The following is a 72,089-nucleotide window of genomic DNA, read 5'->3' on the forward strand; positions in this document are numbered from 1 at the left end:
CTAAAATCGAATAGATATAGTTTAAATCTATCTCAAACAATATTAATATTAACATAATGATAAGATCTCAACTTTGTAGGGTGTAAACTAAGATCTTTTCGTAGTTGACGTCCCTAACAATATGTCAGGGAGTGGCTCGTGGGCGATTTCTTTGTCGGCTGGAAATTTCCGAATCGGTTGATGGGTAACGGGCGGGTGGGAAATTTTTCCTCATTGGCAGGCGCGGAGATTTCATTTCACCATCTTGTGGGAAACTTGTAAAAGGCCTAACGGGCGGGCGCGGAGTATTATTCGGTTGTGTAAGGGAGTTTGCTGATGGGTAGGGGGAAAGCACTTGGCAAAGAGATGGCAGTGGGAACTTTTGCTGTGAGGAAAGGCTTGTGGGGAGGTTTTTGTTGGGAGAAGGGGACTGGGATATGTGAAATTTTCAAATCGTAACGAGAGGGTAGGTACGAACAGCTGTTATTCTCCTTGAAAGTTTGATTTCGTTCAAAATATATGCGCTATTATATCATATTAAGCTGTAACTTCGCCTATGATTTCAATATAAAAATGGACTGATTGCTTGCACCTGAAAGCTGTTCAAGCAAAGCACTGTTTGTATGCGATGACTTGGCTGTTTGAAGGGCAATATTATACTACGGGGGGCAATTCTTTCCGTTAGCTGGCGAGGCACTTGAAATAAATGCCTTCTTGGCGGGCAAGGAGTATTTTTCATATGTTATCCGGAGTTTTCGATGGAAACAGGGAAATTATGTGGTGAAGATATAGCAGAGGGGATATTTGTAGTGAAAAGAGTGCACTACAGATGATTTGATCGGACAGGGAGGCGGGGAAATTTCCTCATGGGGCCTGGGCAGAGGGGAATACTAGTGGGCAGGAGGGGATATTTTAGTCGTAGCGGGAGGGCAGTTACGAACAGGCATAATTTTCCTTTCCAAATTTCAATTTCGTTCAAAATATGTCAGGATAGCATTTATATCTGGACCACCTCTGGTTCCAATTTATCAATATATATATATATATATATATATATATATATATATATATATATATATATATATATATATTATATATATATATATATATATATATATTATATATATTATATATATCTATATATATCTAATCTATATCTATTTATATATAATACATATATATATATATATATATATATATATATATATATATATATATATATATATATATATCGAAGTATACAGATGTCCTCGTGGGAAATTACAGTGCTCAATGCAAAAGCAGAGCGTTATAAATAAACAGATTACTTCAAATACAAAGTAATGAAATCTATCACTTAAGTTTCATGCATCTTGCAATCCTCAGATAGAGGATCTATCATCTACCATCTACTCTGTCTGAGGATTGCAAGATGCATGAAACTTAAGTGATAGATTTCATTAATTTGTACTTGAAGTAATCTGTTTATAGATAGATAGATAGATAGATAGATAGATAGATAGATAGATAGATAGATAGATAGATAGATAGATAGATAGATAGATAGATAGATAGATAGATAGATAGATAGATAGATAGATAGATAGATAGATAGATTCCACAAAACCTTTGCCTCGTTCGAGAATATAGGTTTGTCATAATTATGCAGTACTTGTTGACCATGGTTTTAAGAGAGGTCCGTTCAGTTGCACGCTGTTTCGGGTTTCTTTCGAATAACAACACTACTGAGATCATTTTTGTTATTAGAAATGGTGTGAGTTGACGTCCGTGTTGTGAGAAATAAAAGCAGTATAACAGATTTGTTTTTGTTCCTTTGTCCCTCAGTTAACGTTTAACGAGTAGTAAACACATGATGGTGTTCCACGTATATACGACAGTGGTAGAGTGACTGATACGAACAGGTCCAATGTGAAATCCGTGAGATTGAAAGAAAAAAGCCTGTCATGAATCTGAAGTAATTCGAAAGAAAAAATCTGAAAATAATCACAAGAAGTTCACAAAACGGAGGAGCCAGGACCCGTATCTTGGTTACACGTGGAAGGGGAAAGTACCGATTTATCCTGAGGTAACTAGGGAATGTTCATCAACAGGTGTTTACATCAAATATCTGACGTGAGAGAACTCGGCGTCAACAGATCGCAGTGTCACTCAACTCTCTAGGAAAGGCCAAGAGTTCATCTGCGAATTGAATAAAGAAGTTCCGCTCGCTCTTTTTGATATGTTATGTTTTATTAAGCTATCAAACACTCTTCTCCTCGTTGTTGTGTCAACAGTCACTCTTACCATCACTCTACCATCTAATCGCTCTCAATCATCTGAGTCACACTATGAATCATCTACTCAATTAATCATTTGATTATTTGATCACGCAATCGATCTAGCGATGGAAAGCACGTTTCATTGAACAATTTATCAGTACACAAATTGTTCTTGCCAATTGTAATACAAACATCATGAAAAGGGTCATTCTGGCAACGCGTCTATTGGAACCGCTAATGGAGTCTTTTGGGTAATGTTGTTGTTGTTGTTGTTGTTGTTGAGGTGGTGCTGGTTGTGGTGGTGGTGATGATGATGATGATGATGATGATGATCATCATCATCATCATCATCGTCGTCATCATCATCATCATCATCATCATCATCATCATCATCATCATCACTATCATCATCATCCTCATCATCGTCATCATCATAGTGAAGTCGATGATGATGATGACGACCACGACGAAGACGATGATGATGATGACGACCACGACCACGACTGTCATGGTGTTGGTGACGGTGTTGATGTTGGTGCAAAACAACTTGTCTGCCTACATGTTAAAGATTTCTCACCAAATCAAAGACCGAACTCAGCAGAGAACTTAATAATAATAATAATAATAATTTATTTATCATATTCTTTGAAAAAGACAATAATTTGTACACATTGAAGCGTTACAATGAGAAAAGGACTGAAAAATAGCTGCTCTAGGCACTAATCGAGTTCAGCCCCAAACTCAAGAAAGATTGATTGAAACTTGCCACGCTGTGCTCAGACTCGTACACAGATACCACCGAACATTACAAAGGTATCAGTAGTTAACCTCGAATTGTTTAAGATTTGAGTAGCGCACCATCGCGGAAATATACTTGGGAGGAACTGTCTTCTTGAAATAAGAAGAATGACAAAAAAGTCATAAGAAGCTGAGTTTATGATTCTGACAACTATTAGCACGATGCATTTGATGAATTTGTGTGCACGTTCACAACGTAAAGACCACATAAATGAAACGTCATATAGCATTAACCGAAAAATCAAATTAGCCATTGCCGTGACAGAAAATAACGTCATGCGGATTATGAAAAAAAATATGATGCGTGTGAACCTTTAGTTAATTACACAGAGAACCAAACAGGCCGGGGAATCCGTTTGTGGCACTAAATGCTATCAGTTACACACAAAAACTTCTGCAAAATCATTCAGGATCTTTAAAATGAACATATGATTTGTCCAAGCCTTTAATGGCTTCGCTAAAATTACAGGTGGCAATACATGTGACTAAAGACTGATGCGAATGCGTCACAGAGTTGCAACATAAATGTCCGCCAATGCATTGTATTTCCTTATTTGGATATTCCGTTGCCTGGCAACGTCATCAGGGGGTCCACGTTGATTTATTGGTGACCTTTGATTTTGGTGTAAAGCTAATACAAGCTAATGGAAGTGGTAGTTCTGAAAAATGACGATTTCATTACGACACTTCCCGTTGACCTAACTGGCAACGTTTTTTATCTTCCCCGCAAAAATTATACACATCACGTCCCATCTTTGCCCGGAAATAAACGGTGGAGCTAATTATAATATTAGTAAAACTTAATCCGGATTAGAATTTTGCGATTCGCGCCATTTAACGTAAATTTACCATTGCTTTCTCTGCAACGTGGCGCATGTACGGATAGCGACGGAATGGGATGTGTATCTTGCAAGCAGCGTTTCCAAAAATTAGGTCAAACACGAATAACGTAAAGTCAATGAGTAAAACCAAATGTATAGATATTACATTTGTCATCAGAGTATGTGATTTAGCGGATCATTCGATCAATATATTTTGTTCTTGTTTGTTTGTTGCAACGTATCTCCACGTTGGCAAACGAGATTCGTAGAAGTTTAACTAATTTTACTCAAAAAGAGAGAAAGAAATATGAACCATGCTGTACAGCAGTCAAATTATAGATAACTCAACCCGTTTGCAAAGATTATTGATTGCTACACTAGTGGTACATTGCATGTCGGTCGTGACGTCACCCCAGCCACGATGACGTTTGCTCTATAAATCAAAGGAATGTGCTAAACCTAGAAGACTGTTGCCATACTTGGTGCCGAAGCGGAGCTCGGCTCACGTGACCAAAAACAGCAAAATTCTGGATTTCAGGTGGACTTTTCGAAAGTGCATCATCGGGATTTCCCTATCGCAATAGACTTCATCTTCCTCTGCTCTGCAATGAAATAGAAAATATATACACGTTGCTACTGATCTTTACACGTTACTTAGCAACACCTCTACAAGCCCCGCACATGTAATATTAAACATATCTAACATGCCATTATCAAACACGTAGCTCCCGTTGGAAGTTTAAGAATGATGATTTTTCTTTAAGGTGATGCGCCTCGGAAGTGAAAGACTTAAACTTTTTCTCAAACTTTCCTTAAGGAATCTTTCCACCATTCTCTTTCAAAATCAAGAATAAATATCGGGGGTCACCGTGCAAAGTGTGGAACTAGAGAAACAAATTACCCAAGATTTACAGATATATTAAATTCAAAATGGCCGCTATCTCTGTGTTGACTCTATTGAGGAAATTTTCGAAATACTAAGACGGTGAAAATTTGTCTTACACCCAGAGCTTCAAAATGAACCCCAACAAGCGATAGATCAGAACAGAATTGATAATATTTGAAAGCCCAAAAATCTGTCCTCGAGGCGCGTTCTACCCTAATGATTGCAGTGAAAAGTCGATCACGAAGATTGTGGTACACACTGTAAACCGAAAGGAAAAGATAGATGGTTGAATAACATTATGGAGACACAGATTGTATATTTCCAGACTCACTTCGACTTTTGTTCAAATCTGGCGATTATATCACGTGACGCTCAATATCGATATTTCTTCCTGGACCTTGCGCGAAACTTGGATAAATCGCTGCTAAATTGTTCCTCTTCAAATCGTTGGTAGAAACTGTGTTTGTACGAAGTATGGAGAAGCAGGTAAGCGCATCTCGTTCGGGGAAGTAAATAAAGGTTTCCAATCCGAAAAGTTCGCGTCAAATTTAAACTTCGGGTTATTTGGTTGACTTCAGTACCAGAAATTCAGGGCGCTTTCTTAAGAAATGCAGTGTCAAGATACAAGCAGAAGTAACACAAAGAACCCAAACCAGTTCTGCTTCTTAACAGTTAAGTTACACTTGGGGGAGAAATTGTTCACAGATTCGCAAAATGAATATATTACCATATTAAGTTCCCAGTGGTGAAGTTATAATCTCTCTCTCTCTCTCTCTCTCTCTCTCTCTCTCTCTCTCTCTCTCTCTCTCTCTCTCTCTCTCTCTCTCTCTCTCTCTCTCTGGGTTTGCACATGTTGGCGTGTAAAAAGCTTGAACCACAGACCTTTGGGTCTATACTTGTACGACAGAATTAGTCTGAACGAGTCCTGCTTGCCCTCCCACTCCATACCCACCATTCACGCTTCAAGTTTTTGACTTTGCTAGGGCGTGGCGATTGACAACTAGTATTGTGGCCGAGAGAAAAGACAAGAAAACACAGCAAAACTTGAAGGTGTCAAAATACAGACAAAGATTTGCAAAGGGCCACTTTAACACTGCTGGCCCCTATTTTCACACTTTTTTCTCTGGACAAAGTCACTCAATCGTCACATTGCACACGTCAATCATTTAAAGTGTCAATGTCTCCAAATGTCTCTCACGGATGGCAAGCACCAAACGTCGAAGCGAGACCAGGCCATTAGGTTATGAGCAAACACTGCTGACCATAATACGTGACTACAACGAACAGATTCTTCAGTTACCTTGAGCACGGGTTTCTAATTTGTACAGTACGATTGTCGAAAGATATATATTTTGAATGAAAACACGACCTTGAACGCCGCGGATGAACGAAGTCCGCGACGGAACATGTGCTCTTTGTGCATCTCGAATAAAAATTTCATGAAATATCGAGGCGAAAATTAAATTCGTACTCAGATCGTTTTTTCAATGAGATCGGCGGCTTGTAATTCGAGAAGAGAACAGTTTGACTGGGGTGCTATCGAGCTCTCCATAGATATTACACGGCTTACCGGGGAAATCTTCTCTTTAAACCACGAACGGTCACGCGAAATCATTAGATGATGGTTGGAATGCCGTGTGTTTACTGTACAATGTTATGTAAGCAAGATATCAGTGTGGTGGAAAATACGAGATATATTCCGAGATTACGAACACGGGGATTTGTTGTTTTTTCGATGACTTCATGGTTTCCCTCAAACTCGCGGAATCGTTTTCTCGATTTCTGAGAACGACTGCAGCACTCACTGAAATCACGCGGGGTTTTTTTCACCACAAAAATTACGTACGTACGCCACGTGACTGAAAATATTGAACGAAGTTCGCCTCCAATTCCTTGCCAAGTTGCGCCCATTCAGTTTCTTACGCGAGAGCTATTAAAATGATAGAAGGAACTAATAAAACGGATGCTATGACTTGCCGAGAGGGGATGTCGACCGACCCGGCGATGGTGTGCCAGCATGATTTCATGGGCACGGCCTGCTTGTACCCGTGATATCAACGAACCCCTCATCCCTCCACATGACGTTGTTCCGTAATGTATGCAACGCACAGTCCGCGTGCTGAACGCCAATTTGGGCATTGGACTGGAGAAATGCGTGTCTATAGGGTCTTTGTACGAGGCGATTTCAGGCGTTCCTATTTACTACCCATTTAGAGTGTTCCTTTCATCGGCGTTTTTGTTTTACTTACGCACAAGTCTTATTGGCTGAAGTCTGCTTGCATTTTACCACTTCAGCTCAAGGCGTAATATACATTTGAAAAACGTTTCACAAGGAGAGCGGAGGGGACTTGAGAATGTCCCGTGATTGCCTGTGAAGTTCATACATAGAGTACCCATTCTTATTTTTTCCGCGGCGGAGTGCACCTCGGAGTCGAGTAGGCGCACCAGACATGAAAACCCAGATGTTCGCGCTGGCTCTGTTTGTGGTCGTCGTGAGTGACAAGCAAGCGGCGGTCGCGCTCACTTACGACCGCGAAAACCTGGACCACAACCGCTACTCCGAAGACGACGACGAAAGTTACGGAGACCTGGCGCTCTCGCTGGCCACACGGACCAACGACGAGAAGGTGGGTTCAGGGACCAAGGAGATGGGAGGGGAGGGGTGGGCGGCCCCGATATTAAGCATACGATATAGTACATGTTTCACGACTGGCTCCAGCGCTGTTGTATACGAAGCCATACAAGTGCATTGGGGCTGACCATGTTAAACGTTTACATGTGCACTTAACCATGCGCCGTACAAGTACATGGCATTGTTGACTTAAATACACCGTACAATAAGACCGTAGAAGCGGAATTCGACTTGGTCTTAACCCTACCATTTACACAACAGTTTAATCTAAGAAGAGCGGAGCTTTTTATCCCATGTTTTCCCGCTGTGGTAGAGCTTAACACGGTGTGTCTGAAAAGTGTCCAAGCATTGGGTTTAGATAGTTCCTGAAGTTCTATGTTTGATAGCTTGATAACTTTTCTGTCGTAAAGAACTAACACTAAAATAAATAGGACTTAAACAGTGCGCCGTGCTCGAGATCTTGTTGTGTTGTTAACATAGCGCTCCAAAGTTCAGCTGTCAAACGTAAGTTCCACGGGGTTTTGTGTGGTGCGTACGTATAGCGGCGGATGGTCGGCTAACTGATACTAAGCTATGTACGGGAAGTATTTCAGAGGAACGCTCTTTGAGCGCATTGCAAAAGGCCAGGCTACGCACAACAAGGGAACCACTTCAGATGCGCTTTAGTGGGACCTGTTTATCGTCTTATCCCGCACGATGTAATGACCCGTTTGTGCTGGAGGCGACTCTAGCTTACACATTTTTCACAAACGTTTAATAGATTGTCCTGTAGGTTCCTCAACACACCCAACGTCACTTAGTCCCCATTTGCGGTTTTAACACAAAACATTGCTACCGGACATAAAATATTAATAAAAAATCTATTAAGGCAGCTTGATCTAATCGTAAGTTCGCTTTTCACTACAAGTAGTCTGTGCTTTGTCTTTGCTCGTACAGGCGCTTAAGTGCTCGGTAATTCGAACGGAAAAATTATGATTATCTGGCCGGCGAATAGACCAATGCCCCCCAGGCAATCACAGAAAACACCGTTTATACTTGTCAGCAGGTAAATTCGGTTATTCCAAACGCCGGTGTAATTACGTCCGGTTTTTTCGCACACATGTGCATTGTTGGCATTCTTTGACTCAAAATTGCTGTGCAGTCCGGTGTCTGGACGTCAGCGAATCGCCGCTGCTCGTCCCTTCTTGGGTTTCTTGGCGCGTGTTGTCTAAACTTTCCCTACTGATGACACACACACACACACACGGTGCACCGTCGTTGTGTGTTCGCATGCTCGGGTCCAGCTCGCGGTGTCGAACGACTGAAATCGCCATCAACTCCCTTATCATTGAGGCTGTGGTATTTTAAATCGTCAACCTGAAAGACGGTGTGAAATTTCTCCTGACTACATTGACGCTCTAATGTGGTTCACCGAAGATTTCAGACAAAACTTTTCTGTTTGTTATTTGTTCAGGTTTGTTTGATATCATATTTATTTTGCCTAGGGGTGTTCAAGCCCGACTCAATGGGCTTACAGTGTGGACCGCCATGCGTCAATTGGGAATCCTCAAGTACACTGCACCGTTCACGGCTGCCGTGTTTGTTTTGCGACACCCCCTCACTCTCCTCAGCAAGGTAAATAAAGCAGACAGTTTCGTGTCCCAATGAAGTTACTAGTACAGCTGAGAACAAGATTTAGCTGAATCGGAGCGTAACATCGCGCTGCTGAACTTCACGTGAGCGCTTGTTTGGGAGAGTTTTATGTTGTATTTGGCTTCTCGTTCACTATTTCTAGACAAGAGTAATTACTCCCACCCCCCCCTCCGCGATGCCGTACTGGTCCCCTGAAAAGAGTCCCGTTCGGATCTGTTGCAGTTCAAATGCCAGTCTCGCGTTACCTCCGATAAACGCGATGCTATTGTGGATGCTCTGTCGTTGGAATGCAGTTTAACTTGCACCACAAATCACCAGACGTGGGGTATCTTTGAACTCCGTGTACCCTGTGAAAATATCGCGTAGTGGCAAGCGTTCCGCAAAGTTTACATCTACTCAAAGCGTCGAATTTGGCGCCACGACAATTACCCTGCCTTGATGTTATTCATAAAGTGCAGAATCTCCTCTCGAGGGTGCGGGAACGCTTTCGGAATTGTCATAATCATTACAATTTATTGGTGTTATTGTTTTTATATCACGTTACATTGCCCACCAACCTCCGTTCGCGCGTAACCCTGTAATTGTCCGTGCCCAGAAACCAAAGACCGTCCACTCATGAATGGCGAATAAGAGAAGCAGAAAGGCTCGAGGGCAATTGCCTAACTAACTGGAAAAAACTCCTCTGTCTCATCCCAACAAAAGCTGTGGAATGTTTTGGGGGCTGCAGCGTGGCACTTGCCACTACTTTTCTGAGAAAGTTAAATGACGCGCCGTAATTATTCATGTTGACCACGGTTTGACGTCGTCGCGCTCTCACTCGCGGGAGAAATCTGCACCAAAATGAACAGATAGGCAGGCGATTTATGATGATATTGTTATCATTGTATATCTGCTTCAGGCTGAAATAATTAGATTTCAATGTTTAAGAGTACTCAAATCTCTCGAGTAATGATGGGTCGCGTTGCCGCGTACACATGAGCAAATTCGATTTTCGTGCTTAGTGGGTTTTGCCATTACTGACCCCGGTAAGTGGCACGCAAAATTGGCAGACGACAATTTGTGGGGTATCTTGTCAATCACGTACAATGTTGCGAAGAGCCCCCAGCGGAGTACAATCCGGGGCCAAAAGCTAACTTTACACTGGTGTTGTCCGCGATCTCATTAGGTTTCGTCAAGTTTTGTTCTTCAAATTCATCCTTCCATTCACGTACTGTTCCGCGCATTGTTCTTTTATGTTCACAGCAAAATGGCTGTTTTCACTTGGCCTGCCTATTTGAGTTCCCGCTCACAATGGCGTGAGAACCAATGCCAAGCGCGAGGGAGGTAAAACCTGGCGATGTAAACAGCATTCAAACATCTCGCAACCGTAGTAAGACACCTCCGTTCAATGGTAGCTCAAGTCGCTACGGCGCCAGAAATCGCTGTCGGAAGGAAAAGCGACGGCCCGCTACGAAATGTAGGGAACAGACAACAGATTTCTGGCCTTCGCGATTACGTCACCGTTTGTTGACGAATACCGAACGAATGTTTGCAGAGTTGAGCCGTTGTCTGTTTCAATTCGGCATTCATAAACTCACACTCTGTTCGAATCGAAGTAAAAAGGACGGCCATCTACAACCCCCACCCCAACAACCCATTAACAGGCCCACATTAAAAGGGGCATGAAAGACGTCGCCATGGCTACCGGGGAGAAAAATGTTCTTGATTACAGGATGTGGTAAACACTAAATTAAGAGTGAAAGAAAGATACTGCAGGTAGGCAGATGGGATCAAAACACCTTACTGCAATTCATTCACCGATTTCTAATAATCAATTACCAGGTTGAATGGCGACCGCCGTTCATTACGACCACTAACGTACGCCATCACTATTACCCTACACACGTCAGCATTTCGAACATTCACTGCCGGGGATATCTATTGAAACCCGGGGGAATTGAACAGATTCCTCGCTTTCTTACCAGGAAGTTCCCAAGTTCAGTCCTTTGACTTTTGTGACTCACTGGCGAATTTTCAACTTTTGACCTCTTAGTTATGAGGATTTGCTGTCGTCTGCCGATATGAAGTTTAATAATAGAACCAAAAAAATCAAACACAACAATCGCCTTAAGTGGCCATAAAGATTAAACTTATATCTGTAATGTTTAAAATTACACAAGGTGTCCTAATATTAGTCTAAAATTCTGGAAAAACTTTGTCAATATTTGCTACGATAGGTTGAATTTGTAATTCGTTTATGAGAGAGACTTAGTGCGAGGTTATGATGTGTTGTCATCATTGTGTAGGCCTTGTGAAAAAAAAAGTTTAAACTTCTTTTCCACGCATTTGAAATATTTGGAAAGTTCAACGAGCTTCTGTGGCGCCAAACAGAAGGGAGAAATCCGATTTGCGTATAAACACACTGGTGAGAATGTAGCATGCCAACATTATTTGAGAATTCCACAGCCATTGGTGAAGTGAAAATTCCGAGTGAGAAACTGTGAGCATAATGTGAATGGGCGCGCCCATCACCTCTTGCAGTCTCTGCCTTCTTAAATAACCTCTCTCTTTTGTCGCCTCCAGATATAAGGCCATAAAATCTGTATAGCTAGGTATTATGGGTGGCCTCTGTGGTGTTTTAACGAATTCTTGATACAATTTCACACTGATCTGACAGTTGAACATTGTCTTCAAATATTGGCATGTTGATCTGCTGATTTCGACCAATGGGAGATCAGCAATTCAAGTTGTCGAAGTTGCCGGACGCATGCGCACTGTTATATGAACAAGTCTGAAGGATTACGTTAGGATAATCACGGGAATTTCTCACCGGCATAATGTAAAAAGTAAGATTTTTCAGAGAAAAAAAACTTTAGAAATGGTCAGCAGTTTCTTATTCATGTGTTCATACATTGACAGCATAAGATTTTGGATAAAGACATTATTTAAAGGAATTTTTATCAAGCTTATGACAAGTATGATCGCTTCATACGATGCGAAAACCTTGGCAATGTTTACAGAAGAAATATTGAGCATGCGTATCTTCCTTTTTTATTTTTACGAGCACTGTATGCTAGTGGCTGTTTTCAGCTCCAAGACGTCTTGAACGTACAAGCGGCCAGGCCCTCAGAAGTGTGTTAGGATCAAATTGCATCCACACGTCCACTCCATTATCGTTCGTCGCTGAAACACAAGTCAGGGCAGCATTTAGAGTCTATCAATACGCCTTCTCTTGAACGGCCTTGCCGGGATTCAGAGAAGCACTCCTCCCCCGCCCCGATGTGCCTACCACAACTGCTTTTGATTTCTTCTTAGATTATTTCTGAAAGCTGGATCGAGAAGCCAAAACGCGTCATCCGGGACCCTTCACACACACTGTGCAGAGCGCGACTTCGTCTGAATGAACGGAAAGCCGACCTATCAGGGACGCACCATCGCATTTTGAGAGGGAATATTGAACTAACGAGAGGTCTTAGTTACGCACCCCAGTATTTCACAGTTTTCAGAGAATGGCGTGAGCATCTATATTTTCCCAGATCGCTACTTTTCCCATCAGTTTCCAGTCACTTGAACGTGTTTTGCAAAAAGGCGTAAATAAGTGCGTTGCGGAAAGTCATGCGACTGTTTCGCTCGGCAGACGATTTGACATTTTGACCAACCCCTATTAAAATCTAATGGTTCATCCCTAATACAACTACGATATAAATATTACGTTGTTCACTTTTAAGACATAATCCTGCTTATTTGTTTTCAAATATGTAGACCGGGCGCAAGGGTTGAACACCGGAAAGCCGCGAACTGCGAGAGTTTTTCGGCGCGGGTTTTGCAAACGCGCGCGTTTCCTGTCAAATTCGCGTCAAAGTGGTTTCTCAGAACAACTTCACACTCAGAAAAGCCACACGCCGAATTTAGATAGCATCGCTGTGAAACCATGACTGTCAAAACACTTCAGCTCGACAAAAAATGTCTCAGCATCGGGCAATGAGTCTCTGCGTTGGGCTGCAGACAAAATAAAAGGTTCGCTGGCGTAAATGCGACCACCCTAGAACAAGACCCGCTCTCTTAATCAGGTCTGACTTCAAATAAAAGATAGGCGAACCAAGGCTATTGCAAAGCTCAATAGATTAGTTAACTCCTGTATTAGTATTCCATAGACGATAATAAGAAGAAATCCGTGACGATTCCGACAGTTCAAAAACACAATACAGAGGCAACACATTCCACACACACACGCAGCGGGTCCAATTAAAGCTGATTTGCGGAAGGTAGTGGACAACAACAAAGGCCAATTTCGCACTTTGTTAAACGTGTTGTTTACAGAATTCTTGCGACTGGAAATATGTTTTAATGATTTTCCGTGCGCTTGTAGCGTAAATTACGAAGACTTTTGCGCAAGAGATGATCTCAGATCGAGGGCACTAGCGAATCACTATCGCCCTGGTCAACTCGAACATGTCTGTCACTCCTCCGTAGTACACAATCTTGCAGAAGCAATGAGGAGCTGTGCGTATGGGCATGCGCGGAACTAAGGTGCTACAACGAAACATGTGGACACACTCCACCGTGGTACATGGCAGTACGTTCCATTTGTAAACCACTCTTTGTTTCCCCCTCAGTTTCCGATTTTACTGACATCTTTAATTCATCACGAATTGTTGCCAGACAACGAAATTGCCACTTCCCGTTCGCATCCTGTTGAACGGGCGGCTGATGGGGTAAACGTGCGTACCGGGCAGTGCGTTCACGGAACAGGCCGCTTCCTGGTCGCGCGCCTGATTGCCCGGGCACAGAAAGAGGGAAGTTCTTAAGTGTGTACACGCATGTTCTTGCCGTGTCCGGCTCAGATATTCATTGCAGGTCTGCTACGCGATAAGGCAGAGTATCTTTTAACAAAATATCGATATGGCAAGGAAAAAAGTCAATATAGTACTCTCGGAAAGTTGTTGGATATGAAACATGTGGGAATGTTGCATGTCGTAAAAATCCACATACGGACGACGTCTCACCACGAACTATCTAATCTTTCGCCAGAATTAAGGGAAGAAAGAGGAAAATTAATCCGATTCTAGCTTCGCGAGGTGTACATCATTCAGTCGTTAGGACCTACGACACGACACTGCTCACCGCCTCAAACCGGACACACCTTTTTGAAATAACAGTGGGCCATTTTACGGCAGGGCAGTGACGTATCTGCGTATAGAGTTTTGCCGTTGACAGTTGAAATACTGCAGTTCAAGCAACGCCAACCCTTCAACTGTCTTCTTTTAGACATTGATCGATGACACTTCACACATTTTCTTGCTTTCACTGGGAATAGGGTCATCATCACCCGCCTTGTCAACTCTACAACATTTATTTTGGCGGGGGGGGGGGGCTGGAGAAAGGCCGTTTTCCACTCCACTCTGGAATGCTTTTGCATCTCGACAAGATAGTCCCACTTTATCGCGCTTTGCCGATAGCTGAGCAACTTTTGCCGGGAACTTATCAGAAATTCAGCGATAGAGTCACAGCTTTCGTTTTGAAGATCAGTTCTTGACATTGTCCTCAAACATTCCACGGAAAGGAAGAACGATTAATTTAACTTCCAACGATAATAATACAGATGTGTTACATTAGAGATTGTTTAATTCCAGCGCAAACTCTGTGTAGATGAGGCAATTCCTCATTTCCTTGCCCTCCTCCCCCCCTTTAATCTTGACTGTGATGATCATCATCATCGTCATCACCATCATCACTCTTGGCACAGATTGTGCACTTAAGACCTAATGTAACAGAGTGTAGAAAAGTTGCGATAGTTTTAGATTGAAGTAGTCCATTTACAAAAGGATAAGTTTTCTATCAGCCAAACATTTGGTTCTGTGGTTCTTCCTTCCTAGTCACAGCTGTGTAACTACATCATTTCTTGGTACCTGCGGCGCTGGGAAAATTATATATATATATATATATATATATATATATATATATATATATATATATATATATATATATATATATATATATATATATATATATATATGTATATATATATATATATATATATATATATATATATATAATATATATATATATATATATATATATATATATATATACATACACACACACAAACATAAGCTTACATATATAATGTTTGTATGGAATGAGGAGCTAATGTATTTGGACATACTGATACACCTGAGAGAACAGATTAATTCGACAATTGATTCGGCACAACTTGGAATTTTTATGACCTCTGACATTTCAATGTTTCTTTACAGTTACTGTAAACGTTGTATCGTCCAGCGTACATTTCATAAGCCAGATCAGTAGCATTCCCAGGTGTGCTCTGTTTTACCCCGTCTTGTCGTTCCAACCCAGATAAATAAATGGCAACTCCCGGTGCTATATTTGTCAACTGACGTTGCCACGGGGTTCAATATAAGGTCAATATTGGACAATATTTGTCAATATTAGCCGAGCAATAGAGAGATAAGCGTGACCGTTGTCTTTCAGTTCTGTTGCGGTATAATGGATAAATAAATAGTCATTTGCGTCAACAAGCCATCACTCGTCGGTTCAACGATGATTTCAAATGGACCGAGCACAACAAAACGTTTTGCAGCCTTACGAGGAAAAATTGCCGCTTCTCGCACGACCAAATTTCCGTTCAGCGGAACCTCCAATTGCACTCTGTCAACATGTGCGGCGATTGTTGCTACGGTGACTCGCAACTACGCATTTTCCCATGGCAATAACAGCTTTTATTGCGCTGATAGCTCGCATATGTCAACGCGGACAGAAGTATCGGTCAAGAGCTTGAACTCGCTCAACCGCGGTAACTAAACTTTCCAACGTACCATGAATAGAGGGTCAACACGTCGTCAAATCTAGATTATTTACTTTGTGCTTTCATGTGATACACAAAATATTCACATTTTAATTGTTTTTTTTTTATTTCTTAAGAAGGCACGTTAGTTTTTACGTTCAACGCTCTCACATAGTGTAGTACTGAAACGTGTTGGAACCAGAAAAAATATTTAATCTAGTAGGTTATCACAGCAAATTTGTGCGAATTTATGCATGTTTTCGTTTCGCTGCCCCCCCCCTCCCCTCCTTGCAATAGAGGTTGGGAGAAGACCAAATATTGAGATATCAACAAGAACCTGTAAACTCTGTACAATTAATTCTGTGAAGGGCAAGCATTATTTTCTTTCTGTATGTCCTTATATGGTGACATTGGAAAACAATACTTACCTAATCAAACAATTGTAAAGCCAAGTTTCCACAAATTTAACAAACTTCCAAGCTGTAATAATAGTGAAAAAACTTCCAAAATCAGTTTGTAAAGCTTTGCAATTGAAAGAAACGCCTTGATCTAGTTAAGCAAACGAAAGTGATCATCTTATTTTCATTTCCTTTCCCTATTGTATAATTTCACATGTCGGTGTCAATCATATAAACCTAAGTTCGTACTTTTTTCGTATCTGTCTCCATCTCTTCTGATAAAACCCTCTCATATGGGCCGTAGGCCTTTAAATGCAAGTTAACCACTACACTAAGGCCATTCCATTTTTGATGAAAATTTAAGTCCGGACTTAAAATCCTTTCTCGCCTATAAACGGGCACCAGGCTCCCAACACACGATGTATTGAGAAGCTGGATACTGGGTATTTCAACACACCCGAAAAATTTCACACCAAAGTAGAATATATAATGAGGTGCAATTTCCGCACAACAGGGTTACGAGGAACGATATCTGCAGAAGCAGCCAGGCCATATCTACATTTCGATTACTTAACAAATGCTTACTGTAATCCCAATATCAACTTGGCTCGGGGACTGTGACCGAGAGAACGACCGTAAAAAGCATTCCTTGCGTAACCATCGTACGCCAATGGGTCAACGTTTATATAATAGAAAGCCGCGGTAAAATTTCTGGTTAAATTTCATGGTTGGCAAAAATCAGTGGCAAAGCCAAGCAAACAAAGACATCCGTAGTACAGTAACATAGACAAATCACCCCCTTAAAGTGTTGTTTTCGTGAAAAAAATTCAATACAAGATAGCAAATTATATTATTTAATCGGTTTTGCTGGCCGATTAGATCGGGCGATCAACAAGAGGCGACACATCGTTTCCCGGAAGTCTCCAGATTTATATAAGAACTGTCGGCCTTAGGTCTTGAAGAATCCGCAAGGACAATAATTCTTCTCCGCTGATAATGAAGCCTGGGACTTGAACTGAGAGTTATCGCTGAAGCAAAAACAGCGATCCAGTCATGTCCAATCGCTTTGTAGAGTAAATGTTTAAAAGCCAGAGCGGTACAGTTTACGAGAGCTCTGAGAGTCTACGGCGAGTGCACTCTATACTAAGCGTTGTTGGTAAAGTGATTCCGCACTTTAAAACAGGTGAATTTGAGTTCAAGGTTACGCATGCACACGAACACACCAACTGACGATTTTTCAGGCCCTGTATACATTGACAATCATTTTGCGTTGTCACGCTAGCATGCGAAGTATGTACTTTGTGACAACCGTGACGTAGAATTTTATAAATTGTACCGCCAGTCTAGAATTACTACTGGATGTCAAGACCGATGTACCTGATATTTTTTTCCACAAGAATCTTTCCAACTGGCAATTAAAATCACAACCAGACGACTTGACTTGAACGAACGAGAAGCTTTGAGATTCAGGTCTTTGAGTCGCATCAGCAGCATAATTGGACTTAATCTCGGGAATGCAGAATGTCACTGTTTACCTTCGTGTTGGCTTATCTCAGATATTACTTAAACCATGTCCATCTGATCTAGTTAGTCTCGATAGTCCCCATGTCCACATGTACCTTCGCATTTGGTTGCTACGGTCAAATACGAAGACGCAAAAGCAAGCATAATCTAAGTTTACTGCTTAATTTGAACTGAACGCATTAAGACTTCCTGAAACGAAAGCAGACTAAATCATATATGTATATATATATATATATATATATATATATATATATATATATATATATATATATATATATATATATATATATATATATAAGCCATTATGGTGATAACGGGAGGGTACATTGTATACATTGTGTGTGTGTGTAATGTGTATATATATATATATATATATATATACATATATTTATTTACAATAACACACACACATATATATATATATATTTATTTACAATAACACACACACACACACACACACATATATATATATATATATATATATATATATACACACAATAACACACACATATATATGTATAAATATACCTATGTATAGTAATATCTGTCTGTTTGAAAATTGTAAGGTGCAAGAAACTTAAATAAAATATATTAGTACTTTGTATTTGAAGTAAATTGTGCGTCTTAGAGATGTGCGCTAAAAGAAAATGGCAGCAATGATTGGGAAAGCTGTCTGTTTCATCCTAAGCTTAAAATTGCCATGAATTAATATTAGCTGCATTACGATATCTGCTGTAATTTCGTGTGATCTACATCACCAACGTTTCAAATTTTTTGAATCCTTAAATTTCGAGTCATAAGTTTTCTCACCTTCACTCATGTCAGTGCTTGGAGGGAAAAACTTGGACTGTGCATCGTTTCATATCATACGAAGTCCCTCGTAATAATCCTATTCCTAACACACAAATATGCATACATATACATACATACATACATACATACATACATACATACATACATACATACATACATACATACATACATACATACATACATACATACTACATACGATATGTATATATGCGTTTGTGGTGTGTGTTGTGTGTGTGTGTGTGTGTCTAAAGTAATAGTAAAAGATATTACCATGTACTTAAGGTAGTTTTAAGTCCTCATACTATATATATATATATATATATATATATATATATATATATATATATATATATATAGATATATATATATATATATACCGAAGTATACAGATGTCCTCGTGGGAAATTACTGTGCTCGATGCTAAGCAGAGCTTTATAATAAACAAATTACTTAAAGTACAAAGTAATGAAATCTATGTCTTAAGTTTCATGCATTCTGCAATCCTCAGATAGAAGTGAAGGGATTACTAGCTGGAAGTGTTTGAGTGTCAAGCTCAAAATCCTTTCACTTCTATCTGAGGATTGCAAGATGCATGAAACTTAAGTAATATATTTCACTACTTTGCACTTGAAGTAATTTGTTATATATATATATATATATATATATATATATATATATATATATATATATATATATATATATATATATATATATATATCCCGCTTGAACTCATCCGAGAGGGTTGTCCTATTCAGTTCTTTATTTCTGTATCATACAGGAAAGGACCTTTAACCTTTAATGAGGCAACCAATGAGCATAGCTGTGTTTAGTTTGCTATTTTGGCGATATATCTCAGATGATAGCATGCAATTACTTCAGAGCAATCGGATATTGTGTTTTGCTGCAAGTATTTTTGCTTAGTTTGGTGTATTGGGTTGATTTTGAAACGAACCTAAAAGAAGGCACTTCGTAACAAATACGCTCACTCTCAAGAGTTAAAAAATGTCTGAATTCGGGCCACTCAAAAATGAGGCGAATGACGGACGCCCGAGCACAGGGTCGCTTCTGTAACCTATCTTCTTAAGACGCTGTAAGTAGGTTGATGTAAGCGAATGGAAGTCTTGATTTGGATCTCACATCATGTACGTGTGGATGTTTATTGAAGTAGCGGTCCCGCTAAAAACGGAAGAGTCTGCTCGCAATCAATGTCAGGCGAGGACCGGTTTACTGTATTCGGCGCGTACGATAACAAGGGTACCCGGTTGAACTGCTGTGCCGGCACGTTCGAAGCGTGTGCCACGCCAATTTTTACAAAGCGCGCCTACCAGTATCCAACCAGTCCAACATCATGAACATTGTATACGTAGCCGTTCGAATTTGGTCTCTCTGGAATCTTCTGAGTGACACTTTCAATTTTTAAATGTTGTAACTTTCGTTCCAGACCCAAATTTCTCTTTTTATTTTCCCTATTTTGGATCCTTGGAATGTTTAAAGTTTCATGCAGAACGTTTTGTTTGATCGACAGCAACGAAGTCGACAATGTTAGATATGAAAAGACAAAATATTTTGGAGATATCAGGTTTATCTCTCCAAGCTTTGCTATGTGTCGTCAACTGTACACCACTCACACGTAAACAATTTGTCCAGTGATAGACGTTGTTCCACGGTTCTTGTCGCAAATTTACCACTTAGGGGCAATGTTGACAGACTGGAGATGTTGCGAAGTTGTCGGTGATCGTGTTACACCTTGCATGTACCAATTGCATAATTTAAAAGGAGCGGGGCGGCTTCCACATGTCGTGAACCAGAAAATTAGCACCAAACTTAACAGGTGGTAACCCTCACCCCCAAAGCCCATGCGTGTCCCCGAGGCAAAATAACACGTTTATTTTCCAAATGTATCATCTCTACACTGACTGACAGAAGATAGATTGGCATCCAAAAGACGCAGTGCGTTTGAGTGAGAAAGGGCATTAAAAAACAGAGAAAGACTGTCTCCAAAATCCACAAACAACATCACAAATTTCAGCGTAAATGCACCCGTGTTTTTATAATCTTTTCGTCGAACTGCACTGATGTTCTTTTGACGCTGCCTGAAGGAGACACAAGCCAGAATGATAGCCCCTAAAACTAATGTTTTCCGCCTGCAGCTTGCCTGACATTCTTCACTTAACCTAATTTTTCCCGCCGAAAGTTATGCCAGAGCACGATTCAAGGCCACGGAAAGTTAATGAGTTGCCGAGGATGGATATTTTGGCGCGATGTTAACTCATAGCGCACAGTTCGCTGGCGCCATATAGAAACACAAATAATCCTAATCGTGCTGAAAAATCACTGTAAACAAACAAAGCCCTGGGGAGCACTTCTAAGTACTCGCTAGAGAGTTCACTTTTATCCTCAGCATGTACCAGTTATTCAATACAGCTCCCTGTACACATGCTTTACGAGCTTATTGTACATTACCGTAAACGTAAACTGTTGTATTGTTAAATCCTTTTCGATCAACAGACATTATTCCGCTCATTTTGGAAGAAGTAGTGGACTCGGCAACAACATTGCACAATGTAGCAGTCAGATGTTGAGAATGTAAAAATGTGTATTTTGGTCAAAATTGGACTTTGTATCATTGAAGAGCTTGTTGTGATCATTAGGTAAAGAGTGACCTGTAAATAGGCTAATTGAAACTGATTTCTATATTGGAGTTCAAGTCTGATAAGTAAATGCATTACCAGGTCAATATTTCGGCTGTTTAAGGACATTTTATTGATTGCTTGTTAAAGTACATTAGTGCTCGAAGAGCCAGTAGGAAAGACAGCAAGTATATCATAGCAACTTTACATTATTGACAAACGATATTACTACCTTGCGTATCTGAAAAATATTTTTTGTTTAAAAAGTGTGCCAACCCCACTGTTATCGTTGAATTTGTGTCGGCAAAAGAACCGAAATGTTGTGAAAGTCCAATTTTGGCGCGCCTGGCGACTGGCCGAATGCAGCGCCACGCGTCAATTTCTGACCCAGTTTTACGTTTCACCGTTCAAACTCGAAAAAGCAATCATGCTGCTCCGAAATGACATTTTTATCTGACATTCCGTTTTATTAGAGGCGATGGTATAACAAAATTTGCCAGTAAAAGAGAGCTATAATGTGACATTAATCTCTGCAACGTCTCTGCCTTATCTGTTGTCCGCACCATCAAGACTGTTGGCGCCAATCCCTTCAAAACGCAGCGGGCTCAGTGCGACGTATTGTCGTCTACTCCTTTGTTGCATTAATATCTGGCCTAGTTACTTGAATCTCCTGGGATATATTTTATTCCTCCGCGCAAATTAGTGCCCACTTTGCTTTATACGCAGTAATTGGCGTGTACAATTTGAGGTAGGGGGATCTCATCCCCAAGGACGTCTCCTCCCCAAGGTAACCCAGAAGCGATTTCGCGGTATGTGTAAGTGGTGGATTTTCCTCAAGAGGTCCCTTTCATGCATAATTCCGAGAGTCCATACCCGTGTTTCTGTATCAATTGTGCGGTATCGATTACCCTGCCGTGGATTTCAAGTGGCTGGAAGCTAATAATACGAGAAAACATCAGCAGAGTGGCATCGGTGTTGAAATATGGTCCGAACAATAATGATGACTGAATAACAATCGTACCCTTGAGGTTTCAGACCGTTCCAAACAAAGAGGCTCTCCCGCTTCTTATGAAGGAAATAGTCATCTCCCGTGTAAAATAAAATAATAAAAGACTGAAATATAGATGTAAAAACAAGAAAAGTGTTTTATTCTAATGGCTTCAAGCTCCGACAAATACTACAATTCACGTCCATAACGCTCAGTATCCTTGAGGCATCCGTTTTTGCCCAGCTATTTTTCCAGTCATATTTTCCGTTATGTCCAGACAGCAAGACACCTTCTGATATCCGTTGGTCCCCGGACTTGACAATAACGGCGCCCGCTAAAGATACCCTCACATCACATCAAGCAACGTTTAATCGCAAATTTTATCACGGTATCTTGTACATACAACGGGATCTCAGCTCAATGCCGGTCGGCCTAGAATTACGATATCTCCTTTTACAGGAGACAGCTCAAAGTTGAAATATTTAATAATCGATCAGAATTTCGGTCAAAACTTAAACTTAAGATATTGAAGCAACTGCTTATATATATATATAATATATATATATATATATATATATACACACACACACACACACACACACACACACACACACACACACACACACACACACACACACACACATTTGGCGCGTGAAACCTGCGTTGGGAAGTTCTGCCTCGCGTTTGTACGTACATTCCTGTTACTCAGGACACGTTGTTTCTGGGTGAATATCTGTTATTTGTAGTGACATTTCCACTATTTTCATTTCGTGTAACAAACAATTTTTCTTATTATTCTCCCCAAACAGAGTTGAAGTATAAAGTATCCACTTTCGAAAATAAAATGTATCACGTACGATATGCAATGATATATTGCTGATAAGCAAATTCTAGTCCGGACTGTAATTCAGATACCAACAATGAAATTGGACATTACCAACACGCAGACGGTTTTCACAAACCGTTATTCCACGTGATTTTCGGAGTAGAATAGGAAACCGATTTCAAAGGCGAGACAATTTATACTAGACAACCACAGTCCCTCCGACCGGGAGACAAATAGCCTAATGCGTTGACAGCTAAACCTGATGAAGCTACCAATGTTGATGACAATATTCACAGTGAGCAAATTTGTGTCGCCGCGCAGTTGTCAATACGTTCATTGTCATCTTCCAAAATACTGCCATGTGCTATGATAACATGGAGCTGGTCTAGGAATTATATAGCATGAAGACATTATATGTCATAATAATAATTGTAAATTTTCTTAAATAGTACTCAGAATACAGTACGCTGAGGTGATAAGAAGACACTGCGATTACTTTGTCATTTTCCTCACATGTGTCTACAGCTATGTGCTCCCTTATTACCTGACCATATGACAATATTTTTAGAACACGTCAAGCTCAACATAACAATGGCATTTTGGAAATACGTTAAATTATAAATATTCATCAAATATTTATGTAAATAATGCATATATATATGCAATCCATAACATAAGGGTTATGTAGTTAAACTAAAAAGCACTTGTGCTATTGTTTAAAACGGGCTCTCTGTTTGACATACTGTAATTTCCCACAAAGACATCTACATGCTTTATATATATATATATATATATATATATATATATATATATATATATATATATGCATACTGAGCAACCAAAACATTAAAGTATAAATTCATAAAACTGATGATCGTTACAAACTGCGCAATAATACTAGTATGGTCTTTTTGTTCCGATGAACTTCCTGTAAAGTGACAGACGCTCTCCACAACAAACAGAAGCCGTTCTTTGCAACTGAGCGCTTGACCACATTTTTAGATTTACCAGGCATGAAATTCCAATTTCCTCCGATGAAAAGAAGCCGGTTAGCTTTGATTACGTCACGTCAGGGTCAACACCCCTGATTACATTAAACTAATCAAATATTGAAGCAGGACGCATAGGTGTGAAAAAGTACCCACGCTCTTCACTGTAATGTCTCTCAAGAGGGCCAGTTCAACTATTGCCTCAGTGATGTCATCGATCGAGCGAGCGACCCGAAAATGAACGATTTCACACCTCGCTGAAAGGCACGTCTTCACAAACAGTGGAACTATCCCCAGTCGCTTATTGGATAACTCTTCACTTTTCATCGACTTCTTAATTAAGCGTAAACTCGCCAAACCTCACGTTCGGGCAATCGCCGTGCGATCAATGTAAACACGCTTTCCCTCCCTCCGATTAATTAAATACTAGGTGTGTTGTCGTGTAAACACTGAGGATTGCCACAATCGAAGCCTTATCTCGTGTTTGACCCACTTCAACATGGGAGATATTTTTGGAGTACATCAACTGGCGTAATTGCATTATAGAACGTTTTTTGTTTGCCGTTTTATTTCAACGACTTCGTGTCCATTCTCCAACAGCCCGATTACTTAAACATATTTATAGACCCATATCTATATTAGAATATTATCATTAATGCCACTGCGCCCTCTATTGATTATATTTTATGTCAATTATTTTGAACCGATGTGTTTGAACGAAAATTTGCTTATAGTGATTCATGCGCAACCTAGTAAACGGGCAAAAAAAAAAAATTGTGTGTTTCCTGTAACATGCTCTTCAGAAATAGGGTAGGTAGGTCGGAAAAAATTTTTTTTTTGGTAATTTTTTTTTTCTCTGCAAAAAAGAAATGTGAAAATTTCAATACCTTTCGACAAGGGTCAAGACATCGTCATTGTCAACACAAAAGATTACATACACGAATGCAAAAGACAATTACGCAACACTCAGTATTATACACAACTAGACAGTGCGACACAGAACAAACAGTAAACAAAGTACACGAACTATTAAACAAAATGTACGAGAACAAACACATCGACCATGATACTTATAAGTCTCTCGATCCAAAAAACATAAAAATCCGTACCCCGCAGTGGTACTTATTGCCTAAAATTCACAAACCGCCGCCTGAAAACTCAACGTTTGCAGGGAGACCAATATTTAGTGGCTGCTCCAGTCCCACTAACAGAATTTCAGAATTGCTGGATTACTTCATAAAACCACTGGTCCAGCAACAACCGTCAAATATAAAAGACACAACAAACTTCATACAAGAAATAGAAAAAACAAATTTCCCCCAACATGCATTTCTTGTAACACTCGACGTGGTGTCGATGGACACAAACACAATTCACGACGAAGCGATTCGGCTAGTCAGTGAAACATTAAACTCACAAACCTCGCTTCAAACAAATTACGCATCAAAAAACCACCACGGAAGACTTAATAGAAATGATTTCACTAATTCTAAAACACAACAGTTTTGAATTTAACAAGCAATATTTCCGCCAAACCCGCGGCTGCAGCATGGGATCGAATGCCTCGCCAGAGATAGCAGACATTGCTTTTCATGAACTTGAAAAGAAAATAATCGTAAACAACCACAACAACATTCACTTCTGGAAAAGATTCAGAGATGATGTCTTTGCAATCTTTCTGGGAATACAACCGAACTCACTAACTTCATTCAAAAAATCCACACAATGCACCCAACGTTTAAGTTTTCATACGAAAACTCAACACAAGAAATTACATTCCTAGATGTAGTAGTTTTCAAAGGTGCAAGATACCACAAAGAAAATATCCTCGACATCAAAACACATACTAAACCAACAGACACATTCCAATTTCTACATAGAGAATCTTGTCACCCGACAGCAACATTTAATGGCTTTATCAAAGGTGAAATCCTTAGATACGCTCGCACTTGAAACAACAATGACGACTTTACTAAAAAAGTCGCTTTCTTTAGAAACAAACTACTCGACAGAGAATACAAAAACAATGAAATCACGAATATAACAGAAAAAATAAACCACAGTATTCGTAATACACTAACAAACTGTACAAGTACACGTACAGAAGCAACAAACAAACTCATCTTCAGTACAGCATCTTAAGGGAAGTCTTTTGAAACATTTGGCTGAACCGGAGAAGGACTCAACACTAAGGAATCTATTCCCAGAATCACCAATCATTGCTTACAAGAGAAACAAAAACCTAAAAGACACACTAGTCAAAACACAATTTACAGAAGTAAAGAAACAAAAACCAAACAAACCAGACCACCAAACGGACTCACAACGAGACCCAAACATTGATATTCTTGCCTAGCTATTCGAAGAGCAAGACCACTAAAATACATTAAAATAAATTTTCACAAACACAAACTAACGAAAGAATCTACATTGCGACTGATGAGAAACCACACTCGGGTTTCGAAACGCAAGCGTCAAAGGGCCACTCATCAACTTTGTAACACCATAGGTCCGGCTGCGTCTCGCCATAAGCTTTCCCCACACAAACAAAACATTACCGTACACACTAATCCAAACTTCCCTACAAATATCCGAGGCGAAACAAACATTTTCATTAACACAAACAATCGGATAAGAATGTAGGAACACATTTTTGAAACGAATCAAACAAAACTCGACACAAAAACATTTTGGATAGTTAGGTGGGGAGCCTCTTTCACACTTTTTACAATCGCCATAAGCTTTCCCCACACAAACAAAACATTACCGTACACACTAATCCAAACTTCCCTACAAATATCCGAGGTGAAACAAACATTTTCATTAACACAAAAAATCGGATAAGAATATAGGAACACATTTTTGAAAACGAATTAAACACAAACTCGACACAAAAACATTTTGGATAGTTAGGTGGGGAGCCTCTCACACTTTTTACATTTTTTCTTGAACGTGATCGCATTTCTCATATGTTACGGAAAACACGCTTGCACAAGCAGTCGCTATTGTTGTTTAATGACGTCATGAAATCACGCGTGATTTAAAACTTTTCCCAGCCAATCTCGCGGGATTTGTTTTCAAGGTCCAAAAAAAAGTTTAGGGTCGGGGGTTGAACTAGGGTAGGTCGGGTTACCGGAAACACACAATTTTTTTTTTAGGCCTAAACGGGCAACAAGAATGAGTTCACAAAAGAATTCGATAGCGTACGGTACAGACACCGCATTTGCCACATCAATTTTCCACTTTATTACGAGTAATTTCAATGCAAAATATTTATGAAAAATATTCATTTGGTATTTCGTGGCAAAAAGTTCCGTAAGCGAAATCAGAAACGTGTATTTTTATGTGAAAGTTGAATTTGTATGCTGCCCGAATACACAGCTAGCGATCAGAACCGTATGACATTTGTCGCCAACAAGCCCACGTACTGATGTAGGTATGCGAAAATTGACCGCTATCGTATGTCGCCATATGTACCCCACCGTTTGCAGAATTGGTTTCGTTTTTTATTTCAAAATGAAGTTCATGACTGTGACAGTGACAGTGGACGAAAAACGATAAAAGTGATTGTGAATTTGTCGCTGTCGTGTCATTGCGATAGTAGTCGCCATCATCATCATCATCATCATCATCATCATCATCATCATCATCATCATCCACCCCATCGTCATTAATAAAAGGACAAAACTATTCCGAACGTGCACTTTTACCGATTAAAAAGCACCGACCACTAAATTTCGCCGGTAAGAATGTACAGATGACGGCCCAAAGGTGTGTGTGGACAAACTGTCTCGAGCTTCCGTTTGCAAGTTGTCTTCAGGCTTAGAGACGAATGATTGCGTAATCAAAGCCAAACTAGAACTCGCGGAATTTTCGGAATGCCAAAAGTACGTCAAGTTCGGGAATTTAATCAACTTACAACAATGTACATTAATCAAAGTCTGAGCATGGTCGTCATTTTAGAGAAAGGGTTTCTACAAATGCATGCATCTATTTCATTTTTTTTATTTTCATTGTAGTTATTTTGATCACGCATTTATTCATCAATCCAGTGGACGAACTACTTCAACGGTCTTTCACCTTGAACGCTTGAAGAATCACCCGGTTGTCTGTTTACGTAACGATTTTGGTACTTACTAGCGCTTCGACAGTGCGTAAAACGAAAAACGCTGTCAGATCGATGTTTCGCCCAAGAGACGGGTGGAGATAAAAGGATGTACACATTGTAAGATTGTTGACTTTTGATAAAGTCCTATTTACATCGCCCCCTGAGCCGGACAGTGAACTATATTAGATCATGAACGTTCTAGCATTGGCTCAAATTTCATATCGCGAATGGAATATTTTGACGCGTAAGTTTTAGCGTCAAGAATAACACGGCAAAATGTTACATATCGACGGTAAGAAATAGGAAAAACCGAGACCACGCTGCATTTTTCGCAGGTTTATTTTAGACCTCGTGACTTTACTGAACAAATCCCTGTTATCAGAACACGCGTTACACAAAACAATTCGGGAGATAGCACTTGCTTCAAAGCATATCTGCAATTTCCCGCAATCAGAAAACTATTTGTTTTGAACATCTGGCATTCTCTCTCAAAATGTCGGTGACAGCACTTGCGACCTACAATCACCATAGCAACCGGCTTGAAATAGCACAAATATTTAATATTGTCAATTTTTAGGAAAAAACCCACAACTTTAGATGAAAGCTATATTGAACTTTTGTCAGTTACGGTTTTAATCATCGCGTTGTTGAGATACAATTCTTTATGTTGTAAATGACACGTATCATAAATCGAGATAGCTTATAAGTTATTTTGAAAGTTAGGAGATATTAGCTGTTACACATATATCATGAGTAATTAACTTTGAAGCAATATTCGTCGCGTTTCAGCCTAGTGCGCATGACTGTAATGGATGGACCATTGGTTTTAATAGAGGCAAACCCATGGGCGCTCGGCGTATCCGTCGTGGTATACGCAAAAAAGGGCCTGGCTTGCGTATACCACTCGGGGCAGTCCGAGCGCCTGTGGGAAGATATGCCGAGCTGGATCGTCCATGTAGCCGACACGAACACGAAGTGTCTGTTACCGGCTACCAAAAACTATGAGAAATAGTAAAGAATGAGCTACAAAATAACTATCAGTTTTAAGTTGCAGGTAGAATAAGTCTGTGCCTTTGTAAAAAATACTATAAAAATAGTCGAAAGTGAAGAACCAGCTGAAAGTTAGGTGAGGAGACCTTGACCGCATATCATTTGCATCTCATTGTCGGCTACATGGACTGTGTGCCGAGCTGGGAGTCTGAAAAATGCCTCCCTGGCAACTCTTATATTCATGTATCCCTGACTGGAAGCCAAAAGTATGTGGAATTCTGGCAAAGTGTAGGCACACTGTTTCTGCTCCAGAATAAAGTCAATATCTTGGAACAGTGTCTTCGTGCTGACTAGATCTAAGGTCAATCGGTCTTTAACGAACATTTTTCCTCTGTACATACAACCAGCAGAAACTAGAGGAAAGACAGAACTCTGTTCATATTCAGATAAAAATTGCGGAGAGGGCGATTCTCGTGCCAAAATTTACATGTTCTGTTACCTTTTTTTAGCATTCGTAGAGTAAACGGTCACCTGGGCGTCGACCTCTATCGCCATGACATACTTCAGGGATGGACTATGACATCTTTAAGGGGGGCGTTGTCAGAATGCCACCATGCACTTGATTGCGAGATCCAAGATTCTGGCATAGTGTGCGTTCTTTTTTTCTAGCAGTCGGCTGTTTTTCCAAGCAATTGTCGTTTGAATATTTCATTTGCAAACGCTGACTAGCTGCGCAGACCTTTTAGCAAATACTAGCTCTGCACAGACTCCCACCCCCATTATTGGTAGCCCTGTCCCAAGATACATTAAGGTAGAACGCACCGGGGACAGACATTCGGACTCTCAAACTTTTACAATTCTCTTCTGATATACCACATGTGGGGGTTCATTTTAAAGCTCTCGGTGAAAGAAAACTTTTAACCGGCTTAGTTTTTCGAAATTCGAACATTTTTATTTTTCTCCATAGAGTTAACACAGGGATGGCGACCATTTTGAATTTCTAATATCGGTACATCTTGGGTAATTTGTTTCTCTAGTACCAAAATTTGCACGGTGACCCCCTATTTTTATTCTTGATTTTGAAAGAGAATAATTGAACGATTCCTTGAGGAAAGTTAGAGCAAAAGTTTAAGTCTTTCACTTTCGAGGTGCATACTACCTTAATTGTCAACTCCTGGCCATGGTCCCTCCCTAAAACAAAGAAAGATTGACTCCTCGCTATTGACTACTGCCGGACTCTGCAACCTTGTATTGGGTCAGTCAGAGAGGCAGCGATTTTAGTGGGAACCCGGAAAACATTCCGACACCAGAATGGCGGTATTGACCTGAAAGCGAAGCCGCCACTACCAGATTTGACAAAGCCCAATAACTTGCGACAAGCAATAGCTTTCAATGCAAAACGCAGCCGTGAAAAACAGTCGAGCAGTATGCAATACGGCACAGGTGCCTGGGTTGCCGGAGTACATGCATAGAGAGAGATCTCTCTCTGTGCATGTACACCGGCGACCCAGGCACCTGTGCAATACGGTATCGTACAACGCGTGGAGTTTCCACCGCATGTCTGGACAGGACGTAAGGTACATTAATTGGCATGATCAGTTCAAAACTTCCTGGTCGAATATTAAAAATTCTGCCAGTCAAATAATTTTGATCAGAGCGACCGCTACGAGAATTGAGTGAGAAATGGGAACCACAAACCATCGGTTGCAACCCGTGCATTTTCAAAAGAGGCGTCGACAATGGCTTTTTCTCTTCAAACAACACGGGTCACACTGCTCGATTGTCCTTCGCTCTTAGTCCTCCCGGTCATCCCAGCCAAAAACAGTGTTGAGCCTACGGCCTAAGCCCATGATCGTTTCAATCCTGTTTGCTTATCAATTCGCGTTCCAGGCGATATCAACATTTAAAACGTTAAGCCCGCGGTCATGTTCCCAGTCGGTTGCACTGAAGTGCGGAGTTAGTGTTTGGGAGCCACCCAGGCCACACAGGCCACCAGCCACTCACTGTTGCCTTGTGTTTGTAAACACCGTGCCGATCCAATCGGGCCGACGAACAGGTGAGTGGTTGGTTATACGACTCGCTCGTGCCAAGATTAGCAACAAGCTTAACTAGCAGACCGTATCAGTAACCCTAGCCATAAATTGAAAACTTACACGGCGTACAATAGCCAAAAATAGAAAAAATAAAGTTACAAACAAATGGCGGCAAAACGAAGTCAAATGAGGATGTGATCGACATAGAAACCCCAAGGAATACATGTATGTCAGCAAGGCTCGATATCACAACACAGACAACACAGCGAAATGCTGTATTTAAGCCCACTTAGCTGTGATATTTGATGCATTTAGGCAGCATTCACAAACACCTTTGGAGAGGGGGCAGGAGAATTGACGGGATACTTGAAAATTTCAAGGGTATGTGGGGGGCAATTGAAAGGATTTGGGGACTCAAGGGGGGCCTTGAAACAAAAGTGTCTCTGATTGATATGGAATATGTGTCGGGTTGTCAATTTAAGCTATAATGTTTGGCTAATTCTTCGGGTGGTTTGGTTTTGTGTATCCACTGCAGTTTCTTGTTCTACTTCCTGAAGCGTAATGAAAAGTCCAGCACAGCTACATATGTGTACAGTTAACATTGTATTAATAATAATAAGTACTGATAATTTCATTGTCTTCTTTTGACCTGATGTTCACTTAACCTTGTATAACATCATGTATCGATTGTTTGGCATACGATCTCGGCCTGACTATTGTACCGACTAGCTTCTTGCTTTGTACCCTATGGCTTATTCGAACAAGCTACAGTATTTGACGTGTAAAGCCAGCCTTGATGCACACACTTTTAAGCCAAGAAGGGGAAAAATCATCCTGCCAACCTTAAAATTAGTGGCTGCCTTAAATATTTTTAATTTAGTTTTCAGTAGTAGAGGAGAAAGAGTATATAATTTGTTGTATTGTAACCACGGAGGCAAAAGGAGACCGTGTCGTCACTAATTCAAGAAATATTCCAATTAGGTCTTTTTTTGATTGATTTATTTAGCACTTAAAAAATAACCATACAGTACAAACAAGAAAAAAGACAAAGACAGAAGTGCTGGGATAACACAGAAAAGTTAAAAACTTATTTCCACTGTGGTCCCACGAAAAATAAAATCACAAGCAAATCGGCACGACACAATTAATAAAAAACAAAATCATTTTGCTCACGTTGAATCATTGATTCATAAAAATACTTCTTTAACTTTCTTTTAAACAGAGAATTTGAAGTTATACTCTGTATATTTCTTGGAACTTTGTTCCATTCAACACTAGCTGTATATACAAAACTATTCTGATAAAACCGAGCCCCACCTTGAATAAAAAATAGAATAGGGTCCGGATCTCGTTCTATGGACATGACTGTTAAAAACAAATTATCAGACAAATATTTCGGTGCTAATCCTAATGTAAGTCTATGAACATGATTGAGTTTTATATATGCGACTCTGTGGCTAACAGGTAGCCATCCCATTTGTTTGGTGTGCTCTTGCTGACATACCAAGAGCAAACCGTATAACTTTATTTGGGAAGTTTGAAGTTTTGTTTGCTTTTTAAAGTCAAGGCACTATACCAGTAAGAGCTTGCATAATCAAAATGGCATTGTGTCAAACAGTTAGCCAACAGTTTTCTCGTATGAAAATCTAAAAACTTCTTATTACGATATAAAAACTTGAGACGAGAACATGTCTTTTTAATAACCTTAGATGCTACTGTTTCACTAGACAAGGATTGATCCAAGTCAGTACCAAGATATTGCACACACTGTTTTGCATCGATGTTGACATCCCCACACAGAACCTGCATTTCCGAACACTGTTTTAGGTCAGCAATCCTCATGAGGTCAGCAATCCTCATGAGTACAAGTGACAAAAAGTTCAAACAGATCGAAATCCGAACACCTTCCCATCTTTATCATGTCCATCAGACACCGATTTGAAATTCTGCTCGCGTTCATAACGAGATGCGCAATAGAAAATCTGACGAGTCCGTGTGCTCAGCAATTGGAACTTGTCAAAATCACTCACAATACCACAAACAAACTTTTTGTTTCAGACCTGTTTTCAGACTTACAAACTTTCATAGCCGAAGAACGAATTTTCAAGTTGTTCTAATTTTCAATGACTCAAGCCCTCTCAGAGTTCTGTAAGAGTAAGCGCTTAATGAAGACATAGCTGATATTTTATAATTGCAAAATTTTCCATGACAAAATTGTTACCATTACCCGTTTCACCGACGGGTGTGCTATAACATGTTGCAGACCTATGTCAGTGCATGGACTCCCTAAATGTATTTTAGTGTTAACATCTGTACAAATCAACAGACATGCGTCGTATGTAAAAGAAATTACAAACAAACGAATACGAAAATGTCTGAAAAGTACATATCTTTGTTAATGGGTACAGCAAATTTTGTGGGTTTGAAATTGTGACTCACCTCACTATACGAATTTTTGTTTTTTTATTTCATCATACTACAAATTTTGTGCTCGACACTGACTAAATAAACAACAATATGTTTTCCCAACAATTGCACTAAACAGTAAAACAAAGTGCCATTCATTTAATTCTCGGGATACTTTCATCCGGCTCGTTGAATTTCGAGTCTTTTTTTTGTTGCCAAAGTTATTATTGTCCGGAACACCCTGTGTATGCTAATTCTTTCGATTGCCAAATGTGAGATCGATGAGCAAATCAAGGTCAAGTGCGGTCAATACATTTCCTTTTGACGTCAGTTGACAACTAGAAGAATCCGAGTCAATTTTATTGTCACTCTAGTAGTTGTTTTTCTTTTACTTCACGAGAACGGTCGCTGTCCAAAATCGACTTTGTCTTTAGCTTTCGTTGAACTTCCTCCTTGATTAATCGTCAGTACAAAATAAACAGAGAAAGTTAATATCTAATGAAGCCGTAGTAAAAGTAGAATAGTGTCTAGCATTTCCTGAGAAAAGTTTCAAGAATGCAGCGATCAAAATTCTTCACTTGCATCGCTTGTAACAAGGTATGCCCAGTTTTTTTTTCTTATTCGGTCAATTAACGACCATAAAACGCCGTATGGGAGTGAGTTGCATGCCGTAAGAGGGTGACAAAGGTCAAAATAACAATTTCCTGCCCGTAGCGATCCTATGTCCCCGGTTTATGGTTGACGACAGGCTGTGTTCTATGTCACCGTCGAAGTTGTAGATTAAAGGCGACTTTTGAGAAGTACCACGCTTACAACATGCAGCTATCCAATCTTTTACGCTTGATATTGAATGGCCATATTGAATAATGACTCTCTGTCAGAGCCAGGTGTGGTTGCGTTCAGTTTACAACGTTCTTTTCGTCTCCTAGAGTGTTTACCGACCGATTTTCGCCGATGAAAATCACGTGACCTGATAGTTGCACCTCTTCATTCACGCTGATTGGATGTCTATATGTTCAGATTGGCTCGTTCAGCCGAGTTGGCGATCCTATACATTGACTGTGTCGAATACAGAGGGATTAATATAATGGGTTAGTGGTCATCAAGTCTGAAGGTTTTCATGACATTGACTTTACAGAATATAATCACTTATGTTTGAGTTCGCCAGCTGAAAATAACAGGAAATTTACTCTCTTTATACGAGTTTTGATGAAAAAAACTTTGATAAACCGCGGAAGACGAACCTCCTTCTACTGTTACTCAACCTCAATCCGTTCTCGCTCTAGAAAAACAGCATGGCAGTATAGGGAAAGTAGCTGGAACTGTTGATAGCATTTTCGTTATTTTTGTCCGATGAAATGGACGATGGGCAACAAAATTTCAGGCTTGCCAACGAGACACAATGTGTACAATACGCCGAGAATGTTATTATTGTTGACGAAAGTATAAAATGCACTTAACAACAATAAGGTCAGGTTGTGCCGTGCTGCAAATAGAAAAATACGTATTACGACATGAACAGAGCTAGAAGCTTTTCTTACAGAGATAACGAAGACATCGGAAAGTATTTCTAAGTTACAGCCGGTGAAATTTACAACGGTGTGATGTGCCGTCAAAGACATCGGTCGGTTGGATGTGAAATAAACAGTGAAAACGGACATTCATGGGTGATGCAGAGGTGCGGCTGCAAGACGTGCTGTGCGACTCAGCGCAGAATCGATGTCACACATGCACACAGCGACTCGGCAGGCAAATTCAGGTCACAAAGTAGTCGCCACTCGTCTGGGTTTCACGGCGTCAAGGCACACATTCTGGTTTTTGTCACAGTTTCTTAAAAGGAAGCCAGGGTGAAGTATTTATTTTTCGCGTGCAGTCATTTCGGCCGACCAGCCCACTGACCATAACTCCGGGGTTGTTATCGTTCACACTGTCACATTGTCGAACTTGTACGCCCCCGGTTTTCCCCTTGCTTCGCGTAACTTGCGCGAGCACGCCACCTGCATTGTTCGCTGCGTGCTTTTTGGGTTAAGATATATGAGAGAGAGAGAGAGAGAGAGAGAGAGAGAGAGAGAGAGAGAGAGAGAGAGAGAGAGAGAGAGAGATAACCGGTTCTTCGGGTGGTCATATTCTTGCACTCTATATGACCCGGTAATCTTATGGACTTGTGCAAACGGACATAAAAGTTTATGTGGAAAAGTTCATAGTGCTTTTCAATAGGACAATCGCCTCGGCCATCGAGGGCAGTGAGTAATACGATAGCCGAATGCTCATCACCGCCGAACAAGTAGTGTACATAACACAAGGGTCTCTGGCTATGAGCAAAGCTACATGTCTACCAGAAGTGTTTCCGCAATTACTGATCGCCAATTGATTGCGCCTGAGGGCTCTCCTGGGACCGATACTGTTATGTCAAAATTAGTGTCAACTGAATCGAGGTCAAGGACAGCTTCTGAGAATCCTTTGGGGCAATTTATGTCGTATACAAGCTTGCTTTATAATAGAGAGCGTTCGTGTTTCAACCCTAGCCGTAGGCTTTTGCATGCATATATTAAGGTCGGTATTAACTGCTCGAGAGCTGAATCTCTCCGCTATTATGAACGCTTTTAGTGAGATGACAATTTGTTAGGGTGAAATATTGTGCAACATACTGTACTAACATCACGGCTGCAACGAGACCCTTCATCAAGCAAATGTGACGCGACCCCCAGCCTCGGCCGACATCGAGAAAGATGTAACTTGCGCAAGCACACAATTTATTGCCTGTGCTATACATACACTCTGTTCGCGTCGTGAAAATCTGCCATCTTGTGTAGAAACCATTCTGTACGCGGAAATGCAAACATGCTCTGCACGGCGCCAATTTTCATCGCAACACTATGCATGGTGAAGTCTTTATGTCAAAGTGATTGTGACTCTCTACCACACACCGAGATAGCTCCGGGTCAGCAAAAGCCACAGAACTTCCAACAAAATATACATGCACGCAATGATGACTCGGAGCAGTCATCCATTTTGGCCTCTCTGTACGATTAACACAGCCTTCGATCAATCTTTTACAGTCATTTGACGTGGATGTGCGGTTTGTAGACCCGGCTCGAAGCTGGCAACAATTTCTTGAAAATGGCAACAAGAAAGTGCCACGAAAGTCGTCTAAGAGAGAACGGGACCGCCGAATACTGGTAATTGAACTTTCTCCACGATTGGCGCCCTCACATGGGGACGCCGGGAGACGTTAGACACGGTATCACCATGCGAGGGCGCATTCCAATTTGCTTTTGTCTTCATATTTCAGTCGAAAATTGATTCCAGACGAACTTGGCTTGACTTTGTACGACACCACGACAGAACGAACGACAGGAGAAAGGCCGACAAAGAGAAAAAGAAGTCAAGACCACGTAATAGGCTGGTAAATGCGAGACAAAATTCAGTTTGAACTTTTATCATGAACACATTTGTCAAAGCTAACACATTATCAAACCTGTAACGTATGGAATATCTTTCTGCGTCCTTCATGTTTTTCACACAATCGAGTTGACATTCATACCATCTATAGAACAGTTGACTAACTAATATATCCCATCAGATAATTTTGAGAGATAAGTCCGCCCTCTCTGCATCAATCAATCGATCAATACTTACACAAATACTTATACTCTCTGGCACCGATCTGACCGATGAATAACCACTAAAATACCACCCACGGTGTACCTATTTCATCGATTACGACCTTAGTAACAACAGAAACCCACCATCGCGCCATTCCACGTCAGAAAATTGTCAGGCATCAATTTGAAACTGGAAGAAACTGGAACGAGAGTGTCCCTTCATTTACCTGTGTCAGAGAGAGAGAGAGAGAGAGAGAGAGAGAGAGAGAGAGGACAGAGAGAGAGACAGAGAGACAGACAGAGAGAACAGAGAGAGAGCCTCCAGGAATAAAATAACACTCAGATCGAGTATGGCTGTATGGTAAAGCAATGTTTTGGCCACTTGTGCACTAAATTTCCGTATTGGCTTCACTAATCGTTCCTAACAGGGATATGACATGGGCGTCAACAACCCCCTCCCAACCTTCAACGGTAACTCGCCTTTCTCCTTTCCATCCGCAATCACTCTGACAAGCATATTCCGACTTGCCCACTAACAGTCAACTCATCAATGCACGGACTGACAGACACACACACACACACACCTGCTTCACCAAAAACGCCCCTATTCTGCCGTTACAAATCATGACTGTATCTTGATCTCTCCACAGCACGGAGCGACTGGTCCCCCAGGTCCGCCGGGGCCTAGAGGTCCTCCGGGTCCCGCAGGGGCAGAGATCACAAAGGAAGAAATGATGGTAGAGTTTAAGAAGATGGTAAAAGGTAAGATACTGTAAATAGTGTTGAATTCAATGGATTTTAAATATTCTTATTACCCAACCATACCCATGCTGTGTACAAGCGCCCTGTGATACTGATCGCTGGATCGTACCAAAATGTTTTGTTGTGTAGAGTTAAAATAAGAGCAAGTCGTCAACGCATAATTATCATCGATATCTGTCTCTTACGTCATCACGGGAAATCAGGATCTTAATATATCTAACTTGAGGATGCTAAGTATCTGTCCGGAGATTTGCACTACATTTCTTTGGTTGATTCCTTAGGGCACAGTATCTAAATTCCCTCATATGTTGTTTCAGCTTGATTCGCTCGAGGGATTTGTTCTCCAACATTTGAATCTAGAGTAGAGCAGAATGAATAGAATAGAATAGAATAGAATAGAATAGAATAGAATAGAATAGAATAGAATAGAATAGAATGGAATAACAAGTTATTCGTCATTGAATACTTTTTTCTCCATTCGCTAAACCAAATCGGTAGAATCGCAGGTCAGAACAAAACACATCCGTTGCCTTGAAAATATCACAATATAACAAACTCTTTCCCTTCTTTGTTCAACAGAGGCGGCCGAAAGGAGAGCAGAAAGAATAATTGCACAACAAGTAAGATACGAATTCATCTGGCTGTTAAGGAATTATGCGTCTCGAAAGTGAAAACCTTAAACTTTTGCTGAAACTTTCTTTAAGGAATCTTTCAACCATTCACTTTCAAAATCAAGAATAAAAATCTGGGGTCACCATGCAAAGTTTGGTACTAGAGAAACAAATAACCCAAGATTTACCGATATTACAAATTCAAAATGGCCTCCATCCCTGTGTTAACTCGATGGAGAAAATAAAATTTCGAATTTCGAAAAACTAAGCCGGTGAAAAGTTTTCTCACACCAAGAGCTTTAAAATGAACCCCCACAAAAGGTAGATCAGAAAAGAATTGTAAAAGTTTTAGAGTCCGAATATCTGTCCCCGAGGCGCGTTCTACCTTAAATGCCAATTTTATAAACGAGTGTTATATTAATTAAAGAGAAAATAGCTGTGTCTGTTTTATAATATTTTCATTAGTTTTTGTCACATGAGCATTTGCACATTTTCTTGTTGTTTGAACTACGAAGTGTTTTGAGCTTTCATAGCCATCCTATTGTGTAGAGTATGCAAATTTAATGTTTTTGTTGATAACTGAGTTGTAATCCGGAACGAAATTCAGTTGAAAACACTTACATTGGACAGGACAGAGACAACACGTGTTCTTAAGTGGAGTACAGCTTGGGTATCTCTACATTAGAGTAAAGCTACACACCGTGCTTTACAAACAGAACGTTGAAATAATTAGGATTACAGCAAGTGGAACTTTTACAAATCCAGATATATAGCTGTTGTTCGGTCGTTTCACGATGTGAATAAAATGATTAAAGGGGCAGGTTTTTTATCAACTTGATCTCCGTGCAAAATTGACTAACTGTGCAGAGCTTTTACAGGAGAACAAAGGGACTTAAATCACAGAAACAGTTCAATGTTAATAACCACTAATGCGAGAAGCAGGGTTTGAGGACTGCCCCTTTAACTGCCCGCACACTTTGCGAACTAATGGTGAAGGGAAACTGAATTGATTATAAGAAAAAAGTACCTCCTGCGAACTATCTCCACTCTTTCGTATTTCCAGTGCCCCGGCTGTCTGACGCCGATTACGACGAGAAATGGCACTCAGGAAGCTTACTACGATTGGGACGATATCGAAGTATTCCTAGGATCCCAGCGGCTTTCCACTGTAAACTCCACAACAACATCGACATTGCCAGGAAAAGTCTCAAGGAGCTGAGCAATTTTCAAATGGTAAGTCCGTCTCCAGACTTAGAAAGTTCATCGTCAATTTTAAAAGGGAATTCTTCACTGGCTAGACTCTGGCAAAATCTGTTAATCATTTTACAATTTAGAATCGCATTTAACTAATGATGTAAGTAATTTCTAACAAAAGCTGAAAATATGCAATATTTACCTGCCTCCTTCATATACCCACGCTCACCAGAGCCCTGTATAATGGTGATGTCTGAAATGATAGTCAGATGATGTTGCCCACTAGATACTTTCAAATGGATGACCTGAAAGAAAGACTGAACAAAGATTTGTGAAATCAGAAAGACGCAGACTATCCATGTCAAAAATGCCAAAATAAAAATACGTATCTGTAAATTTTATTTATCCATGGGTTTCTTGCAGCCATTTGCGGGAGGTGCGTTCAGGCGAGGTCAAGGGTTAGATGTAAAGTCAGGGAGGTTCATGGCACCAAGAACAGCGATTTACCAGTTTTCAGCAAATTTGCATTTGGTTCACCCGCTTCCAAAGCAAAGCAAAGAGGGACGACAGCTACGCAGCAGAGACAACGTTAGAGTTCTTATTTGCATAAATTCACTCTGCCAGAGACACACGTGAGTACTCATTTTCGTCACTTCCTGTTAAACCCGTCCTGTAATATGGTGACCGCCATCTTGTAAATTGAGCCAGAAAAACACGTATTATTGGCTTTCGCACCCGAGGGAAATTTTCACGACAAATGCAAGGTATGTCCCGGATGTATGTACATTCAGGAAAGCAGTGAACGTACTAGTTTTCTCAACTAGAAGGAAGAATAAACCGGATATAGTTGGAGATGGTCTTCGATAATTTTAAAGGAAGAGTGTCGTAGGGTGTCTGCTTGTGCTCTCTTGCTGTGGTGATGGATGTAAAAGCAAAGCAAATGTGAAGCAAATCCAGCGTTCAATGCATGTTCATACTTCATTAGTTTTGTAGCTTTCCAGTCCACTGTAAGACTTTATCATTAAAATAAAGTTTGGTTGTGCACCTTCGCTTATATATGAAGCCACTTCGGCCGCGGTGGCCAGTTTCAGTATAGCCGCCATGTTAAAATTTTGGATATGCACAAAGGATGTTGGGATATGTTGTGCATCGCAACATACCGTATGTATGGGTCCCATACGCACAACCGCAGACGGGACGACCCCTCTCTTTAAATGTTTTGTTTTGTATTGCCGAATTACAGGTCGCTGGAATTTATCTCAGGGCTTGAGAGCAACAGCAGGGTCTTCACAGTAAACGTGAATGGCTTGCTTCAGTTGGAGGTGAGTGATTTCATTTTTTTCAAGTTCGGTGGGTATTTCCGAAAAGCTCTAAAGGTATACAGCCACCTGTAATCTAAATATGCCCAGATATGGTCAAAGGGGCGTTCCTTGGTATTCAAAATGCCCATGCGAGGGCGCTGTTTTTAAAAGCGGCCACCCGCTTAAAATCTGTGATTGGTTAGATTTTCTCTTTCCATGGTAACTGTAGCAAAATTAGGACAGGTGACAGTACACCTGTAAAATATATATATATATATATATATATATATATATATATATATATATATATATATATATATATATATATATATATATATATATATATATATTTCATCTCCTTGCTCAGCAGTAAGTCTTCTTATTCGAAAGTCCCGCATCACTGGAATATGTTTATTTATTACAGTCAGGACAATATGCGTCAGTGTACGTTGACAACAGTTCGAAGAGAGACATATCAGTTCAAAGCGGATCCGACTTCACAGGAAGCATGGTTGGCGTGTGAATTTACATCAGGGGGTTGAACTTTGCAAGGAAGGATGTGCATCCGTATAAATGCACATTGGAATAATAGCTTGACCCACTTGACTAGGAGAAGAAATGTAGTTCACAAACTCCAGAGAGGAGCTCACCAATTTGGTTCGCCACAACGACGGACCACGTGATCGGCCACCTGTTATTTAGCTTGAACTGTGAGGACACCGGAAGCAAACCTCTGCTCATGCGCAGTGAACTGAGTGCATGGATTCTAATATCATCTTGGCCGTCGCCATATTGTATTATAGTTTTAGAAAAAAAGTTTATTATGTAAAGTTATTATGGTTACCTCATCGAGAAAAAACTTTTATTGTATTGTTTATATGAGAAATATTTGCATGTTTACAATTCATTTGGAACTCAGGATAAGTTTTTCGTGTTTTAATTTGAACGACACTTTTAATATTCTTTTCGTAATTATATTGTACATAAATTTATAAACTAAAATATTGAAAGCTAAAGATACAACACATATAGTCATTTGTCATGGTTATGTTGAAGTCAAGTTCAATATTTTATTCTTGAACATTATATAATCGATGTAGAAGTTAAATTATTCTCAATTTTGCGGACGATACAAACATTAGCGTGTAATGTTTTTATCAGGTGGATTTTGTCCACCCCTGTTGTGTATTGTTTGCGTGTCGCAAGCACAACAAGTATGTTTACGTAAATTGTGACAATAATGCCACGTAGTACCCACAATGTGTGCACGTCACTGCACCGTGTAAAGCAACTGAAGTAATCTGGTGAATGTCTATGAAAATGTGAAATATGTGAATTTCGTTTTTTTGCTGTCCACGTCCATTTGTTTAAAAGTGAGATTGGGACGCAAGGCAGAATCATGAATGTTGTTTTTCAATTCGAATGATTATTCATAATCATAGATGAAATAATAAAGATGAAATATTTCGGTGATAAATATCGAACGAACATTTCCGAATTTTTTGGTGATATGAAGTCGATGAGGTATTCAGTGAAGAAGTTACACGTGAGAGGCTGTCAACGTCCAGGTTCATTTCGTTGTCGATCACTTGAGGTGAATAATTTCTCCCTAAGTGAAACCAAGATGGTTTTGCTCAGAATGCTGCAATAGGATCGGAACAATTGCATTGCGAGGTCTAAGCTGATCTAGAATGATTACATTGATTGACACAAGGCAAAATAATTGATACATGGTCAGTATATTTGCGTATATGGACGTATATGGAACACTACATTAACGGTATATGTGAGCTATATCTCTGTCTATGGAACATATCAATGCGTTGATATACATAACGTGTATCTATGCAGAACAGGAGTGTACGTAACGTAGATATTTACAGACAAAGTATGCACTGTACTTGTGCATTTTGATTTGTATACGTACTTGTATACAAATCTCAGGAATCGGTATATGTGTATACAGTATAGTTTGTCTTATATCAAGCATTTTGCTAGGTGTGAGTGGCTGATTATTAATTAATTACGGAGGAATGTGTGTGCGTTCTTCAATGCCGTGCACTGAGCCTACCAGTCAACGTCCAGGGTAAGTTTTTTTTCTTGAGCAGTCAGGAAGGGTGTCGTCATCTACAGTACCACGGCAGTCCCAAAAAGACAGGTGTCAACTGAACACCGCCTCTGCTTTTGTTGTTGACAGTTAAGCCAACGCCGCTGTCTTTCATCGCGAACAGGTGGCAGCCTCTTGTGAATCTGTCAATGACGGTTGGAAAGGGTATGCAGGACTGGTTCAAGTAGCTTAGATTGTGGCGGGGGCATCGCCACCCACGTTTTCTTTTTTTCTTTCTTTGCAAAATAGATGCCGGGGAGAGGAGGGCAGAACAATTGAAAAGACGACAAGAATGGCGATTGTGTTTCTTCACTGACTTTGCTTTTGGATGTGAACGTTAGCTAATTGCATTATGCCTTGTGTGTTGACAACTAAAGCGGTAGGCGGGGATGACTTTGTCCGTTAATGAACCTAGGGTCTAATTACGCGCAATCACCAAGTCGCAATGGTCGATGGGAGAAGTCCGTGATTACGTCATCAATGGTCATCCACAAGGGTGTTAGCTTGGTGAATGGTCGCTGGCTCTGTTATCTTCAATACATCTGACTTATAAACGACTCATTAAACCTGAATAATTGAAACGCTTAGGAGTGGACAATTGGTCTTTGGCTACGGGTGTTGGAATTGCCTCTAGCAGCGTCCCTTTTCGTTCCGTCTCTCCTCGTCGCTTTGGTAAGCTCCATTGTCGAGTTGGCCTGGCCCACTGTAGCTGCTCTTTCAATCCCAAGTTTTACGTAATATACAGCGGAAGTTGGAAGGACCCCGACCTCACTAACCACACTTTATCCCCCTTCCCCTAGAAAAATACATCGGCATGTCTTAATTGTCACATCGCAAGACTGTTACATACTGTATCGTTGTTTACAGTCATATTTGTTTCCCATGTCCCTATTTACACATCGTGTAATCTGCAAACATGCACAGAATCTCAGTAACGTAAAACAAAACTATTTCTTCAACAGTTTGTCGATGTGATTAATCTGTAAATAAACAATGGCTTAAGATGTGAAAAGTAAAAGGTATTTTCAGTCGTATAGTTTTCTAAATATGTCTCAGGCGAGGTTTTCACGTTGAACGGTATTTTCAGTCGGATAGTTTTCTAAATATGTCTCCGGCGAGGTTTTCACGTTGAACATCTTCATGGAAAGTTGTCAGGTTCCTCTATCTTTTCCATGATGTGTCCGGGGAATTCAGTATCGATGGAAAACAAAAGACGTCAGCATCCTTATAATCCTTTTGTCATCCAAAACAATCCAATTTCCTGTAATTGCCAAGTAAGGCTGCGTTCACAAAAAAAATCAGTGAGGGGGCTGGAGGAATTCAAAGGGGATTCGAAAATTGTGGGGGTAGTAGTGAGGGGACGACTTGAACGTTTTGTCTGCCTATAAGGGGGGACCTGAAATATTTTTTGGTACTTTTACTTTCAATGATTCAAAAGTTTGGTGAGTAATTCAATGAAAATTTAATGACATTTTAATGCCATCCAATTGCTTTAATGTTAGTATAATTAAACAAGATCTAGAACCACCTTGTCGCATTTCATTACTTTTCCCCTGTTTGGAAAATATCTAAAACTGTATGAATTTTCCCAAGAAAACAAACACAAGGCCTAGTATCGGGGCAGAAGCTACAACTGTTGATAATTTTTTCAATATTTCTGTGTAACATATTAAATTCAGTTTCCTGCTGTCTCCCTACAACACGATGCAACACAATATTTAGTTTGTCGACAAAAGCCTTCATATACATAAATACATGTATTGGGTGATAATTGAATTAGAGTCCAGACTGAACGTAATTTGTCAATGATACTTATGCGCGGTACTTTTTCATAGGCTGTGTTAGCAAGCTGAATACTGGACAGTTCAACATATTGTAGGGAGTAGAACAAGAGCAAAGTCGTATAAACTGAACAAAACTATTGTCAAAATTATCAAAGTCAATACAGCTACTGCCCTGCTACTGCCTAAGGGTCACTGTCACTGCATACCGGCAGTGATAGAGATAGCTCTTACTATAAAGTAGCTGAAGAAGAGTTCTGGTCATGTGACGCTCATGACAGTGAAACATACTTATACACAAGATCAGGCCAGAGGGTAACACGTGGAAGACTGGGCGACTTGAAACTTGTCGGGGATTTTTGAATTCTAGCAGAGAATAATGAAATATTAAAGAAAAGAGATTGGGTCACCATGCTTGATTTTCTAAATTTTCACATTCTTATCGTAAAACAACACAATTTTTTGTAAAACTGCATAGTAAAGACTCTAATTTAAATTAATAAAAATTGTGACTAAATGGAATTATTTTAATTTTACCAAATTTGCCATTATTACACCAAAAATTTAGAGATTAAAAAAGCTTATTTAATGGAATATTTTAACCTTCTAGTATTGTCAATTTTGTACAACTTTTATAAGTAGCATCTAATGTAGCCAGGAATTTACAATTTGCATACTCTTTCATGATCGTCACTTTGTGTGTTTTTCAGCAGGTACCATCGACCTGGCCAAAGTTGGATTAACTCAAGTCGGCTTAGACTGATAAATCAAAAAGTCACAGATGAATTGAACAATTAATCAATTTGAGAACTTGCTTTAGGGGTATGGCTCTACAAACTGCCAATAACAGGCAGTGTTGAACATCTGCGACCAGAACTGACAGTACATGTTTATATTTCCTTTGCGTGCATCTCTAATAAATATGCGGCTATATGATACTTGTTGGGGGGGGGGGGGGCTTGAAAAATTTTGAGAATATTGAGGGGGATCTGAAAAAAATAAGATTGCAATCGCGATTCCTCCAGTCCCCCTCCTCTCCTAACCGTTCTTTTTAACGCAGCCTGAGCACACGTATAGCATCAGGCATCGGACGGTGAGGGCGCCCTTCATATTTATCCAGCAAGATGTGACAAAAGAACGCGCGAAGCGAACGAAAGGTAGTAGTCTGCTGTGTCATTGTGTACTGCAGACGACGTAGTGCTTTCTATGTATTTATTTCTATTCTATTTATAGTCAGAATCGGAAACATGCAGTTCTTTACACCAACTGGTATGATATTTGATATGGTGTTATGAAAGATACTGAGTCTGTGGCAAAATTTACTGGAATGTGCTAGCGAACGACTGGTTAGCCGTAGACAGTGACTTCAAGTCTACTGAAGCTCTGATTCAAAATTCTGTGCACAAACTACTTAATTGGCGAAAGTTTATCTCATTGCATATTCGAATTTGTTACCTGTTTACACGAACGTACAGAGAAAATGTTGTAAAAGGCATTTTAGGCGTTAGTGCTTGTTCTGTTTGTATGAAACGTAGTACAGTACCAGAACAGATATTTTTACCTTGCGTGAAATGTGAAAATGAATTACTAATTCACTTGAAAGGGTTGGCTTAAGCTCAAATTGGAAAAAAGTGTCCACCTTTTATTTTGAAATTTAATCTCATATCATTACTTAAGAGTGCATCCTACGTGAGAATTTACAACCAAATATGTAAACGATAGATGATCGATATGTAAGCACCGACTACTGTCTAAAAAGTTTAGAATAACAAACCGGCTATGCTTATGTACTTATGTAAATCATATTCACCCAGCTCTGCTGCTGCTTAAACGTCTTTAAGAAAATAGCTTTTTTAAAATGCACATCTACACTGGTATGGTTACCTATATGCGTTCTCAGTGTTGGGTATCAAGTCAGAATTCTCAATTTTGAAATATGTATTTTTTTCTAAGCTCACGTTCGATGCCCGAGTTACCGTTTATCTAAATCGCTGTACGTCCACACATTATAGTAAAGGTAAGTAATAGGCTGTCTCCAATGCCACATGGGGAGGATAAAGACGTTAATCTTCAAGTTTTATTTTCTTACAATCTGTGAATCTTAAACCTGGATTATCGCTACTAAAATCATTGATTTTAAATCTGGATTGAAATATATCTTACAACTGTGATGGATATGTTTCACCTTTTTATATGATATAGGTCGGTATGTTTTTTTCTTGAATTTTGTCGGAGATATTCTTGGAAAACTTTTCAGGAAAATTACTAAAGGCCATTATACCCTTTTTCTATATTTTTAGCTCAAACACAAATACTTTTTTCCGTTGAAAATGTCAGCGGTCGTTAGTACCGACACATTCGTGACTAGAATGATGTAATAGGTGAATTCGTCGTTTCCGATTACCTGCCGAATGAATACGGCGTTTCCGATTCGCTCCGAGTGCATGTATATACCCCTAGGGCAATATTGCCATCAAGGCAATGGATTTCAAATATTACCTAAGATACATACTTAAAAATATCATCTGAAGACACCCATTCTCAGAAGAGAATAAAAAAGATACCTACATTTACATAGAATAAGAAGCACTGAATTTCTGTGTACAGAATCTTTCTCGAGGGAAAGTAGTGAGAACTGCTTGATTAGCTGACCTTGGCAAGCGACTGTTTTCCGATTTTTCAACAAGCGCTTCGTATTCTCTGTTTCTGGACAATATAACATTCTCACCGCCCTGCAATGGCAAATCTGACTAAGCTATGCTGATGAAGCGGCCGGGACGTCACACACGATCATAGCGGATTTGCTTTGAAAATCGCCTACCATGCTTTGAAGATAGTTTACCATGTCAAGCTGTTCAATTCAGAAATAACCCCCTCCCCGCCCTGCAATTTCTGAAGGCATTCACTTCATGACCTTTATTAGATCAATTGCCTTACAAAAACAGGCTCATATTATCAAAATACGGATTTGAAAACTTCCTGAAGATAAGTCAATAGTTTATCTTAATTAGAAAAGCCCGCAGGGGATCACGCCTCGAACGTTGAGACACTTCTGATCTATATTCAGGACTGTAGTGGAAATCATGCTGATTTCATAGTGTAATCTCGGTACGATGATTCTTGACTGGTCTCTGCAATAGTTTCGCTTGCACAATAATACTTGTTAGTCCCCACGGACACCGTCCGGGGGGACTTATAGGTTTGGTCATGTCCGTGCGTGCGTGCGTCCGTGCGTGCGTCCGTGCGTCCGTCCGTCCGTTCACGCAGATATCTCAGACATGCCCAGTTCAATTTCTTTCAAACTTTGCACAAGGATAGTACCCTACCCCATACAGATGCACGTCGATTTGTTTCACAATGCGATCAAATTTGGCCGTGTTAGAGGACTTTTTAGTTTTCACCTCCATAGACTCCCATGTATAAGGCAGTCCATAGACTCCCATGTATAAGGCAGTCCATAGACTCCCATGTATAAGGCAGTCCATAGACTCCCATGTATAAGGCAGTCCATAGACTCCCATGTATAAGGCCGTCCATAGACTCCCATGTATAAGGCCAAGAAAAATAATAATTTAGTTTCTCAGCGTATTCATATTGCAAAAAGGATGCAGTGACACAGTTTTTAGTCCCCACAGATGAAGTCCAGGGGGCTTATAGATTGGGTCATGTCCGTCCATGAGTCCATCCGTGAGTCCATCCGTTCACGCAGATATCTCAGATATTTTGAAAAAATGTCACATGACCTTGGTGACCTTTGACCTCAAATATACATATTTGTCCATAACTCAGTAACCACAAGTGCTACACCCTTCATATGGTATGATGGGACAGCTTATGACGCCACATATTGTACCTCATTAATTATGCGCATATCTAATTTTGAGCGAGCCAATAGAGCTAGAGGTCTGATTTTTGGTATATAGGGATAACTTAGCAATACAATTTTTTTTTCAAAATGTCACGTGACCTCGGTGACCTTTGACCTCAAATATACATATTTGTCCATAACTCAGTAACCACAAGTGCTACACCCTTCATGTATGGTATGATGGGACAGCTTATGACGCCACATATTGTACCTCATATTTATGCGCATATCTAATTTTGAGCAAGCCAATAGAGCTAGAGGTCTGATTTTTGGTATATAGGGATAACTTAGCAATACAATTTTTTTGACAAAATGTCATGTGACCTCAGTGACCTTTGACCTTAAATATACATATTTGTCCATAACTCAGTAACCACAAGTGCTACACCCTTCATATATGGTATGGTGGGACACCTTATGACGCCACATATTGTACCTCATTAATTATGTGCATATCTAATTTTGAGCGAGCCAATAGAGCTAGAGGTCTGATTTTTGGTATATAGGGATAACTTAGCAATACAATTATTGTGACAAAATGTCACATGACCTCGATGACCTTTGACCTCAAATATACATATTTGTCCATAACTCAGTAACCACAAGTGGTACACCCTTCATATATGGTATGATGGGAGACCTTATGATGCTTCATACTGTACCTCATTAATTATGCATATATCTAATTCTGAGCAAACCCATAGAGCTGGATGTCTGTCATACATATGCACATAGATTTGTTCTGTGATACGATCCAATAAGGCCGCCATGTGGCCATTTTATTACGATTTTTTCATGTCCTGAACTACAGCTCAGACATGTATCAAGCGAATTTATTCAAAAGTATTTTTATCACAGACCTAATGAAGAGGACTCTATCCTCTCTGAGGACCTGTAATCAAAGTACCCATTAACAAGTGGGGACTGTGTCATCAACGATGACTTGTTTTATTATAGTTTGCAGTGGGCCGAGTTAAAGGCTGTGTGGGACGTTCCTTGGACGAGGCCACCTCAAAGTTAATGTTCGCGTCCCCCGTTACCGATTTATTCAAATTTAAATGCTAATCAACATAATTCAAAGTGTTGTAAAGAGTTAAACGACGACGTCTTGCTTCGAATTCCGTTGTTATGTTAGCGATACGAATTACAAATTGATGGAAGACAGTGAAAATTTTCAAAATATTTTGATGATGACGACGTTTCCGTGAGGGTAGATACGAACAGCCAACTACAGTGCTGGTAAAAATTGTTTCTGTGTTTGAGTAGGCTTGTTTAAAAATTAAAAAATTATCGATTAGATAACTGAATTTCATTAAGCATTTATATCTAGTCAAGGATTTCCTTCCGCCAATTCGATCAACTTTTGGTTATAGTCGGTAACGCTCAGTTTTTAATTGTAAAAAACGTGCTCTTCGACCAGCCCAAGTTCAAGTCGGACAGGGAGCTAGTCTGTTAAAGACTAACTAATAATCAAGTGTTGCGATCATATTCTGTGCCTTTAGGAATATAAAAAGTAATTGAAAAAAGTTTCAATATTGCTTGGTCAATACTGTGAACTCCTTGTATGAAATCCTTTGATATTGTCAGTATTTATCGACACGTATTTGCGTATTGAGGACAAAAACCTGTCAGTGAAAAACTTTCAACTGTTTTGACCGACACTACAGCGAAACTGACCCTCTGACTGACTGAACAGGTCGATGCGATGGATGGTTGGATGAATGAATGGCAGAATGAAACACAAGCAAGACAAAAACGATGCAGTAAATATTTCATTAAATGGTACTGCAATGCGCTCAATGGTCTATATGTGCAACCACCTTCATGTGCACAGTGAACTGGAACATGTCAGGATACAACGGTAGAGGATGAGTATACAAGCATGGTTCACCTCTTGATGTAAAGTGGGCCACAGAATCTTGAACGATGTTGCGAAGAATTCGGAAACTGCATCCGTGTATACATAGAGATGGTTGGATATATATAGACGACTGAGGGATCTGCAGATGAAGATAAGCAGTTAGTTGACTGAATCCACGACTATACACGTATCACGGGATCAAACTTACTCAGGCTAAAATAGCAAACTTTTAGTGTACAGAATCTCTGTGACTACATCTATGAAGGTGAATAGGGGCATTTTATGTAACGAATAGTTGGCTCTATCAATAAAGACATTAACAGTCACTCAGAACTTCTGGATCAGACCGCGGGGATGACACTGATAACCAAGATATGTATTCAGCTTTGAGGTGATTATTATTAACTATTAATAACTATAGAGGAAATCTCAATGCAAATAGTGAGGTAACTTACAAGTTCCCCGGCCTCATCAACGAATTCATAACATTATCGGCGAATCATAAGCGCACTCCTTATACGGTTACCCGATGTGGGATTTCAGTGGGAATGTTACAGTCGGCCACTGAACTGCTGAACGGCTTTTTATAGAGAGGGTGCACTCGTGAGTGCTGGCGTCTTTGTCGGGTGGTTTGGCGCCGCAGGTGGCAATTTCGAAATTCTAACACGGTGTGAGGTTAACTCACAGAAGCAAACATTTGAGGGACTTTTTCGAAAACAACAAGCACGAAGGGCTTACACGAACAATATCCCGTTGGGTTTGCAAGGCATATAGCCAAGTGTTAACTTTCCATGGATATAAATTGCAACTTTCGAGTATTTTCCAGCAGGCATAACAAAGGATACATATTTTTCCTTTTCCAGAATTCCACGCCTAGTTCTTCACACTCATACCGTGTCGTGAAAGAAACCCTAGCATAAATGTCAGCGTAGACAACAGATTGCATGTCCTCCAAACATCTAGAATCCTTGACGTAAAAATGCAGCTATGTCGTCGAGTCGGTTTAGCGGCAAGAACCCAAGTAACAGCGGGTTCGAGTGATGTATGAAAACACAAATTAGGTGCAATACTTTCTGTCCCGGGGTCTTTGGGGACATTTTGAGAAAAACGAATTCAAGGTATGTGTGTGTGTCTTTGATGTAAACCCAGCCTAGGGTAGCGAAGGGACAACACTGCACAAAGTTAATGAAAGTAATGGTTCTGCACAAAACATTACTCTACTTGAAATTTTCCGAAATGAAAGATATATCCTGAGAACATCTTGGTTCACAAGAAAATCCGCCACAAATAAGCCACCCAAAGACCTAAGGGATATCAAACAGTGTGAAAATATGAGAGTTTGAGAAAATATATTGCGTCCTTGCCATAAACATCCCCGCTTTGTCACAAAGCGATGCACTCTGGTCGCAAAGTATGAGAGTTAAACAAAATACAAGTAAAATTGATGACTTTTTATGAAGATGATCTTAACATTACAGCCTCTGCTGAGATAGCATTTTAAGTAAATTATCGTTATTTGGAAACTGTACAAAATAGTTAGCAATGAAATGAATTTACAACGTTAGAGTAACAGTATATCATGGTATATGTATTTATTTCTTGTATCAAGTTCAAGGAAAACTATGGGCATCTGTCCGGAAAATGAAAGAAAATGGTCGCCCGGCAGTCATATTGGATGGTCATATTGCATCACAAAGACGGAACATTGCGAACCTGAATGACGCACAGTGCGCGCCGTACATCATGGTCTTTTCATATACAAAGGAAATAGTGAGTCTAAAATAATGCAACCATATAGACAAACATTATCGTGAAATACACCGTTAACGATACCATGGCAACACAATTGATGGCAAATAAAATCAATGAGCTTCTAGCCCGTCTAAAATTACAGCGAAGCGCCATATTTCACCTGAATTCCACAAGCCCGCCTTAGGCCCTAAAATATCCATCCAACAGACCGACAGACAGATACAGAGACAAATTATCTTTCATGTGAGAACGCGGGAGCTGACACACTCCCCACATTATACTATATTAACAGAAGAAAAAGCTCACGTCATTGCGCGTTGGCTCAAACTCGTTCATATTAATTCTTGTCGTTAATTGTACGAACAAGATTAATGACTAATGATCTCCCATGTTGATCCCTTATAGATATTTGCTAGTTACCCTTTACCGGTACACAACATGTAAAGTATGCACAGGAAAACTCGAAGTGCCGCAATCACGAAACCCGTGGATTAACTGAAGTACAGTTTCCAAAGCTACTATTGCTGGAAATCATTGTTTATTTCAAGTAATACAAGTTTCATGTGAAGGCCAGGCAAGGACTCTGAATGACCTGTAGTTGCTGAACATGTAAGGCAACATTTTAATTATCATAAAAGCGCGGGAGCAGAAGTTTGTTTCAATGAATAGTCGAAGTGATCCTAGTGCGCCTTGGGGACAGATATTTGGACTCTCAATTTTTTTACCATTCTTTTCTGATCTACCTCTTGTGGGCGATCATTTTAAAATTCTTGGAGTAAGAAAAAATTACACCGTCTTAGGTTTTCGAAAATCAAAAATTCTATTTTTTCCTATAGAGTTAACACAGGGATGGCGGATGGCGGCCATTTTGAATTTAAATATAGGTAAATGTCAGGTAATTTGTTTCTCTAGTCTCAATGTTTGCCCGGTGAGTCGATGACCCTGATTTTTATTTTTGATTTAGCAAGAAAATGTTTGAAAGTTTCATTTTGAGGAAAGTATGATCAAAAGTTTTAATCTTTCACTTTCGAGGCCTATACTGGACACCATGGCTGATGAAATTTATGGTTGTACGGTTTTGAGGCGATGCGAATGTGTAAATCTTTTTTTCTATACTCAAACTCACTGAAAACCTATTACCAAATCGAAAGATATATGTAGTATGCTTTCTGACACGAGTTTATTTTGGTACCATTTCAGACGGTGCGCCCATGTGGTACCCCCGGGTTCGATTATTTTCACAACGTTTTGCTAAACGTTGCTAGGATTATGCTTAAAAGACATCACTCATTATTCTCGTGTAATAACGGACTTCATTCAAACTACGCAAGGCCACAGCACGTCTTATGCGCCGAAAACCCCTATGTTGGCGTCTTACACATTTTCACCGTCCTACCTGCACAGTGCAGGTCAGGTAAATGCAAATATGATACCCCAGCGTCGTCGTTGAATAGTCACGTGACTTCCTTTGAAGGTGTCTATTTCAAAGATGGCTTTGAGCAAGTGGCTCATTACAACCTCGGAAACGAAAGAGTGAAGAAAAGCTCTCGTAACGGCCTGCAAATTTATCTCAAATGCTAGAAAACATACTATTGTTTTGGCTTTCTCCGTCATAAGGTAAGCCTGATTGTAAATTTCATAATAACGCTGACTTAGTTTATGGTTTCTGAAGTGACTTCCAAGATTTTTATGAATTGGCAGTATTTGGAATTATTTAGAGTTGTATTTTAGAATTATACAGCGCCGTGGTAACACATTGTGGGTATCTTCTCATACATTTTGCGGACTAATTTTGAAACTAGTGAACACATTGTACTTTTAATTACTGCCTCGAAAACTCTAAAATTTATTTGTTTTCCCGACTTAGCAACCGAGAGAGTGGACGTCACGGCAATTAAAGTTCATTTAATATTAGGAAATATACTCTTCTTTTCCCAAAAAACTTCGACATTACTTTTAAATTTGTCTTCATTATGAGAAAGCCCAGCGAAATATGAGAATAAAATATAAAACTTCAACATTCGACGTACATATTTATCTTCGTCAGTGTTAACTGTAGTCGAATTCTTACGTTTTATCTTTCACCCAAGAATGCCAAATGCTGACATCCTGAATAAGGCGTGTGTAGCAAATGTTAAACATGTTAAACAACGTTTACTTTGTTCAAATGTTTATATAATAGTCGCTTTAGGAAAATAACAGCCCGATTTGTAAGGACTGTCTCGACAAGTTGAATTTTCTCATTATTTTTCGAGATGTTGCATGGAAGGCAGGAGGGTTAGTATCTGCAGTTAGTGTAGCGAGGAGAAAAAGAACACAGATTGTATGATTGTAAAAATTACACCTCAAGACGATGATAAAAAAAGAATAAAGGGACAAAGTCGCTCTTTTTAGCTTTCTTTCATGAATTTTTTTATATGAAAAGAAGTTTGCGTTGTCTGACTTTTCGAAACATGTTGAAATACTGGTCGACTGTTTAAAACTTCAACCCCGATTGCAACCAGACAAGATTAAATATTCATTGAAATATTTTATGGTCCGTACCAAAATACATGTTCCATCATAGACAGTAGAGTTTCACTACCGTCTGTGGTTTCATGCACAATTCTCACCTTGCACGGCTGAACATATATTGCTACATAAAATTTGGACCTTATGCAAGCCTTTGTTAAGAAATCTTAATTGACGGTGCCTTTCATATAGATAAGGATGGCACTGTAAAAATAGCGGACGCTAGACGCGTCTTTACGCGTTCAAAATGTACATGTCGGTGTTCAAATTTGAACGGCTAGTGTTCATATTGTTAACACTAGTGTTCATATTATTAACAATGATGTTCTAAACCTGAACACGTAGTGTTAACAACTATCTCCTTCAAGTGTTCAAAAACTCAGCATCACAGAAATTTTACAATACTATGAAACAATTACAATCTTTTGTGTTTTTTACTTTACAATGGCTATATTAACTTTACTAATGCCTCGCTGTCCGGCATACGTACACGGATTTCGGTGTAACGAATTTCACAATAAGTGGAAAATTATTCCGGTCTACAATTGCTGAAAGCATGTTTTTTCTAAAAAAGGAAGTATAAAAAATAATTTTACACGTTTATTACGGGTTGAAATTTTGAAATTTTGAAAAGAAAATCAAAAAAACCACTATGAACGTTTTAATTTTAACATCGGCGTGCAGAGGCGTTCTACTTCTTAACACTTGGTGTTCAAGTTTGGTGCATTTTTCTTATCCCATGATGCATCAAAACGGAAGTTGCGACATTTTTCTTGTAAGCGCACGCTGAAGTCGTGATCGTGCGAAAGCAAGACCAGAAAGGGTAAGTTTTCTCTCCAAAATATTAAAAGGTATTGGATTTTGAAGCATCTGTATTATTATCCTTCGAAATTAATTGTATTGTACTTTGAAAAAGCTTAACTACGTGAAGAAACCTTTATTTCTTTCAGTGGCTGGTGGACCATACACTAGCTGTGAATACGCAGCAGTGTTTTTGGCCATGGGGTATCGATCGCACTCGGGTCAAGGGTCATCACTGGAGCGATGACCCTTGACCCGAGCGCGATCGATATGCCACATTACCGCTGCGTAATCACAGCTAACACATGTCTTTTAGTAACCACAATCGCATGTAAATTTAAAACTTTAGTTAAACATCGAAGAATATTGTTTTAGCATATGAGAGTTGGCTTTGCTTTTACTTTTCATCAGTTGATGACACGAAGAAGCCAATATTTTGTAACATTGACGAAAAGAGGCACTGTATACAAAAGTCACCCCTTTTCCTTAACCTAATAAGGCCAAATTGTCTTTCATTTGAAGTCTCATGTCGCCATATTATCTATTGTTGCATTATTTTCAGGATGTGAAAAGTTGGATGAACGTGAAATCGAAGAGTTATTACAGAAGATATTGGTACAGAAATTGAAGAGTATGAGTGTACAGATAGCTGTCTGGAAACAAGCTTGAGAACCTCAGTTCATCTCTGATGTAGATTTGAACTTTCGAGGGTTAGTAACTGAATTGATAAGTTTCTGTATTTTTTTTCTGAATTTATCTGAGCTATGTCCAGAACGCTATGATTAACTAAATGTTACTGTGAATAAGCTTTCAAATACTTGTAGTCGCCCTTATCAGATGCAATGGTGGAATGAAGAATTAAAGCAGAAAGCCACAGAAAATTCACAGTAAAAAATTTACACTCTAAATTTCGGAATTTTCTGAAATTTCCACTCTGAATTTTCTGTCGCTTTCTGCTTCAAATCTTCATTGCACCCTGGCATCTGATGAAGGAGACTTCACGTCTTTGAAGGCTTATGCCAGTAACATTTAGTTGATCATAGCCTGCTACCAAACTTTGATTATTTTATATTTTAGATCAAGACGTCTTTTGTTCTCGGTTTGTTACTGATTTAGCTTTGCTGTTAAGGACGTAGACCTTATATCATAGGTGAATGTGTGGCATCATCCTCAAATGTTTACATCCCAAGCGTTTTCTTCAAAACGGCCAGTACGATTCATTTAATATTTGGAGTACAGGTTTCCGGGGATTTTCCTAATCATATATGTACAAGTTATGATGAAATACACAAAATTGTATTTTTGAGACATTAAAGACATTTCAGACATTTTTAAGACATAAGGATTATCAAAATGTGATATATTCAAGTAAGCCAAATTTTTAGCTTTTTCAAACAGATGTTTTCGTTACGTTTTTGCAAGTATGAACATATAACGTAATCCACAATAAGTAAAACCTGTTTTGTCACTACTTTGTTCATATTGTTTGAAAACGATCTACAGTGTTTATGGGGATTTTCTTTTGTTTATGTTTTGATAGGAAGGTGTTAATTAGCGTTGGTGTTTTCCTCTGACAAACTTTACAAAGTGGCCATATGGCCACTTTGTAAAGTTTGTCAGAGGAAAACACCAACGGTGTTTATGTGCCCAATTGACACTAAATAATTGTATTTTACTAAAGGAATTTTTGTGTATTTTTAAATAAAATAATTTTACTGAATATAAGTGGTCTGTTTTGTTATTTCCAGGCTTGAACACCCCATGAACGCGCAAAATTAAAGTGTTCAACAAGTGCATATCATGTGTTCTAACCTTTAACACACTTATCGTTGAACGGCGTCCATGCGTTCAAAAAGTGTTACAGCCCTTTGAACGCGTAAATGCGTTCAATTTTTTGAACGCATTTCATGTGCAACGTGTGTTCAGATATGGTACACATGGTGTTCAATATAATGTCTGATGAACACGAAGTGTTCAAATCTGCACACGTGTGTTAAAAAATTGAACATTGGTTGAACACGTAGTGTTAAATTTCTGAACGTCTAGACGCGTTCAAAAAGTGTTACAAAAAGGCGTTTAATTGGTGTTCTATCCTTTAACACTTAACTTTACAGTGAGGATGGCAGCTTTCATTACATTTGTGGCAAATTGAATTTTCGTTTGTCATATTAAAGCATAAACCCTTTTTAGGGTCAAGGATTAAAGCACGAAGAAATAGGAAAAAAACATTTTGTGTAATGTTCACAAAAAAATAACGTTTGCATTCAGTAAAGGGGTAATTTTTGACACTTATGCAGCTTTGTGCCGTCGTCATTTTGTACCCTGGGTGACTTTTATGCATGTTTTCTTGATATCATCAAAGGTCAAAAAGAGCGACTTTATCCCGTTAAAGGGTTTGTAGCTGTACATTTTGTGATTTTTTTGTTCACTATTGAATTTGTGATATCAACTGCAATCACTTGTTCTGACTTTCCAAAAGCATGTTGAAGTTGATATACACAGAATTCCACTCGCTATTGAACCTGATTAAGTGTAAACTGCAGCGATATTATTGACAAGTGAATGCTGGTCCTGACTAAAATCCAAATGTAAAAAAATAACAGTGCATTTTGTTGTATACACACTGTTGACAAGCTAAGATAGTGGGCAATGTAACATGCTTTGGGGAGTAGAACAAGAAGTTGTAATTGACATACTGAAAAAAGTGGAAAGATCATCAAACAGAAAGGGACCATTCCAGAGCATATGAAACATACTTGTTTACGCTCGCTCACTTTCTTTACATCGTAATGTGTATCCATCACAGAAATCGACGCTGGAAAAAAACAAAAAAATTCTTTCACTGAAGACGAGGAAAAGACGACATTCTGTTTTGTTTTTCCTGCAGGTAGGGCTTTATTTCCCTTTCATTTTGTGCGTATGCGCAGTCGATGGCCTGCATTGCCAATTGATGAATTGTTCGGTAACGGTTGCGACAGCGACTTTGTCGTCGATCGAGTGGGCTCACTCTATGTCTTGGCAAAGAGGCATATTTATTCCATTAAGATCTTTGGCCAAGAAAACTAAAAAGCTTGTTTTTCATCCTAGATATATTGCAAAAATGATGCGGTGACGCGGGTTTTTTGCTTCTCATTTTTGTATTCTTCAACCAACAAGAACGCACAAAAAAACATGAAAACAACATAGGAATGCACGCGGAGATAAATGCACAGCAGTGTTGCTTTAGTATTTTTGTATAGCACCAGTCCTGTGGTTTGACTTTTAGTGCAGCAATGCACAGTTATGACAGCTAAATATAACAGTGACATATGTGTACAGTTCTGAATGGAATGTTAGTGTCAGATATTTTGTTTACAGTTCTGTTTTATACAGCACAGTGTTATGCACCGTCGTCGCCTATTTTTGCGCTTTTTCTTTCCTTTTATTTCCTCATGAGCAGACAAACAGGTTGACGCGGCGGGTCGAAATTGACGCGTGCAAGGATGAGAAACAAACTTTTAATTTCTTTGGCCTTTGCTTTTATCTGTTTGTATTTCATGCAAGCCTCATACAATCCTTCTATGGTTATTTCATCTTGCTGTCAAAGTGGTAAAACCACCCTCAACTGCCGCCAGAAAACGTATTTGTGATACTAACTTTAACGGTAAAACACACCTTTAAAGATTATGATGTTCCTCCATTTTGATTTGCAATGCCGTTATATTTGTAAAGTTTATTTGAATTTAGAAACCTTTTCACCAATGATTTGTCCCTTTTTTCAGAGGTTTTACTGATGTGACTACCAAAACACCTATTAACACCAAGCCATCAAACAGAAACATTTGTTTCGCATCTGTGTTTTGGCAGTTATCGAAAGGTTCATTATTACAAGTTTTGAACATTTTCGTAGGTCACACAGTACGAACAATGGCGTCCAACGACAGCGACACAACGGGAATACCGAACTCTACCATTCTTGCGTCCGTCGAGCCTACCGGAAACGAACCATGGTTGCCGAAACTAACCGACCACGTCCTCTTCTCGGAGCAAGTCTGGGTCAAGTTCATCTACGGCTCTGTCGCCGTGACTGGTATCGTCGGAAACTCCGTTGTCATAGCTACGATTCTGAAAAACAGATTCCTTAAAATTAATACCTATTACTTCATACTTAGTTTGGCTTTAGCTGATGTGATGGCGTGCGTCACTTTAATACCGGTCAAGGTTTTCCCTATGTCGTACGTACCGTCTGGTTTTGGCGGCGAAATTTTGTGTCGTCTTGTGGTATCTGAGGTTCTTATGTGGTCGAGTGTCGCATCGTCAGGTTTCCATCTAGGGGCGATAGCTTTGGAGAAATACATCGCTATCGTTCATCCTTATAAATACATAAATGTCACAAGAAAGAGAACACTCATTTGCATATTCACGCTGTGGTCCCTCGCGATAGCTTCTGAAACGTATCTGGCCTTCATCTATGAGTATGATGACGCGCACTGTATCATCGGCCTGACGAATACGAAGAGGATGTACGTGAAAATTAGCGCCATCGCACAATTTTTCTTCTTTTTTCTGGCTCCAACCAGCCTCATGTTTTTCAGTTATGTTAAAATGTTTCGTGCCTTGAACGTCGAGGATCAAATTATTCGCTCGACGACCGGCCCCAGCTATGAAATGGAGCGGGAGAAGTTCATCGCTCGCAAGAATGTCGTCAAGATGTTGGCAACGGTCGTCGTCACGTTCTTTTGTTGCCACCTGGCCAATCAGGTGTACTGGTTCGGTTACAACGTTGGCTTGGCGGTTGACCTAGCCGGCGTCCCGTACAATATCACCGTCATGCTGTCTTTTGCAAATTCGTGCATGAATCCATTCATATATGCCATCAAATATCGCAAGTTTCGCGATGGAATGCGATACCTGTTCTGTAACTCCGTGTCCTCAGTTGCGCAGTCAGGAATTCCAAGTGTAGACATTATGTAGAGCTTCATTAACTTTTGATGCATTTTCCCGTTTTTGTAGAGTAAGTTTTCTCTTTCCGCTTCTGTTCAACTCATCAAGAACGGTATCTACCACTGTGATCTTCGATGTTCGTATTAAGGTAGTATGCGCCTCGAAAGTGAAAGATTTAAACCTTTTGCTCGAACTTTCCTCAATGAAATTTTCAACTATACCAAGTCAAGGATTAAAATCAGGGGTCACCGTGCAAAGTTTGCTACTAGAAAAGCATATTACCTAACATTTAACGATATTTGAAATTCAAAATGCCGCCATCCCTATGTTAACTAAATGGAGAAAAATAAAATTTTCGATATTCGAAAATCTAAGACGGTGAAAATTTTTCTTACTTTGAGAGCTTTAAAATGAGCCCCTACAAGTGGTAGACCAGAAGAGAATTGTCAAAGTTTGAGAGTTTGAATATGTGTCCACGAGACGCATTCTAATTGTCCGCAACACCAACATAACTTATCGCAAACAATGCCATTGTCTGAAAGGCGAATACTGTGTAATTCAACATAATAAAGCAGGTAGGGGTTTGCTGTTTTATGTAGAACAAAAATAATGACAGCATAATCAAAACTTACAACTATTCTCCCCCCGATGACGGCGAATCTCCGAGTCTGGAAACGGCCTCGTTTGCTTTGAAAGGTTTCCTGGCTCCCCTCTCCCCTCTTACACTTTCTCATTGGATATACCATGTATCTAAGCCCGTGTAAGGTTGCCTTTGATGTGTCACCTCTACTGAATGTCCCTGAGTTAAAACGATTCAAGGCACATGTGCCTGGGGAAAGTCCTGCCCATCGCCTAATTTTGTAATACTTGTGTATCTTTGGGTATAGTTGATCAATTCGGTGTTGAATACATGTACATAGTTTACATGTACCTTTAAGACAATCAGCAAACTATATACACAGGGAAATAGTGTTTTTTCCATCGATTGTATGATAGCTTCTTATTACTTCAAAATGCCAAAAAAGTTACAAATATCCGCTGTCACATCTTTATTTTCCTTCATCTGTATTTTGTTACAGTAACTGAGGCTTTTGTATTTTGAACTTCAGAACTTAAACGGAGTGTATCATAACGTTTTATTTTGTTGGCAAAATATTTCACAAATGTAATTGTCACCTCCGTTTTTTGATCTGACGTTATCTTCAAGGACAAGGTTTATCATTTAAGACACAGTTTTCACAACTGTTCCGTTTTAAGAGTGCTCTCTTTGCGGCTGTCTTGTTGCAAAATGTGACGCGTCTCGCGAGACGTACGCATCAGTCGGTTTCGTGTAGTATGAAATGAATCAATCTTCAAACGAAGTGAATATTTGTATAGTTTTAATTATGTTCTGACTTTGTTTAGATTCAACACTCTGCGCAGATGCGCCATTTGTTTCGTGTCACGGAAGAATACACTACTCCACGTGAGATCTCGAAGACTCACGCTGTGCGAAAAATGGTATGTTCCACACTTTCCTTTATATGTAATATGTATTTCATGGCTAGTACAACTTATGTATAGATAGTGTCATTAGCTTTTATGAAAAATCTTTCAATGTTAAATTAAACGATCTTGCACAAACCTAGTATACTGATGAATGGTAAAACATTGACGTTCTAGTTTGAAATGTACAAAACGTCGTTTTTAAAACGATGTATACTGATTACATGGTGTCTAAAGTTATATTTTCCTCTCATTTAAACACGATCAACACTAACAGTCTTCTTCCTCGAATCAGCAAGCTTGTGCGGTATGTGACCCTGGCAAATAATCCTTTCAGAGTAAAGATAGTTGTGTGAAGTACCTTGCAGTGTGTAATTGAGGCAGAAAACTATAGCTAATGACTTTCGCCAGAGAGTACAACAAGTTTGAGCAATCTTGGAGAGGTGTATTTGCCACATCACTGAAGATGATTAGGACATTTTTACAAATGACGATATTTTGGGGGATAATAGCACCAAGGATTAATCTCTCATGAAACACGATGTGGTCACCAACCGACTTGATGGCAGCGGATATTTTCCATTGGATATGACTTATCATCATGTAATTTGCATACTCAAATAATGTAAATGTGCATACTTTGCATAGACGAATGCATTTATTACGGATATTGAGAATAGCGTTGATCGCGATTTCAGGTTTGTTACTAAATGCAGCTGCACGGGCGCGACTTCGGACAACGCTGCCTGAAATTCGGATAAATTTTGTTGTTGTGTGCGCGGCTGTTGTTGTAGCTTGTCGTCAAAACCATAAATTCATACAAATCAGTTTGACTTTTTGTAGCCATTGTAACACTAGCATATGTGCATATGCATATTAATGAGAGAAAATGTAACGTCATTTGCGATCAGCGCTATTATATGAATGCATTGGTGTACAAATATTTCTGTTTACTTCATGGAAGAGGATTCGAAATTACAAAAAGATGTATCTAGTGTAAATAATCCTGGGTTAGGGATTATTTAATGCGTATGAGAACAGTACTGAAGGATACATCCTTTAATTTTCTGTCATTTCACCACTAGCTTTTTGTATGTACTTTTGCACCATGAGTAAGTTTAAAAGTCGTTATTTTTGTGATTTGAGTACCCTCAAAAAACAATAAATTGAAAGCGATATTCTTGACAATATCTGTGAATGATGCGTTTGGCCTGCTTTCTTTGATTATAACAGGAAATTGCCTTCCTGTAACGTATACATGACGTCATCGGTGGCACTTTACTTATTCGTTGGTTTGTGAGTCCGTCCGCCTGTCCGTCTGTCCATACTCAAGTCTATTCCGTCCAACTGCTATTCGGCTAATGGCTAAGTAACTCTGTCATTTCCAATGAGTAATTGTCTTTGTAAAATGATTCTGTCAAAAACACACAATCGATCTGTTATCATTCGCACTGAACTAGACAAATGTCGATTTATTTACACACCCAGCTAGCTATCTGCCAGTACATTAAGTGCCTCTGTACCTAACAGCTATACTTTTTCACCGAATGCAAAATATTTAAAAATGATCATTTTCAAACAAATAAAGATATTTTTATTATCATTAACCATATCTGCACTGACTGCATGCTAGCCGACCATGTTTCGTGAGAGAGAGAGAGAGAGAGAGAGAGAGAGAGAGAGAGAGAGAGAGAGAGAGAGAGAGAGAGAGAGAGAGAGAGAGAGAGAGAGAGCATGTTATCTTTTCAGTCCAGTTTGTTAATTTTTATATCACCCAGTCTCTCACCGACTCATCTTCATTGTCCATGCCGGTAGACTCACCGGCCACCTCTTTGGGGATCCCCTTTTACCTTCAATCTCCAAATGGAGTTCCGATTGCCGCCAGCCGGGTAATCTCCATTTTAAAAGCTTCCCCAAGCTCCCTTTAGAGAGCCCTCTGCTCTCGGTGCCATGATTTCATGTTCACATTTTTATAACCGCATCCCACACAGATCGATCTCTTGTTTGTCACTCCACACACATAGCATGGCTTTGTACACAAACCCCTACTGATCTTTAAGTTGTGCGTTTTGCAATACTCTCCCACACACATTCGATTGCAGAGCTCTGTCGAGCTCAATTTAATCCACTAACATGTGTTATTTGCTTTCTACATTGCTTGTATTGGTAAGTAATCGTCACAGGCGTCTAAAAGAAGCTCAAAATTGTCCTGTAGAGGAATATTTGTGTTCATATTGATGGGAGCTGTCTCAATCCGCACACAAAAAGAAGTATTTTTATTTGATAATCACGCAGGGCACAACCTGCCCACCGATTATGACCAGAAACTCTTTATCGAAAACGGACTCGCCTCTGCTTTAGATGCCCGTCCGTATTTCTAAAGTCGAGCCATGTTTCCGTGTTTCCAAATTCACACCCTCTACACGTCAGTCTCTTGTTTGACACCCTCTGAAAAAGGTGTTGGGATGCGTAAAAAGTCTAGAAATGCTGATATATGATATATGATATATGATACTACAAAAGTAGTAACTACTTTTGTTTATTTTAAATGGATATGAATTCAATCATCAAGAATAACACATACACACCAAAGCAAGTACATGTTGTGTCGAGAATATAAAGATCAAGCACTTCCTCATGCTTTAAGGAAGTACACAAAGAGACTCTGGAACAAAACGTATCAATAATGTATGATTAATCATCATAAACTAGGGGCATTATCTCTGACAGTATTATTTTAGCTAATGCAAGCATGAGAGCCATTCAATCTCCCTCCCATTTTTAATAAAATTGACCGAAATGCGTCAATAATTTGTTTTAATTTTTAGTTATTTTTATTCACCAAAACGACAATAATACAAGGCAAAACAATAACAAACTACAAACATTACAAAGGGAAAGAAAAGCCCAGTTTGGTTTCACGATGTCTTTTATTTGACTCCATTTGAATATTGCTCACATCAACCATTGTTTTACTTTCAATTACATATCTCTGCTTCACAACTGATAGGAACACCTCCAATGTTGTTGTTTTATTTTGTTTACAATGTATATAAAAAGAACTACACATGTTAGATGATGTACTTTGCCATCACAGAGTTCAGATGTTTAAGTCCTAAATACGTTTCAAGTGTACTTAAATTAAAATTCAAATCATTTAATAAAAGATCATTTAACACGGTTGGGCCTAATTTGGGAGAATTGGATCTTCATATTGTTCAAATTTCTCAAAAGTGTTAGATGCTACATAACTGAAAGATGCTATTTTACAAATTGCCCATAAACGAGTGTATTGCAAAAAAAAGTAAAGAAAAGCAGATTAGTTTACATTTGCACCAACATTACTTCACTATCCGATTATCCCAAATGAACTTGATGCTTTTAATATTTACAATAACACGATTGGAACTAATTTGGGATAATTGGCCATGGATTTTAATGTTTTTCATATTGCTCAAAAGCGTTCGGTGCCGTATAGCTGATCGTTTCAATAGTACAAATTACTCATAAAAACAAGTGTATTACTCAGAAAGAAAAGCAGATGAGATTACATTTGTAGATTAAATCGACATTACTTCTCCATCTGATTATCCAAAATTAGTTCCAATCTTGTTAATTCACAAACGGGTTGTCTTTTGTTTGAATTGAATCATGACAAAAGTTACATATATTATTCTCTACCTTTATATCATAAACAAAACATCGTTAGTAAAAACAATTCTTCAGCAGCTTTTGTTGAAAACACTTCACCGATGACTCTATTTTCACTTGTTTTGTGATATATCAGTGTTTAACCCAGTCATCGTCACTTAGATTGAAATTGTAGGAAAACATTTTTCCTCGGCATCCCTTTCTTTAAACAGTTTATTTTAAAAATTATCTTGAAATACTGTTTAGCACTAACCTTTGTACAATTATGACATATGTTTCCTGGAGTTAGTATGGTTTTAACGGCCCATTTAGTGTTCTTTTTTCCGAAAAGGCCTCACGCCTTCCTAAACTTGATAGGTGTTGCTTTTACTAAACTCCAGAGCTTCAAACTCATATTCTCTGTAAAATCTGTTAGACGTAAATTATCTACATGTACTACAAGAATAGGCACATTTCCTTATGTAAAAAGATCCTTAATGCACACAAAACCTTTGGAGTATAAATCTGAAAAAAGGCTGGTTCTCCACCTATACAGATATGCCTAGTATTCCAAATTATTTTACAGCTCTCATTCATAGTTTGTTGATCCTTTTTTGTTTCACATCGGCCCAAATTCAGAAAATGTCTAGTATGTAAAAACTAGGCATATTCTATGGAACACACTGCATATTGTAGTTACAACAAAACAGATGTTTACCTGCTTTCTCCTGCAAATAATATACTGAAATCAGTTTCCATTGACCATTTGAAACAAAAAAGCGTTTGATCCAAGTTAGTTTATTTGCCTTAGCCCAGGAGGGTAACTGAGTTAGAGTATTGTACTGTAAAGAAAATCCTTTAAAACACTTTGACGTTTAGAGAGAAAAATCTCTGAAGATGTATTAGGGAGACTAGATAAAGAAACTTAGAACTAACAAGAGTTTTCAAGATTGTTACTTTTCAAATAAGAGTAAGTTTTCTTCTTCTCATTGTCTCTCTGCTTAATATTTCTATCGTAAAAGTTCAGTGTTTTGCTTCAGACAAGTTATACGAGAAAAACACATCTATTAGCTTAAGCTTTGAAAACTTTTGCAACTTAATCCAAGAGGGCTATCCGTTCTATTTCTATCTTTGCCTAACCAGAACACAATTGTCTTGTCTCTGTTCACACAGAAAGCGGAGCATTTTGCACATTTATCCATGACAGCCAGAAAAACGACAACAGAATGCTCATTTTGAAAAATTCTTGTAGTATCATCTGCAAAATTGAGGAATTTTAATTTCATCAGTTACAATGTTAAACCCACGAATATCATCTTCTTTCTTTACCATTAAAAAGAGTAATTCCTCTGTGATAATGAAAAGGTAACATGGCGAGAGGGGCTCTCCCTGACGAACACCTATCTTTAAATAAGGTAGACTGTCACCTGTTCTAATTTTGCCAAGGTTACCATGAAAAGAGAAAAACCAACCAATCACAGATTTTAAGCGGGTGGCCGCTTTTTAAAAACAGCGCCCTCACATGGGCATTTTGAATATCAAGGAACGCCCCTTTGACCACATATGGGCATATTTAGATTACAGGTGACTGTATACCTTTAAGGTAGAACGCACCTCGGGGACAGACATTCGGACTCTCAAACTTTTACAATTCTCTTTTGATATACCACATGTGGGGGTTCATTTTAAAGCTCTTGGTAAAAGAAAACTTTTTACCGGCTTAGTTTTTCAAAATTCGAAAATTTTTATTTTTCTCCATACAGTTACCACAGGGATGGCGGCCATTTTGAATTTCTAATATCGGTAAATCTTCGGTAATTTGTTTCTCTAGTACCAAAATTTGCACGGTGACCCCCTACTTTTATTCTTGATTTTGAAAGAGAATGATTGAAAGATTTCTTGAGGAAAGTTAGAGCAAAAGTTTAAGTCTTTCACTTTCGAGGTGCATAATACCTTAAATCAAAGTAACCAGATGTAAAGCCATTATTAATGACACATCTCTTAATATTTCAATACTGTACAGAACATTTTACCAACACCTCAGTGAAAGACCAAATCCAAATGTTTGTAAACATTGCAAAACTAAGTCCCAATTATGAGAGTCAAATGCCTTTTGAGAGTGAACTGACAAAAGAATACAGGGTATATAAATTATTGTTACTTGAGCTGCGTGTGTTGAAATTGCTTATGTCTGCGACATAGCGAAACTGGCCTAAATAACCAGGTGGAAAACCATTCAGGATTTTAAATGTCATTACAACAAAATTATCTACACGAAAATCAATGGGTAGCCAATTTAGACGTACAAAGAGAACTCGGAAAGACACAGATAAATCAACACCTAGAATGATCCCAGCAGCTCTTTTTTATGCTTGTAAAATCGTAAAAGGTTGGTCCTTGTGGTGTTGCCCCATACAGTACAACAATAATCAAATGCAAACAGAACAGTGGCATAATAAACCATAAGAAGAACGTGAAGTGGACTAAAAGCACGCAACTTTCGCAAGACGCCAATTCTAGCTGGTAGGTTCTTAGTCATCCTTTTCTCATTGTAAACAAATGGCTTGGGACAAACACCTGGTGTAATGTTGACCTTTTTACATGTGATCATGGAGATCGTGTGAAATTAACCAAAAATGAATGCCTGACAGCATAAAAGGGCTTTTCTGTCTAAAGGTAAACCTGGCTTTATCTTCATGCTTAGCTCGGAAAATGTTTTGAAGATCGAAATCTGTCATGAGTTTCACAATTTGAGAAATACCTATGTTTTTCTCGCTGACATAATTTTATTCTGCCTAACTATTCGTGCTACATCGAGCTGTCTAAGAGCAATTGAAATCTCCACCAATCACAATATTTTCCAGCTGTGTAGTAGAAATCTGAAATTCTTCGAATGAACTTCGCAGTGAATATATGTAGCTGGTATGTGAATGTTACATAAAGGAATTTTTCACCTTCGATCAATTCCAACATTATATAACGACTTTAAATTGTCACAGATCGAGTTCTTTACAGTGAAATCTTTATTCCTTGAGAACAAAATTACTGTACCTCTACTGTGTGTTGTACCAGGAAAATAAAAATATATTTCCCTCTCCCCAACCAGTCTTACCTTTTACTGTACTTTTCGTTTAAAAATTTTCTTCCATTTAAGAAAATCTCTAATTTCATGAGTATTTAAAGAAATTAATTTTTTAATGTCATTGAGCGAAAGAAAAACCGTCACTAGAGGGCGCTGCAAACTTCGCTCCATATCTAAAAATGTTCCTATCCATTAAAGTATAAGTGTACCATGTTTCATGCTTTTAACCAAAAGTGCTGAATTTTCATGTAATCTGCCCTATTATACTGCACTCGTTGATATCTGTAAAGATGATAACAGAAATATATAATATTTGGTGGGATCAGCCATATGTATGTATGTATGTATGTATGTATGTATGTATGTATGTATGTATGTATGTATGTATGTATGTATTTTTGTGTGATTTTTACAAGTTGCAACTAAAACTAACGTCATCTTTACAGTCATGTGTTCGGGTTTTTAAAATACAGTGCAAATCTTTCCCTTTACAGATTATGCAATTACACAGGCACCATGTATGTAAATATTTGATGAACTGTAGTTGTATGGAATTTGATATGCAGCTATCGTTGGTCGTTGTTGGCGTTTTTAAGAGTCAGTCTGGGTAAATTAAAATGTTTGTATGTGTTTTCCTCAATCAATATTATATAAAGATCTGTTTACAATGCTTTTCCTTTTTCAATTTACATTTTATCTATGTTCAGGTTCTTTCATGGTCGTCGGAACTGCGCATGTGTGATTTCCTGTTTATTACAAGCAATGTATTTCATGCATTATATGTACATATATCACGCTAACATAGCTGCAACGTTTAAACTTTACGATATTCATAGTTAACAAACTTGTTTTAACTTTCATCAATCGCAAACGTGTCCTAGATACATTATTTACATCGGTCGTAGGGTCCCTGGCAACCTTTGGGCAGAGTTCCGACGACACTCTCGTTCCTGGCCAACAACCCAGGGAGAGATGTTTGTGTAAGACACACATCTCACACATAGACTGTGGGTTTGGCGTACCTGGTGAATTCACAAAAACAACGACCGTTTTATTGTCCTCGTTTATTGAGATTGGATATACGGCTGAATCAATCCAAAGAAAAACACAGCAATTGAGAATGGAATGTGAAAACATACAGTACGCTATTCCTAGCTTGCCCTGATAAAATTATGGTACACGCATGCATGTTTGCTTCACGTATTATTGTCTCACATACCAGTAGGAATATTTAAAGTGATACGCAGGGCATGCGCAGTTAGGGTTGCACAGAGGACGAATTTAGAAGAAGGATATCATGACTGCAGCATTAATGTATTACGTCAACATTCCAACATCACACATCAAAACTTAGCTATATATACTCAAAATTTAGGATGTGACACAAAAAGGTAGGTCACGTTTCAGAAAGTAAATTGTCATTGGCTAAAATGCAAGAAAACTTTCCAACTGAATCAAAAGTAAAATTTTATATACTTGAGTGAATGAATTTTCAGACATTTACACTATCATGGTAAAATCAATGTTGTTAGCATTTATTACATTAGCATGAAGGTGATGTTGACATCCAAAACAATACCTCAGTCATTATGGGAATGTGATAAATCTGACAGAAGTTCACGGAAACTGTCCCATAAAAAGTACAATCTTAACAGTATCAATGAAATACAGAAAAAATACAATATTACTTGTTATCAGAGAGAGAGAGAGAGAGAGAGAGAGAGAGAGAGAGAGAGAGAGAGAGAGAGAGAGAGAGAGAGAGAGAGAGAGAGAGAGAGAGAGAGAGAGAGAGAGAGAGATGCAAACATGCAGACATGGGCGGACAGACAACAGAGACACGAATTTGAGAGAGGGAAAGAAAGAAAAAGATACAAACAGAATGAAGGGTAAAGAAGAAGTTAGAGAGAAGAATTTATGGACTGATTGACCTGTTTAAATCCCGAAACTGATAAATTGTTTCTTGCATAATCTATTCTTTTATCACCTGGTAGAATTTGGTCGTTGACAGCTAAAAACAATTGAGGATTTTGCAAACATTGTGACAGAAAACGTGATACATTAAACCAACAAGAGGACTGACAATCGGGATTAGCTACCCAATAGAACATTTCATTAAACGTAAAATTATACTCATAATATGCCAACCACAAGTTGATCAAAGGTATATTTCATGACATCATCGCCAATGATGAATCTGAAATTATATTAAGTTTACTTTTTCTGAGTATTGACTATTTAGAAACCTAATAAGTGTATCACTTTAGATTAATGTGATGCACTGGGAACACCCAGAAAGTTTGCCTCCACCAGAGAATTTGCTTTGCAACTGGACCCTTACAATTCAAATCTCACCTCTGATCCACTCGTGGTAAATTCAATAGAATTTTTCGTTTTGTGCCACGGTGAAAGTGTTCTTCCAGCCGCAGACAACTCCTACCCTGACAAAGGGGGACCCCACTTCGGCCTTCACACCAAGAATATTCGTGCAGTAGTTGCTTTTGAGGGCCATCTGGTTGTTCTTCATGCTCTGAAAGCTGCAGTGGTCGCTGATCCTGTCCACAGCTCCGTCCGTCAGATGGACGTCCAAGAACTTAGCAATCTGGCGAACACTGACTTTAGGTATATACGATACATGAAATCAACGCGAAAAAGAATAAATGGTCATGACCATTTATTCTTTCCCGCAATGGTTTCATTGAATTTGACTAAAACCGGGGTCGAATATATGCATGGTCACCCATTTATTATCTTTCAACATGTCAAGCAATATATATAATGTCTCTTATCAAACAAAATTCATGAGAAATGGTCGACTTTGTGCCTTTGAAACGACAGGTGCATGTGGGCTAGGTAGTCTCCTTGATCAATCGATTGTCTGCTCGATCTATCGATTGCGTACTCTTTGCTCTGCCCTCCGCTGCAACTATTGGCAGGGCAAAGAGTATGCGAGCAATAGATCAAGTAGACTACTCAGCCCACGTGCGCCTGCGTATTCAAATTTCAAATTTCCTGTTGTCCACCGTGATGGTGACGTAACTTATTAGCCATTATCCACTTTATATTTCAAATGAAGGTAAATATCAGTTAATTTCTTTCTTTATAAGCAAACTTTGCACGGTGACCCCTGATTTTTTATCTTGATTTGGTGAGAAAATGGTTGAAAGTTCCACCGAGGACAGTTTTAGGAAAAGTTGATGCCTTTCACTGTCGAGGCGCGTATTTCCCTAATCGTCACCTTACGACAGGATCAAAACTCAGTTATTGTTAGTAAATGTACGTGAACGAAAACTCAGCGAATTCAAAAAACACCAAAGGCAAAG

General features: G+C 39.2%; 2 protein-coding genes across 2 annotated transcripts; both read left to right on the top strand.

Annotated features, from left to right (window-relative positions):
* The first annotated feature begins 7,009 nt into the window (after positions 1–7,009).
* Positions 7,010–42,445, top strand: LOC139136848 (adipolin-like). Its single transcript, XM_070704682.1, is given in 9 exon segments — positions 7,010–7,369; positions 36,555–36,674; positions 37,751–37,862; positions 38,442–38,482; positions 39,537–39,609; positions 39,612–39,706; positions 40,091–40,299; positions 40,911–40,989; positions 41,393–42,445. Coding segments are annotated over 9 exon segments (1,005 nt in total). The 5' UTR covers positions 7,010–7,192; the 3' UTR covers positions 41,492–42,445.
* A 14,620-nt stretch (positions 42,446–57,065) lies between these two features.
* Positions 57,066–61,457, top strand: LOC139136849 (neuropeptides capa receptor-like). Its single transcript, XM_070704683.1, has 2 exons — positions 57,066–58,536; positions 59,539–61,457. The coding sequence occupies exon 2, from the start codon at positions 59,556–59,558 to the stop codon at positions 60,600–60,602; it is 1,047 nt and encodes a 348-aa protein (XP_070560784.1). The 5' UTR covers positions 57,066–58,536; positions 59,539–59,555; the 3' UTR covers positions 60,603–61,457.
* Positions 61,458–72,089: the final 10,632 nt, after the last annotated feature.

This window comes from Ptychodera flava, chromosome 7, assembly GCF_041260155.1.
Source record: "Ptychodera flava strain L36383 chromosome 7, AS_Pfla_20210202, whole genome shotgun sequence".
In the NCBI taxonomy this organism is placed as follows: Eukaryota; Metazoa; Hemichordata; class Enteropneusta; family Ptychoderidae; genus Ptychodera; species Ptychodera flava.

Bases quoted from the DNA above. Each gene is read 5' to 3' on its own strand.
- LOC139136849 (XM_070704683.1), top strand. From the start codon at position 59,556: ATGGCGTCCAACGACAGCGACACAACGGGAATACCGAACTCTACCATT.